The sequence below is a fragment of the Pogoniulus pusillus genome, chromosome 7, assembly GCF_015220805.1.
Source record: "Pogoniulus pusillus isolate bPogPus1 chromosome 7, bPogPus1.pri, whole genome shotgun sequence".
Taxonomy (NCBI): Eukaryota; Metazoa; Chordata; class Aves; order Piciformes; family Lybiidae; genus Pogoniulus; species Pogoniulus pusillus.
Window position 1 is genome coordinate 19,852,714 of NC_087270.1, and position 54,702 is coordinate 19,907,415.

Sequence of the window (54,702 nt, forward strand, 5' to 3'; positions counted from 1 at the left end):
TTCCCGTCGGCAGCCGTGCCGCGCTGCTCTGCGCCGGCCAGCGGCTCCCCGAGGCGGCGGGGCCTCAGTCTGCCCGCTCGCTCCCTCCCTCTCTCTCCGACGGCCCACGGTGACTCGGTTGCAGGGCTGCCCGCAGAGACGCCGCCGATCCGCGGCCCCGTCGCGGCTACCTGCCGCCCCTCGCCGCAACCGGGCAGCGCTGGGATTTTCGCTGCCGCCGCTGCCGCGGCGTCCCGCCCCGACGTGGCTCCGCCGTGGTGTGGTGTCCCCGGCTGCTGCTGCTGCCGCCGCTGCCCCGCCGACAGCGAGAGCAGCGCGGTCCCCACAGCCCGTCCTGCGCCTGCCGCGGCCGGCCCTGGGGCCGGAGCTGCTCCGGCGGCAGCGGCGGCCCCGGCGGCGGCGGCCGCCGCGGCTCCTCCTCCGCCTCCGCCTCCTCCACGGCCGCCGCCGCGGGGCCCTAAAGCCGCCCGGCTCAAGAGGATGGTGCGGCTGGCGGCCGAGCTGCTGCTGCTGCTGGGGCTCCTCCTGCTCACCTTGCACATCACCGTGCTGCGCGGCGGCGGCGGCGAGCCGCAGGCCGGCAACCACAGCCAGCGGCAGGTGAGTGCCGCTCCGCCTCCCCTCCCGCCTCCTTCCCTCCTTCCCGCGCGACTGACGGCTGCCCTGCGGCCGCCACCTGCCTGCCCCGAAGGCTGCGGCGGGGCCAGGCACCGGACAGGGAGGGCGGCCCGGGCTGACCAGAGCAGGTGGCGACTCCGCGGCACCAGCAGACGCTGCCACCAGGTACTGACCGCGTCGAGGGCTTGTGCGGCGTCGTTGCGCAGGGGAGTGGCTTCTTCCCCCCCTCGGTTCGACGCTCTTTCGGTAAACAAAGGTGGGGAAGGACCGAGCATGTTTTGACGCCGCGTCGGAGCGGTCAGCCGTGAGACCTCCATGTGCGTTCCGAGTGCGTTCCGGCAAGGGACGGTAGCCAGCTCACCTGGGGAGCTCGTGTGGGGCCAGGCAAGGGACGGAGGCAGGCTGCCCCTTGTCAGACACTGCCTGTCCCACGCAGGGCCTCTCCTGTGAGGGCGCGACGCCTCCCGGGGCAAGAGGGCATGAAATGGGGCTGTGGTGTTGGGAAATAGGGGAACAAAATGGCTGGCTTTCCTTGGAAAATGTCGAGAGACAGGTAGATACTCTGAGATAGCCAAGAGACTCAGGGTGATAGGTGCTGGTGACCATGAAGGACAGGGCTCCTGCCCGGCCAGTTTGCTCCAGTCTTCTGATACCATGAAACCAAGAAGGTGAATTATGTCTGGTAGAAGTCAAGCACTTTTTTGTTCTGTTTCCTTATTTTTACAGGTGATTCTTAAAATATTTTTTAAAAAATCAGCATCATATGTTACCATTCATTTAAAATAGTTTGAGACACTGATAAGAGCTGCACACCCATCAAAATCCCCAGGCAAAGCTTGTAAATCTCTGGTCAGTTGCATGTACCTTGACCAATGTTTTCCCCCCTGTATCCAAGTGTTAAAGAAGCATCGACCACTACATCATGCAAAGGACTGACAGAAAATGTGTAGTCGTTATCACTGTAAATTTATGTAAACCCCTTTGCCATCACGGAAGGAATCAGTTCCAGGAGAGCACATTTCTATAAAGCATGAGGGACAAAAAGGAGATTGCAGGCCATGATGTTGTCTGTTTGCATGGGTACCCCAGCTGGCAGTCCACAAAACGAAACCACTAGCTACAGGAGGGAATGCAGATCTGCAGACTCAACATCCCAGTTACTAACTGGGGTTGGGACCTTTTAACTCAGAAAACCTTCTGTTGAAGTTGTTTGGGAGTCCTGCTTGGGTGCACTTGGCCCCCTGCTTCGGGTGAGGCCCCAGGATGCTGTGTCTCTTTGAGCTGCAGTTTTATCACCAGCTCAACATTCCAGGATGTTTTTTAATATCTTCAAGATTTCTGGTACTGATGTTTTTAAAATGATGCCTTTTTTTCCTCCTGGACACTTGAAATGCCTTTTAAAATGATCTTCCTTGGAAAAGTAAATTTGGAGAGGTTTTTTAATGAGGTGTTTGCTATCATTAGAATAACCCTGAATTTGCCTTTTCTTGACAGCCTTATAACATAATGAGGGAAACATCTGGGCAACTGGGAACTCTGGGTGATGCCATTTCCCTGAGGAGCTCTTTTTAGAGCACTATTGTAAAGTTAGGGTGAAATGAGGAAACTAATCTTCAGGTAATTAATCATAGCGTTGGCTGTCTTGTGAAAAAATCTGTTGGGTTTGTTTTTTTTTACAGATAGCTTAATAAAACTCTGTGGCTTCCAGCATCATGATAGCTTTAGCACTTTGTGTTTTCATCTTGCTTTGCCGTTTGTGGAAGTGAAATTTTTATGTACTTCCCAACTAAATTGATTCTGCAGTTCTGTATTTGAGAGTGTGTCTGCATAAGACATCATAAGAGAAAGGTAACTTGATTAGAATAATCAGTTGAACAGATGGAAGTCTTATCAATTTTTTTCCTTGGATTCTGTTGCTAGCTGGAACCTACTGTAAACCTGCTTTAAAAACTCTGACAGGCAGATGCTTCCATTCAGAGCATCACAATTCTTGGTGGAATTTGCACTGGGATCTTCAGGTTTTGAGGGTTCTTGAGATGTTACCATGTCACATACTGAAGAGAAATGGAAAATTCTGGTGCATTGGGTTCCCAGGTAAATAGCGGATTCGTAAAGTAAAACTGCACAAACCCGGATTTGTTGGTGTAAGCAGACAGAAGTGTCTCAGGTTGCCACAGACTGAAAAAAAAAAGACAATAAACCAAACTCTTGATAGGTCTATAGAGAGAAAAGATTGTTAGAAGTGATTAGGTCACTGGTTTGGTGAGATTTCAGTTGCCAAAGTCTGTTGCCCACATTTTGGCAAATTCAGGAAAGAGTAATCTTTGCAGCAACCGTCCACAGATTGACTTCGACATGGCAAAATTGTATAAAAGCAAACTGGATATTATCAAGTGTAGGGTATGGTGGTTTAGGACTTAGGTGATCTGTTTGGACAGATGCAGTGGCCATAATTTGGGTCTGTGCAAAAGAACATGTGAGGTGTTAGTAAAAAAAAACAAAAAACCACCCAAACTCCAAAAACTTAGCATATCCTAGAGCCTCTTCATATTAAACAGTTTCAGGAGGATGTGATGGTTTGGGAGTTACCCACCTCCCCACGCTGAAGAAAACCACCCAGACTAGACTCAGCTAATCTGAAAATTAGAATGGAGCTTTATATTTACAACTTAGCACAATATACAAGCAGATATTTACAGTATATACAGAAATATACAAGTTAAAAAGTAATGCAGAAACACAACACTCCTCCCAGAGTCCCCAGGTGGAGCTCTCAACCACCCTTCCACCTTCTTCTCACCCTTCTCCCTATCCCAGACTTTGCCTTACATTCAAGGTGAGTTTGGAGGATCAGCCAGGGGAGTTAGGAAGCAGACGGATTAGTTAGGCAGCAAGTTAGAGAGAGAAGTGCATGCAGCCCAGAGCCCAAGAGCAACTCCGTGTTTGTGTTCTTGTTTTTATACATCTCAGCAAGCCTATGAGTGAAGTAGACATCACCATTATTTCCTTTTCACAGCCTATAATCTAATTCCTCTCACCAGAATATCCCAGCTAGGTTCAAACTAGCACAGAGGACTTCTTGATAATCTTAAAATATTGTTGGAGATTGAAATAGTCTACAATAGAGACTTGTGTGCATCTGAAGTCCGAGGAGGGGGATGACCTTCTCTTTCTCCCATCCCTTGGTCCTTCAAATAATCATAGGCTTTTTTAAAATTTGGTTGTTTTTTTTTTTTTTATTGTGTTAACCTCTGCAGTTAGACTGCTGGACAGATGAAGGAAATGCAGGAAATAGTCCTTAATTTAAGCAAGCTCTTTCTTTGTGCCTCTTGTTTTCACTTGTGGTGAATTTCTCTGTACTGTGAGTGTCTCTAAGAGTTCCCCTGTGTCTGGGACTGTGGTGTCGTGCTGCTGTGACCACCTGTAGTAGAGCAGCAGTGAGGAGAAAATCCTCTTGTACTCTGCTGGTCATCTTTGAGATGAGTGAGATGTAAATAAATGCCAGCTTCCTTCATTTACTGCTGCAGAAACAGGCACTGGACCTCTGCATTGCTTCAGCTTCATGTTGCTACTTGAATTGGCTTGTGGTGAACTAATGCAAAATGGGAAACCCAGATAGGGGTTGCAAACTATCTTGCAGCTTTGAGGAGGAATCAGCCTTTTGTTTCTCAGTCACATTCCCTCTTCTCTCTGTACCAAAGAAAACCAAGGAGAATGGAGAGGCAGAAGATTTTGGTTTTTAATAATGAGAACTCTGTTTAATTAGCATGCAGAATCTATTCTGGAGTGTATTCATGAAATAAGTACAAACTTTTGCTTCTGAATGGGAGCAAGTGAAGCTACATAAAGAGATGGAAAAATGCTGCTTGGGTATTTTTTTTATCCTTTTATATAGTTGTAAAATGAAGAGAAGGCTTGAGCATGAGTTTTGTAAGATGTATTGTAATACTTTACGATGCTCTAAAATCTGTGCTGTCACTCTGACAGAAAATAATTCATCAAAAAGTTTATTACCATCACTTCTAATTTTTGTGTAGCAAGCCTTGCACACCAAGAAAAGCAGTGGTACCATACCAAGAAAAATGGCTTTGTGCAATGTAGTAACAGAGACACCAACAATATATACCATGGTAAATGAAGTCAGATTCTCCACTGTGGTACTTGAAGCAGTATCACCTTACCATGAAGCTCGGTAGTTGTGCATAAAGCTGGAGCCATATAAGAGAACATAATCTGAAAAGAAGCACAATGCTGTAATCAGCCTTTTCACTTGTAATCTGTTCGCTCCTGTCCTTACCCTCCTCAGTAAGTTCACAAGCTATCACAGTGCCTCAGCAACATTCTCTGGGCCTTGTCAGAAGAAACGTGTTCTGTTGCTTCTAAATGGTTGCATAAGAATCATTTTCCAGGCCATGAGGAGTCCTTTGCAGCACTGAGCTCTTAATTTTCTCCTAAGATGCACAGCATGACATGATGTGAAGTTCATAAATGGTGTGCTGCCTGTTACCTTTGCTGGGCTGTGCTTCAGTCTGTTTGAGGTTGATGCATTTGTGCTGCCCTTGTACCAGCTTCAGACAAATTACCAAATGATCTCCAGTCATATATATATATATATATATATATATTCTCATTTTAACTAGGGCTGGTTGCTTTGGGAGAGTTTTAGACTGGTTTGGTTTTTTTTTTTTTTTTTTTTTTTTTGGGCTTATCTGAGCTCTGGGTCTTTGCATTTTGGTAGTTCTAACAGGAACTGATAGTCTAGATAATCTGTGAGAAGCTGTTAATATTTTCCTTCATGCTTTCCAGACTGTCCTTAGCGTATATAAGATGCCAATTAAGTGGATGTGTACCATGTATTTAATACGAGCACTGAATCCTTCTTGGCCTTAAGAGCAGTTTATACATCACACAAATAACTTTCAGAGCAGGTGGCTTCTTAATGAAGCAGGCTGGCTCCCTGAAAAACAAAATCTCTTCTGATGAGGTTGTTATTCATCACAGAGAATGCTGGTTTGTGCTTTTTGATAGTGACAGTAAAACCTGCCCGTTCTCAGCAGGCATTGCGGTGTAGGTTCTTGGCTGTAGCTCGCCCTTACCATGAGCATATGTTCTTGCAGTTATGTGCTAAGCTTTACAAATAACTTTGACCACGTGCACTTCATTCTCTCATCTCCCAAGGGAGAGAATTACGTGTGCTCTTTAGTGGTTTTGCTAGTGGGCTGTGGCATGTTCCAGGATCTAGGGGGAAGGAAGAGTGATTAACTTTACATGCCCTGCTGCTGCAAGCGTGGAAGCAAAGGACGGAATGCGAAACAAAGGTGAAGGAGTGAGGCTGCTGCTCTGAGCAAAGGAGCATTTGCTACGAGGTCCTTTGCTACCAGGAGAGATTCTTGTAGCTTCCAAACTTGGCTCTGGGAAAACTCCACAAAATATGAATTAGTCTCCTTATACCTGTCACTTCATTTCCTAGCAAAGGCACCTCTAGTGGAAGAGGGCTGATACATCTTCAGGGTAGGATGTGGCAAGCTTTTTAGTATCTAAGACTACTGAAATAATTCACAGCAGGGACGCAGGAATAGTGTGTTTAGTTATGGCTGCAAGGAGCAATGCTCGGCAGGTAGGAATGTCACTTCCTGTATTAGCTTTGACTAAGAAGTTTGGATGAGGCATATATGGCTGAATTTCTCTTCATCTGAACAGCAAACAATTACTGTGCTGCTGTCTTTGGGTCATAATGAATAAATACCAGGCATCAAAGCACAGGCTGTGTTTCAGTTTTGTCTCTGTAACTGTAGCTTGGAGTAGTTTTTACCTAATGCTTTATACAAAAGAGGCTTTTGGAGGTTTTTATTTTTATTTAGAGCAAGATGTAGGATCATTTTCCATCTCTTTCTAGTACTGGGATATTCCTATGTAAAAAAGCCAGACTCCATGGATCTCTAAATTAATTCTGAGCCATCATGGTGCATTTTATGTCCGTTTGCATGGGCCTGGAGCCAGACACAAACTACAGTGACCACTACAGGGTGGAGGTCCCAGAGACATTCCTGATTTTGCATTTCTCTTCTTTCAGTCCATCCTTACCTGTGTTTTGGGCTCTGTGTGGGGAGAGTGGTTAAAAGGAAGCCTGCTAACATGGGATTCTGAGCCCTGTGGTGGTTGGACAGCTGGCTCATGATAGTGAAAGGAGTGGCAGGTTTGAGTCCAGTTCCTGAGAAAGTCAAGCTGTAATTATCACCTTTGGAGTGGAGAAACTAGGTATAGGTACACAGAGATCCTGGAAGGGGTTGGACTGGTATTTTTCATGTTGGTTCATTTAACATGGACAGACAGCACTAGTTCTGGAGTAACTTTTATTTTATAGCCTTCATTGATCGTGTAGAGAAGTTTGTTCTATGTGGGAAAAACAAACCTGGTCCATCACAGCTGTAACAGCTGTTACTGACCCTTCACTGTCATCTGATTGGCACAAAAATCTCTCCACCACTCCTCCAGCTTCAGTTTTTAGCACTCAGATTCAGCCACGTTTCCCTGCTCTGTCCTTTCCCAATACTAATTGTCCACAGAAGCGGGAGGCCTAGGGCTGAAGCGCCGATGTTGGTCTTTGTGACCCTAGCAATTTTATCATCATTTTACTGTCTGGAGCTGGTCAATTTATACTCCCTTGTGATTTTTAACATAGATATTATGACCTGCTAACTGAGCCCTAGTACTTAAAGCTTCAGCATACTAAGTTTTTCAACACCTTGCTGGGCTGTGGAATTGTTTTGCTGGGGAGACATCTGTTTAACCAATCCAGGTGACATTACATGCAAACTGGGAATCGTGTTTTGAATTCAGCAGTCATTCTTTTGTCTCTAGTTATATCTACTGCATGTGGATATTAATAATCAATGCCCTATTGTTCCAATATAATGGGAAAACTCTTCAAAGAAAAGAAGGAACAACGAAAGAAATATTGATTAGTGAAAACTCCTGCTGTGCTGCAGCAGCTGAAACATTTACAGAAAGTGAAGTGTGGAAGACAGTGGTGTTGGTAAGGATGCAGACTGTGCTGCCTTTGCCTGCCAACCTAATACCTGCAGATACTAGTTGTGTTTGAAAAGCTTTCTGAAATGATATGGCAGAAATAGGCAGGACTTGTGAAACCCCAACATGTATTCCAGTGAGGAGGGAAGATCAGTTTGGGAGGCGCTTCAGTTCTTTAGATGCACAGATCTGTAACTCTACGTGCTGAAGAAATTCTCTTTCTCCTTCACTGTGTAAAAGTGAATAGAATACAGGGGTGGGAAATGATTCTGCCTTACTTGTGCTTATATTCTTAATTGTTTCAAAAGTTTGGAATGCACTCATACTTCAAATAGGCATGCAATTTAGATGTTTCCTTACACAAACATAAACTAAAAACCTGAAGCAGAGGGGGTTGTGTATCCTGATAGTATGGCAACAGACATGATTTATCAACTTTGGCAGGTTTTACTGTTGGAGCTGGTTGCTTTATTCTCTTCTGTGTATTTTGCTAACCTGTTCTGCTAACAACTGTGGTAGTACCCAGTTGTGTTTCATTCATTCTGTTTGTAGAATGGCATTTTTGTTATGATTCTTACCTTGCTGTCTGTCTGTGTGACTTAAAAGCTCTTTGAATTGTCTGAGTAACACTCTTCATAAAAGATGACTTTTAAAAGCATTGGTTTTTGGTGGTAGCAGAGCTATGGCACTGACACTTCCCACCCCCCTGCTCCTCCCAGTCTCAACCCAAGCTCTTTGAGGTTGAGATTCTGATGTTGTGGTACTACTTGTTTACAGCGTGTAGCGTTGAAGGTCTCCAGGCTGGAATGGATGCTGTAAGCACTGTCACAACTGCTTAGTGAATAAAAATACGCTTTACTAAGTTGCAAAAGAAAGCATTAAGTGATGCAGAAGTGGCTGCTGTTGCACTTTAGTACTGTTGTGCCTCCAGGATACTCATGTTAAAAATTTTGAAGCCAGAAAATGCCAAGCTGAATCCATAGTCCAGGGCATAGAGACGAATAACATTTCCAAGAAGCAGAGTAGTGAGCTCATTGATACATCAGTAAGAGCAGAATGTTTCCAGTGTTGGTATTTCCATGTACTTTTGATTTGAAATACCAGAAAAAGAAAGAAAAACAGTAAAGTGTAACATTATTGTAATAATGGCTTGCCACAGTGGCCAGTTGTGTGGCAGTGTAATACTTGGTCAGAGGAGCTGGCGTGGGTGGTACTGGTAAGCAGTTCCTTTTTCTCCTTTTGCCCTTGTTTTTCAGTGCTTGGAGAACTCATAGCAGTGGGTCGTATGTTTTTATTCCTCTCTTTTAGCAGCCAGCAGGATGAAAGCAGGCCTGGAGATGTTGACCTCTAAGCTCTTGGCTATTTGGGTGTTACAGAGGTTCTCATAAAGATGAGAGAGAAGGGTTAGAGATGAAATCTTTCACTTCTCTTAGTGGCATCAATTCATATTGGAAGGTAGAAGTTCAAATGTACCTTGGCTTTTTCACCTCTGTGCTAGACCTGCATTCTCAGTGAGTTTAAATTGATTTTGCTCCACTGACTTTCACAAAACAACACAAGTCAGTGACTTGTATTGCCTGCAGACACAGCTGAAGTTCCTCTTGGGTTGGAGTCTTTGGGAGGTCAGTTTTTTCTGCAGAACAGATATGCACGTAGCACACATAAACTGGACCTCCATCCATGTAGGCAAGCTGGGCTTTGGTGTGTGGCTTTCTTCAGATTGCATTAATTAATTTCCATCCTTCCATTGTTAGTTTCATACACACTGAAAAGTCCCACAGTAGCTTTTCTCCCTTAGGGAGATTAAATTTTCCTCTTTGCCTGCATAGCTCTTGAGATCAGTACTTGTGACAACACCATTGTGTAGTGCCTATAAAAAGCACCCCAATAATGTGATCCATCTTTTTCTGCCACTGTTTACAGGTCTACTATTAAAAAACCTACAAACAAACAAACAAAAAAAAGCTGAACAAAAGTGCTTTCCCTTTCTGAGGAGCAGTCACTGAATTGGTGTTGTCCATGGGCCAAGTTTTAACTTCCAGACTGCTTCCTTCAGATGCCTGGTTTTGTATTCCCACAGAGTTGGTGGGTATTGAACAATGGAACACTGTCACTGAAATGCTTTCTTGTACAGGCCTGGGAAGACTGAGCATGTACAGGAGGTGAAGGCCTTGCAGGATGTGAGGTCCTTGCACCTAGAGATCTGTGCTGTAAGATGTGATGGGAAGGGGTGACTGACAGCAAAGCACAGCATAATGGAAAGAGCAGTGAAGAGGACCTAGCAGTAAGATGTTTTTTTGAAGCTAATGCTTCAAAAGATTTTGCCATGAGGAAACTGTAACTGGAGTGGAAGCAGCTACCAAAGATAGGTGTAACAAATCAAATCTTTTTTTATCTCCTACATAGATCAGTGCAGGATTGTAAAATCAGAAGGGGCTTGATTTAGATGTAACCTTAGTAATCAGATACTTACTAATGTCTTTTTGCACAAGGTACCCAAAGAAGGATTGATAAACAGTATGAAACAATGATACTGTTTTTCATGATACTGACATACAATTTGTTAAAAATTAAAACCCATGGATTCTCTAACAATCCCATGGGCTTACCTATTATGTAATATGAATTGCTTGTACACCATTTCATAGCAAGAAACTATTCAGTGTGCTTTTAGCAATGCAACGACAACAAAACTGTCTCCGTCTTTAGTGTCGACAGATACAACTCTCGTCTGAAAGTGTCTCTTGTAATTACCTCAGTAATCAGGCTGAGGCCATTTAAGATGCAGTGTACATACTGGCATTTTGTGCCACTGATTTTAAGATTCTCTGGACTGAAGAAGTCTGTAAAGGTTCACTGCACAGAGCAGGCTGTAACAAAGCAGTTAATGATTCTTGTGATGCGGATGCCGTTTCAGTTTATTTGAATGATACTGGCATTCTGTCTTAAATATATCACTTTTTGGTTGTGTTAGTTCGGTTTTGGGGTTTCGTTGTTTGGTTTTGGGGTGCTGGGTTTTGTTTGCTTGTCTTTTCTGAAACTGACTAGGTATTAGGCATGGATATGCATCTTAGCTAACGTATAACCTAGCCAGCCCGTGCCTTTTGCCCTGCAGACCGGGCAGAGTTTTTCAGAACACGTAACCACAGTGATATTTTTATAAAGGAATGTTCACCTCATGGGATTGTTTTAAGGTGTTCTATTTTTTTTCCAAGTTGCAGCTTCACTTTATTGTACATGATGTCCAATAAAAAAGATATATGTCAGTGATTGGACTTTGAAAAAGGGCCATGGTGCCTATTCCATTTAAAGGGAATGAAGTCAAGCAGTAAATTTGCTGGTCGCCCTTTTCATATTGACTGTATCTCGGCCAGCAGTTGGTCTTTGATGTTGTAACAATAGAGCAAAGGCAGAGGAGGAGGAGGATTAGGACCTTAGTAATATAAAAACAAGCCTGCATTCATCATGATTTTATAGAGCGCAGTCCCTGTCTATTGGAGGTTTGCAGTATAGACTCAATGATGCAGCAATCTTAACTTTTGCAGGTGGTTTACAATTCATCTGTCATTTCTACTACCATCTCTTCTTAGTTTAGACTTTTATTTAGGCATTCAGCATTTAACTTTTTCTGTCTTCTTCCTTCTTACAAGCAGAAAACAGATGTATGTCAGGACAGGGCTTCTGGAGTATCATTTTCCTTTACAGGGGTTGATTGTCGTGTTATTTATGAAAGGCTTGCTGCAGCTGGCCAATAGAGTATCTATTCCTCATCTTGTGCTTTAGAGTCTAAGCTTTCATTAGGGAAGAATAGAGGGGTTGATATGTCTGTGTCTAACATTTGTGAAAATATATATCAAAAGGGAACCTGGGGCAGCCACACTGTGTCTGTGTCTTTAGGCAGAGTGGAACAATAGCACCAAAGGTTTTGAGTGAACTCTTTAGCCTGACAGAGCGCTGAAGCTTTTGATGTGTATTTAAATAGTAGCAGCACTGGCTCTTGATCAACACATGCAGAAGGAAAAAGGTCATCCATTTCATGAAAATGTGTAAGATTCCAAGTTGCTTTATGTGCTATTTGGAGTAGATAGACATTGAGTTGTGAGGAGAGCAGGGAAAGAGCTGGGCAATCTGTAATGCGCTGTTGTAGCCATGTGTGTAATGTAGCAGATGTGGAAGGCAGGATGAGTGGAGTGCTCACAGGCATGTGACAGTGGCAGTAGCCATCAGCCCAGTGAAAGTGGATCTGCATCAGAAGCCTGAAGGCATATCTTTAGGATACTACCAGGTGAAATTGCTTTACTGCACCCAATTCCAGGGGCTTTTGCTTAAGGCATGATCCTGAAGTGTCCTGACATGGCCAAACACCTGGAAGCTTCTCTGTCAGATTCCAAAGGCAAGAGAAGCTGGGAGAAGATGCCAATCTATGCAGTGCATTTGACAGTTCAAGACTTGGTTTAGTGTTGGATCCTGTTCCTTCTAGGTGCTGAGACCAAACTCATGAACAAGTCACAGCTTGCCAGCTGAGTTGCAGTAGCTCCTTTAGATGTCGTATCTCGCCTTCATCCCACAACAAAATAGGAGGTGTTTGTATCTTCATCAGTAAACTGGTGCAGAGCATATACAACCTCCCTAGGATGACTGCGTCCTGCCCTAGTATAAAGCATTCTGTGGTATTGCCCCTTCTTTTATTTAACATCTACCATGATGGCCATTGAAAAGGCAACATCTGGTACAGAAAAGGCACATGTGCTATTTCTGTGCTCTGTTGTATGTCTTCTTCATCAGGCCCAGTTACAGCAGTGTCTTGGCTGTCTTTGCTTTCCCCAGTGTGCCAGTTGATGAAAGCAAACTATGTGAGGCTGAGCAGGTATAAGGTGGGAGTTCTGGCTAGTTGGAGGCATCACCTAGTGTTTAAAGTTTGCCCCTGAGGGATCAATAGCTCTGAAAAAGCTGCTGAAATCCTTATCCTGAATTTGATTCTTGACCTTCTTTGATCTACCATTTATGATTTTCTGAGTAATGCAAATCAGAGCTGCCTTTCTCACCTACTTGTCCCTCTTTCTTCTTCTAAGAGGATAGTTTTTTCATGTTCTTAGGAATACAGCTATGTCAGTCTCAACACTAACTTAGAGGGAATTAATTATTTGCATAACATCAGAGTAAGGGCCAGTTTAATATCACCTCTCTGTTTTTTTTTTTCCTTTATCCTATTTAAGTCTTCCCATAATAAAGTGCAAGGGGAGTGTGCAGCTGAAATCTTGTATCTGCACACATGGTCTAAGTGTATTGTATACCAATTCCCCAGATGCGCTGCTGCCATTGAGAAAAGGAGCCACAATTACACTGCATTCGGATTATAAACCCCCATAACACTCCCATGACAATTATTGCAGTTTGCTTGTAAGAGCCATGCAAGGAGAAAAGATTTATGTTTATCTCTTCAGCACAGCTCAGTAGCTGGAAATGAGTTCTGTGCCACAGCCTACCAGGAACTGCTCTTCCATCCTGCTCTGCAGCATGTGTACAGTATATACACTTTAGAATATCTCTGTAGAGAAGCAGCTCTCACTCCTGAAGATGTGGCACATCAACTAGTGTCCCATCTCTGTTCTTTATCATAGGAGGTTCAGATCTCTCAGATGTGAACTGCGCTTGTCATTCCTCTTCTACTTTTCTACCATGCCAGGCTGCTGGACTAATACAAAGATGCATTTGGCCTGCTCCATGCAGTTTCCTCTCAGTGGCATCTTGGTGGCTTCAGGCGCATGCGGAGATTGTAGCAAGTTTGAAAAATAAAGCTGGCTATCCTAAAAATAGCTCAGAGCTAACTGGTGCTCATGGGGCGGAGAGGAGACAGAAATGAAGATGTTTTCTTTTCACGTAAGTGTCAGATCGAAAAGCATCTGCCTTGCTCAGTGCGTGTATGGTATTCATTTCCTGTCTGCAGCCGATTGGAATGCCCCCCGAGTCGTTTGAAATTGAAAATCAAGTCATGCTTCTTTAATCAGCGCTGGGAAATAGCCCCCTCCCTGGCTGGGCTAAGAAAAATTCTATATGCATGCACAGAATTTATAACACTAAAAGCCTGTGCTTCTATCCAGGGCAAATCCTTCCTCTCTCCCCTCCTAACCAGAGAAGAGTCTTCGCATTGTCTCGTCAGGGTGTGTCCACTTCACTCGCTTATCTGCTTCCTCATAAAGTCACTTGAGGGAGGCCTTTCTCTTGCATATCTGCTTCCTCTTGCTCTGTCAGTAGGGTAGTTCACAGAGCTGTAGAGAGGGGGCATAATGTCCACTGCTGATACCTCCATACGAGATTGTGACAGTTACTGCGCTGCCTGTACCGATGCCATTTATACTAATGGCTTCCAGTTGCTCGTGTGTCAGTCTCTGAAGTTTTCCAAATGGAGAGGGTAAAACTCTACACTTGGGCCTGAAAGAACACTGCTCTGCAGGAGCAGAGGTGCCTGGTCCTGAGGCAGCCGCTCAGGTTTCTGCTGCTGTTTGGCTGTAAACTCCTGGGTGTAGTAACAACCTCTTCCAGAAGGCTTTCCGAGGCATATAGTTGGTGCACAGATATTGAATGTAAACAACCACTGCCTTTCCTCTGCCTTCACCCTCTAACTTCCATCAAACGGAAAACAAGTATTAGTGGGAAGGCAGCTAAGGGAGGGTCAAGTAAATTATCTTGCAGTGCTTCGGTGGTGTGTACGTTTTGAGCATCGAGGCTCAAGTGATTTGCCGTTTTTCAGGCGCAGAAGTGGTATTGCCAGAAGCACAGGAAACATCATGTTTTTGGAATATAACACTTGTCTGCTTTCATGCTTCCCCATTATTAGCTTTTGCTTATGTGGTGAAGTCATCATGTAACTTTTAGTCCACAGGGACTAAACACTTTCTAGTCTCTAAAAACATCTGCCAGCTAATACAGCCAGAGTCACAGGCACTTTTGAAAGCATAGGGTGGATATTCAGTGGCATATGAGAGGGAGACACAGAGACTGGGAATAGCTGTTTCTTGGAAACTAACCACTGAAGGCAACTTTGGAAATTGAAAAGGTTTCAACTAAGGTTACTCCTTTGGCTAGGGAGAGATGAAAACTTTGTTTATTAAGGCCAGTTCACCTAGTGAAATCCTAGCCGTAGTGATTTACTGGAATAAACTTGCAAAAGGACCTAGTTTAAAATCCATGAAAATAATTTCAGATGTATCTTTGTTCTCTTTCCTTTTCCCTGACTTTGTGTGTGCTGGCCTGCAAAGCCTGACCAGAAAGCTGCGTACGAAAAGTATTAATATTCTGGATTCCCTTTGCCTTTGTGGTTTTGGTTGCAGCTTAAGGCAGATTTTCCCATTCTTTTGCAACCTGGTGTGTAAATTATGATGCAGATTGCAAACGATGGGTGAGATCAGACTTGTTCAATGAAATTTAGCTGTGGTATAAATGAACTCTCTTCAAAGCTTTTTTATATTACTGATTTAGGAAAATATGTCATAAAGCCCAAAAAGAATTGGAACTTTCAAAGAATTTGCATTTTGGCACCACAGGTTATTGAAGTAGAATAACTGAGCTACTCTTCAGGTGGACATTTGCCTGTTCAACCAGTAACTCGATGAGTCCTGTCTGGAGAGCTCCAGCCAGGCAGTGGTTACAGGGAAGCTCTTCAGAATCATGAGGAGCAACTAAGTATTAACCACCAGCTTAGCCAAATGAAAATACTTGTTAATTATGAGCAAAACTTGGCACTGAATATCTGTCAAAGCCCTACAGGATTTTAGGCCATCCCATGGATGACTGAGTATCTACTGAAGAACAAAGCACCAGTGTGTACTACATTAGAAAATTTGCTGAAGGGCCTCTGGTGTTTCCAGCAAACACTGAGCTGTAACCACCACCAGGTCCTTTTTATTATCAAAGTGTTTATACAGACTGGCAGTTCTTCACCTCAAAGGTGAACCATAATGTTTGTATTTTCCAGCTGAAGGAAAACATGAAATACAAGCAAACAACAGAACATGAAAAATAGCTGTGCTGTGAAATGTTTGTCCACAACATGTAGCAATAGGTTGCCAAAATGAGTATAATATAGTTGGCTTTCTTCTTATGCTCTGAGAAAAAAATGTTGTCTGCCAGAGCAGTTCAGATGTGGACCTACTGTTTACTAATGGTGTGGAAGAGACAGCAAGCTTGATGAAAGAAACTCCCAACCAGAGACTGAACAAAGGATGGACCAAAGCTTGAAGTCTGCAGGTGAATAAACAGGCCTAGTAGGGGAGGAATGGCAGTAGGGTTAGTCCAGCACATGGAGTGTATCGGTTCAGATCGTTCAACAGGGCAACAACCTTTTCTTTCACTGCAGAGAGACCTGTCCTACCATTGGCCATGTGCCTCAGAAGACTGACCTGGGGCTTACTAGAACTTACACATGAAGGAAGCCTCAGAACTAGCGCCCTAGGATCTCTGCAGTCCTAATGTAAGTCCAGGCTACCTGTAGCTCTCAAGATTGTCTGTGTTGCTCTGAGAACTGGAAGGTTTTAGTGTAAAAAACCTGAAATTCAAGTCACAATTCTGAGATAAATGTGCCCAGATGTCTTGAGACTCTGCTGTTCTTGAGAGCCATTCCAGCATATGACAGAAAATCAGCTGTGGTGAGCTGAGTATATCCCAAACACCTTGCTGTGTGACAGTGCTGCTACTGGCACCCAACATTTAAGCTCTCTACAGAGGACCACTGCTCCAGCAATGGCTGTGGATCAACATGTCTGCTCTGCATTTCTGCAATGTTGTTGTGGCATTGCAGCAATATTTGCCGTTCCATCCAGCTCTCCATGGAAAAAGCACTTCCACTGCTTGTAGGGCTCCACAGTGGTACCCTGTGGGATGGCTGGGTTTGGTCTTTGCATAGCTGCTTGGTCATACACATTGCGAGTTAGAACTGGGTACGATGTCCTTTTGCTCATTTTGCCAGAGATTTATTAAAAAATAGACCCCAATAAACAGAACTCTTTATCATTATTACTTTTGATTGCCATCTGTAATCAGCGACTCGTCGTCCGTGTGCACAGTGTTGAGAGCAGATGCTATATTTCAGAGCCCCAAAGTGGAAGCAGTTGTGTACATGCAAGCCAATGTAGTCCATTTTAAGTGATTTATGAACAGTAATTATCTAAAGCATGCTATTAATTATTGTAACAATGACTTTGTGCAGCTTTCTAATGACAAGTAATGTTTTGGGCTTCACTGATACATGTGAATGTGAGGGACAATCACATTTTAAGGGAAAAGAAGAGTGTCTCAGTAACTGAGTGGCTGATGTGATACCCCTTTGGTCTGCCTGCTTCTGGAGATATGAACCATCCACTCCAACTCCTTGGAGCGAAGCAGAGCTGTGAAGCTCAGTGCCACTACAGAAATACAAACACAAGTGATTTGCCTGTTAAATGAGCTAAGAACAGAACAAAAGTCTTCTGACTGCCTGGCCTGTATGTGGCTTTAGTCCTAAAAGATCTTTCCCTGTGAATCTCTGATAATGCTTTTCAGCTGTTAACTTCACGGTCTGCTTACCTAACAGTGTCCTCATACCTCTTCCTGCTAGGTCCTGACCTGCTTATACTTGTGACAGAGGAAAACAATAAATAAACCCCATGATTTAGATCACCCAAGTTCATAATGGATCTTGGATCCACAGAGGTGAAGGCCTCGTGTAGTGTCCTGGCGCGGTACTCAGCCTCCCCAGACCAGTTAATTCTAAAGCAATCATTTACCACTAACCTGGAAACATGCAACAGCCTTGAAAATCAAAACAATCTGTGTAGGCAGGTGGGAAATGAAACCAGTCCTAATGGCTATAATGGTCTTCTGTGAAGGCCCCAGGCCTCATTTTGTCTCTGATAGCAATATAATCTTTTATAGCGTCTGTGAAGTTTCCTAGTAAATAAACGTTCCTTGTTCCTGGTGGTTGAAGATGCTGTACAGGTGCATCGTGAAAGTGCACTGACAGACTGTCGGGTTTCAATTCAAGCCCTCTTGTCAAGATCATTTTACAAGAGATTTCAAAGGTGTGTGCAAGAAGTGAAAAAGCAGTGTAGCTGCAGCAGGGATTTAGTAAGAGATTCCTTGCTGTCTGAGAGCTTTTGGGTATGTAAGTTGCATGAGTTCTCCCAAACTCTTTCAAGTCCATGATTAGAAGTGCTTGCATATGTACCCTTCTTTTGGCAGGTGGGGAGAGAAGGAAGGTAAGAAATATGAAGGTCAGAGAAAGAGCAGCTGCTCCAAACCATTTTCTGTAGCTCCAGTCATTACTTACTTGTTTTATGTCCCGGTTGTTTATCCAGAACTGGAAATGGGATTAAAATAAGGAAGAGAGGAGGGAAATGCGCTGCTCACTTGCTAAAAATGCAGAGATGTTCCCTTTTTCCTAGTTTGGTATTTTTACAAGTTCCCATTTTTGTATCATTTCTCTGAGGGGAAGACAGTAAATTCCCTGCAGCTAGTGTCTGAACGTAACAGAGGAGAAACAAAATGGGAAGGCAATGGAGTAAGTTCAAATACCTGTTTCACTATTAGAAAGTTAACTGCAGTATCAGGTAGGCATGCAGGTTTGTCTCTTGGTTCCTTTAAGCCCTACCATGGTGCATGTCTTGACTGGATCACCAACACAGCCAGGCTCAAAGAGTGATGGTGAATGGAGTTAAATCCAGTTGGTGACCAGTCACAAGTCATTTTCCCTGGGGCAAATTCCCTTTAATAGCTTTATCAATGGCCTGGACCAGGAAATTGAGTGTGCTCTCAGTAAGTTTGCAGATGACACTAAATTAGGCAGGAGTGTTGGTAAGTTTGAGGGTAGGAAAGTTCTGCAAAAGGATCTAGACAGGCTGGATCGATGGGCTGAGGTCAGTTATACGATGTCTGGGGTTAGTGTGACCCAAGTACAGGACCTGGCCCTTGGATCTGTTAAATATCATACAACTGGCCACAGCCCATCAATCCAGCCTGCCCAGATCCCTCTGCAGAGCCTTTCTACCCTTAAGCAGATCAACACTCCCACCCAATTTAGTGTCTACTGAATGTGCACTCAATTCCCTCGTCCAGGCCATTGATAAAGATGTTAAAGAGAACTGGTCCCAATACTAAGCCCTGGGGAACAACACTAGTGACTGGCTGCCAACTGGTTCACCAACAAAGTCTGCTCTTGAGCTTGGCTCTCACTACCCTTAGGAATGTGCACCTAACACTGAACTCAGTTTTTCTGATGGTGCCCACCCTGAGCAAGCAGCCTTCTCCTCACTGCAGCAGCCTTTGGTGTAAGGCAATTACTCTGTCCCCTTTCCGTTTTTCTTTTTCAAGTGAATCAACCCCAACTCATTCAGTCTGTAATTAATGACAGTCCCTGCCCCAAGCAGCTTGGTAGTAGGCCCAATCAGCCTGATGTCATTACTTCACCATGACAATTTCCTAACTAACTCCATGTGATGTTCCATCTGTCTGACACTATTAAAAACTTTTTATATAGCCTTTTATTATTGTAGTTGCTGAGCTCCCCACAAACATCACAGCGAGGAAGGGAAGTGCTGTTATCCCCACTGAGGCACAGCCAGACCATGACCTGCCAAGATCACACAGTGGGTCTTATCAGAAAATTAAATGTAGGTCTCTCAAGTCCTTGGCCAGCTCCAGCTGTATGGTATGTTAACGTGGAGAACCAGGGCACTCCTGAAAGGGCAAGCAGATAGGGAAAGTATGAAAATGTATGCAAGAACTGCATCATTTTTTAAATAAGATCTCACTTTATTTTTAATAAAGGTGAAATTATGGGCATGATGTTCCAGGAAAAAAGCAGTTAAGTGCCACATTTCTTTTGCTCTCCATCTGAAGTAATTTAATACTGTCAGAATTACACCTTGTTGTTAGATGTAGCTGAGAGGTCATTTAATCCTCATAGCCAAGAAGGTTGCAGTTAAATTGTTTGATAAGTGTTAAAGCACTACCATATGGGTAAGGAACCTGAAATTAGCTAAATGGCCCTCAGTTTTGTTTCCCAGAGTTTGCTGCTGTGTGATTTGGTTTCTGCTTTATATTCACCTGAAAGTCCTAGCTGGTCTTCAGCAGAGAGGCACATTCTTGTTTTAGCCATCAAGCAATACAGGCTGCCAGGAGCATATACATTTTTTAGCATTGCATGCGTGCACTAATTCAGAATTAACCTTTTGTATCTTTGCTGTAGATAGATCTATAGAAGTACATGTTGTCACTTTCAAAGTGATAAATTTGGTTTTGCTCTTTAGAAATGAAGTACAGTGAGAAGGAGAGAGGAACACCACCTTAATTTTGGCTTGAGTTGTTTTCCCTTAGTCCCAGATTAACTCTTAAATCTCAGTTTATTTAACTCACTGAATATTTTCCTGTTATGTGCATAGATTATACTGTAAAGTCTCCTGAAGGGCAAATTTAGAACCTTCTAGGCAAATAAAAACAAAATAGAAGAAAAGGCATTGGAGCTGTTCTCTGAGAGCTGAGCAAAAGGTATGCTAGTTTAATTTGAGGCAGGGGAGCTGGATGAAGGATGCATTTAACCAGAAGTGCTGGCAGAAGTATGCTTCAGTAGAGCCAGAACCACATAGGGCATTCCACTTTAATTGTCTTGTTTTAAAAGATAGGTCTTTAACATTTACTCTCTCCGTGTTTGCTGTCTCTTTATGAACTGGAAAGAAAAGCTCTCCAGACAGTCCTCCTAAGACCTCAAGCCTAAAGTTTTTTGAGTGAGTCAAAAGCAAAGCCTGTGCTGAATCTGCCCTGTGCGTTTTTTCAGTAGCCATAAGAAGATCTGACTGCTCTGCTGTCTTTTTCCCCCAAGTCGCCATGCCAGAGAGCAAGTGTTTTGATACTAAATGTGTCTCCTTGGTGAGGTCAAAGGCAATGGCAGCAGCGCTACTGGTTCGAAGGCAGCCTGCTGTTACATACTACAAAACCCAAAAGTACGCTCAACAATAACAAAAGCATTAACCGCTGACCCACAGCTTGGTGAAATTCAATCTCACCATTAGACAAACATGAAAATGAGATCCCAGAGGAAGAAGGTTCAGATGTTCAAGACCAGAGAAAGTGGGTGAGGAACACTGACAACGAAATGGAAGCTGTTGCAGACCGAGGAAAGAGAGGGAGATGTTGCCAATTCAGGATCTTTGAACACCATGAATTTCAACGTGCATTGAGCAGTCAGTGATTTTGTTCCACTTTGGAACAAAGTAAACTAAAATGATTGATAATTTATAATAGCTGTCTTTCACCATTTCAGGGAGACATTCGGTGTGATACAATCTGATTTTCCAGGGGTTGCTTCAGAGCCTCGAGTTTCCAGATTTGCTCCTTTAGATGACTGTGTCAATGTGCAGGTGCTCAGCACAGAGCTGGAATGTCTCACGAACCTGAAAGAGCTAAGCACAAGTTTGATACAGTATCATAATGTGTTGGATAGTTACAGCTTTGCACCACCGAAACCAAGTACATTTCAGAGAGTCAGATGCCAAGATCCTGAGTACCCTAGAATATAGCTGTCACAACTCCTGCGTTTCAGTAAGGAGATGCCAGTCTGTGAGCTGTGAGGACTTTTTGTCCTCCACTCTGCAGCCAGTATTGGCAGGGGCACTGGCAGGACTGCAGGCTCTCTGAGTTGTTGTTACAATGCGTTGCTTTTTTTCCCCAGAACACACTCACTGCAGATGGCCCTTCTCATGAAGACAGCTTCACCCTGAATCCCGAGGACAGAAGAGAGTACCCTGACCTCCAGGCTGCCCACCGGCCATTCCCTAAGCAGCGATTCCGGCAGGAAAACGGACACACGTCCCTGCAAAGAGATGGACCCAGGTCCTTTCTCCTGGATCTCCCAAACTTCCCTGACCTGTCAAAAGCAGATATCAATGGGCAGAATCCCAACATTCAGGTACAAATTTATGTTAACATGTAATTTTATTTCTTTTTCCTTCTGACCTGCACAAGATTGTTTTACTGAACCAAAACAACTTTCAGCCTGGCTTCCATGACATGCATGCTTGTCTCTCCACCAGTAACACCAAGAAAGAATGTAGATCAGATCATCATATCTCATACCATATCTATGGTTTTAAGTGAATGCACAGATTTTTTTTCCCCCCTGAATTTCTCTTTGAATGGCATTGATTGCCTAAGTGTGAGTATAACATGGATCTGTTTATGATACTAAAGCCATCTTTACTATTGCCATTTGGGAGCATATCATCTTCACTGATATTAAATAGGTATTTTAAATTCTGGTTTCAATTCTATGTTGTAAAATTTGTTTGTGAACAGTTTCTCCTTTGGTATTCTAGTCTAAAATGCAACCATCCCCAAATGTTAGAAGAGAGCAAGTCTCTAAGTTTCAGCTCAAAATGTGGTCCTCTGTGGGAAACTGAGATTCAGAATTAATTTCTGCAGCAGCTGCCTGAAGTGGAAAAAAAAAGAACTGCCTGCAAGGAACTTTGTTATAAGTTATTCCTCAAACTCCTCCTGGGTTCGGAGTGGCCTCTTACAAGCAACTTGAAACTTCAAGGGTTAGAAAGAGGAAAAAATGAGTGATTTGTTTTTAATTCAGAGTGTTCAAGCAAAATTGCCATTAATAAGCAGTATCCTCTACCCAAAACAATACATTGAAATGTTGTTCTGCCCAAGATGTGCTTATAAGATCAATACAGTAACAAATCTGCATTTATGGTTAAATTAATTCCTGGCTTCTCTTACTTCCCTACTTCCACAAAATGTTGATATGTCTAAGAAGTATGTATGTACAGATCTAATAGATCTCTTGGTGAGGGACAAACGTGAGGGAGCGAGAACAAAGTGTCTGCAAGCTGGCACTCCATTACGCTACAGATGCCTTGCAGCATTAAGAAGCCCAACAGATTTGCATCCAGTGTGGGTCCAGTACTTGATGGGCCAAGGCAGTAAACACGTTCAGCATGTGGCGACTGCACATCCCTTATGCTAGAAGCCTTCCAGAAAGCCTTAGGAAGGGAAAGCAGGAAAACTATGGGGGCCTCAGATTATAGTATGAGGTAAACGGAGTAACATCATTGTTTGAACAGCAAGTAAACCACAGAGGAGGAGATAAAAAACTTGCCTGATTGGTAACAGCATTTAACATTTAGATCCAGGGCATAGATAAATGGCATGGAAACATTTCCCTGGCTTGTATTTGTAGTAACTGCTTCTGCTGTGACCTCTTTTACCATCACCTGATCTTGGATATGTGTCAGCCAACTATGTCAGCAGTTTTGCAGGACTCTCAGAACTGGGAGGCTTAGTCGTGTAAAGTGGAAAACATTGAGCAACATAAATCCCAGAGTGCTTGTGCACAAGCATCAACTCTTTCTGAAACAGGCTCCCTTAGTTCTGCATTATATTTATCTTCTCTGCTTACTTAGGTGCATAAATAGGGATATACAAAGCTTCGGTTGATGGTCCTGCAGCAGATCAGGCCTCACAGAGATAGAACTCCCATTATTTCTTTACAGAGTCAGTGGCAGTTTATTTCTTTGCCTAAAGGCTGTAAAAGGTAGCTTACTTGTCTGAGAAAAAACAGGATTATAGTGAGTTCTTGCTCTTTAAACAGTATCATACTGACCTGAATGGAAATAACAACATGTTAACTTGCAAGTTTTTCATCAGCTGCCTGGCAGGTGAGAGCAGAATCAATGCTTGTTTTTCTTTTTGCACGATGGCTTCAGGCTGTGTAAGTTACAATCCTAGGGGTGTTAAATTTAAAGTCCTCCTAGGACAGTGAGATTGGAAAGGAGAAAAAGCCTGGGTGTTTTATTCTATGACAATGGCCACATTAAATTCTCAAAGACCCATAACTTCTTTCTACCAGTGCAAACCCACACAGACCAAAAATAACATTTGTAAAGGAAATTATACGTGGAAAATAGAAAAAAATGAATAAACAGACCTAAAAGCCTGACAAAGCAGGTTGAAAAGATACTTCAGTAAGTTCTTTTTATTCCTTCTCTGGCTTCCTGTGAGAAAGCAGTTGCTGTATCATGTCCTGCTTGTGTGCTGTTTGAGGGAGAAAGGGAAGCTGAGAGATGCTTTATTATTCAGAGTGAGACAGGATTGTTCTTACCCCTGAGTAACAGAGTGAAGTAACACATGGGAAGTCTATAGAAATCTGTTTATTTTCCATTTCTGATTAATGCTTTTCATCTGTCCCAGACAGCATTCTACAAGCTCTCAGCTTTTCTCTGCAGCCAATCCTCTGTTTGCCTTCAACTTGTAGTTCAGCTTTTGCTCTTGTCTCTCCCCTTTTTACTCCTGGTTTCCCAGGCCTGTGTACCGCAACAGATACTCTCTGCTGTTCTATTGCTTTGCTGCTTTCCTTTCAGTGATGGACACCATGATACATGAGCAGAAAAGGGAAAACTCCTTGATGATGATTGAGCAGGGGTGTTTTGTTGGTATTAGTGCCCTCCAGAGAACTTGAGTCTTGATCAAGCTTCACAACTAGGATACCTGAAACACAGTTAGGTGAGTTCCAGTTGTGATCGATGTATTAAACATTTTAGATGCGGTGACAGGTTCCAAGTAGAAACTGTACAGAGTTATGTAGGATTCCTGTCCTGAAAACATATTCACTGGAGAAGTGAATTAAATCAGTATAAGATTAACTCTGTTGTGATTATTATCCTCATGTGGAGTCATGGGATTGGTAATAATTGATAGGAATCATTTTAAGACAGGAAAATGTGTTGTCTTTATTTTGCATGAGGCCTGTGGGCCATATCCACCACTCATGCCACCCCAGTGCTGCTGTGTTAACTTCCTTCTTTCCTTTTGATATCTATTCAGTTTCTTCTTTCTCTTAAAAAGATACCTATACAGAATCACACACACAATTACAGAGAAACAAGGCTACATGAATCATAGAATCACAGAATGGTTTGGGAACCTTTAAAAGTCTTTTAGTCCAAGTGCCCTGCGGTGAGCAGGGACATCTTCAGCTAGACCAGGTTGCTCAGAGCCCCATCCAACCTGCTCTGGAATGTTTCTAGGGACAAGGCTCCTACTACCTCTCTCTGCAACCTGTGCCATTGTTGCACCACCTTTATTTTGCAAAATTCAAACCAGCCCTCTTTCAGGTTCATCTGTGGCCGCTTCCCTCACCTCCACCTATAACACATGTCACTTTTAACACATGTTATTAGATGTGTATTTCAAGTAACAGTTATATTTGTCATTTGAAGCTATTGGTCTCACACTGTGCTGGAAAGTGACACACTCTTGGTGTCATCACAGAAGACTGAGCAGTAGCTGACCAGTACACCTCATCCCCAATCTAGCACAGTGACAACTGGAGAGCTGTAGTAGTGCTTATTTCTTGTACCACATATAAGGCTTAATAGTTTAAGGTAGTAGGAAAGAAATTGTTCCTGGCGTTAAATTAAGAGCCAGAAAAGCAGAGAGCGTATGTTCACGTTCTCAGTCCTTGGGATGGGACTGTACCATGGAGAAATCACTGCTGCCAAGCCCACCTCTCTGGTCATTGTGCCTGCTTTGCTGAGCTAGCTGCAGCACCAGCATCACAGCATAGCCAAGCCAACAACTAGCTACTGCTCTTAGGGAGCTGGAGAGACGGATCTAAGCAGAGCAGGGCGCCAGAGGGTCATAGTTAAAGCACTTCAATATCTGGGCTGTTACTACATCTCTGAAGATTTAATGTCATGGTGGAACAAGAGCTTACTGCAGAGTGCAAAGTTCAGGGCTGTGTGTCGGACCAGTTTTCTCATTCTGAGGTTCAGCTGGGCCCATCACAGAGTGCAGCTAGAGCTGACAACACTGCACACAAACTTCAGGTTTTGAGTCCCATTGTCTTTGCTCCTAGCAAAGGTCCAGAAAACTAGTCTAAGTGAGCTGCTAGGATGTAGCAAGAAACAAGTTGGTGTCACTACGGAGACCATTTCAGCTGATGTTATGTAGCCTACACCTTGATTTATCCTTCCCAGGATATCTAATGAACTGGTTTCTGTTACATTACAGTTACCTCACTGATGACTTGCACATATCCACCTTCAGAGAGTGAGATGTTCTGCACTGAAAAAATGCACCAGTAGCATGAAGGAATCAGAGGATGTCAGAGAATCCACTACTTGCACAATACAGCAAATGTAGTTCTTCCCGAAACATAAAGTTCCAGTTGCTTAGGGCAATGTTTACACCACTGAAATGAATTCAGAAACACTGTCTCAGTAAACAGGACATAGTACACAGAACTTTTTGTGCACTCCAGCAGGAGAGAATATTTATCTTCTGTATATTTTTGGCCAGGAGAAATTTGGATGTTGGTGTTTCAAGACATCTGCGCTTGATACATTTATTTCATTAGTAACTGACTGCAAATCTGTTGTTTTAATGTACCTGTGCCAATTCTTTTTTCACAATTCTTAGAGGAACATCCTTATTTATAGCTCACACAACCAGAAAAGAAGTTGCTTCCTTTTAGGTTTGGATACTTCTGGAAGCGGTTGTGGATTTATACAAGAACCATGTTACCACAGACATTTCAGGACACTTGAGGAAAGAATAAATAATCTTTACAGAAAAGAAATCAGAGAAAATAAGTCTTTAAAATGGTCTCCAAGACAGAAATACTAAACCAGGTCTACTTTTTAATTTTTGAGAGAACATGTTTTTGTTGGAGGAGTTACACAGCATGAAAGCTTTTCTGCAGCTGCTTTAAATGCCCTTTTTTCATTACTCTTGTTCTAGATCTGATTTCTTTTTCCCGTTTTATAAACAACTGCCAGTATAGAAATTGGTAGAATAAGATGCATGTTTGTGTATCATGTATATGTATTATGCATATGTGTAGCCATGGGCTAATGTTAAGTCAGGGAATGATGATTTTTCCAACTTTTAGACTAGGATAGGGGAGCAATTGCTCGCCCAAAGCAGAAGCCTGTTCTCACACTTCTTGCCAAACCTTTGGGTCATACTATGGAGGAATTACTAGGGATTGCTCACTGATTTACTCCCTGCCTCTGGAAGGTCCATTAGCATTAAATGGGGCTGGGAAGAGCACGGCCATGTTCCTGAAAATAAACAGAACTAGAGTTAACTGAAGCTGGCTTTTCTTTTTCCCTGTCTAAGAGTTCAGACAGCCCTCAAGATTCCTTCTAGAATTACTTTCAGTCTGTGGGTCTTATGCCACACGTTAAACAAGCAACTCAGTAAACAAAGCTGAAAACAGCAGAGAGAGGAACATAGGTGTGTGTCAGAGTAGTACTGCTGTGGAGTTTGCTTCTATTGTGTTCATTTTCTAAAGAGGCTGCGTGTGTTGGAAAACTCATTTAAAGGCCTTTATGGTAAAGCCTCTTTGATAGGAAAACTGGTCTGAAACAGCCATCTCATTGAGCAGACACGGCATGACAGTGGTCTCATGAGGTCGTATGGCCCTGGAACGTTATGCATTACACCTGCCTCTCTTCGCCAGTGTTGCAGATAGCTCAACAGAAGTGTCTCTGTCCCTACAAATTCTCCTTTGCTTAAACTGACTTGGCATCCTGAATAAGTACTTTAAATCAGATTCTTATGGTTCTTCAAACTGTACCTGGCTGAAGTAATGCCAGTTGCTCCTGATTCATTACCCTGTCACTACAGATTACTAAAGCACTGGGATGATTATCAAGTGCCCCCTGCCTATTTTATATGAGAGAGCTTGGCTTCATTTGGGTTTTAGTTTTTGAGGTTTTTCTCACTTTGCTGAGTCGTTGTTTACAGAGTCAATGTGGTCTTCAAAATACTTGCTGCTGAAGTACTAGAGTGGTACCAGTTTTCAAGTGGGCAGTGCTAAAGCCTTGTGACTGGCCAGCAGTGCACAGCATTAGTCACTCAGCAACACCATTTCTTTTCACTTATTGTGAAAACTGTTTTGCTTGGAGAGATGCTACAAGTTTGAATCACTGAACTAACCCTGATGTTTTCAAACTTATGAAATCGGTTTTTATTCTTGGTCTGTAGAAACTGAGGTTTAATGAAGTAATCATTCCAGTTCCATATTTTGTCTGGGAGTACAGTATCTCTTGTGTGAAGATGCTATTAGGCTGCCAACTGCACTTTCTCTGGCTCTTGCTCTTTCTCCCAGTGAAGCTTCCTCAGAGCTGTTTCATTTCAATAGCTTGGTCTATGGTCAAATGCAAAGCACAAGAGAGACGCAAAATCTCCCTTCTGCAAAAAACAATGTGTGGGCATTGTGCAGCTGTGTCTGCAGCTACAAAGCTATGGCAGCAGTCCTGGTTTGTTTCCTGCCTACACTCCTCTGTGGATCACAGGTAGGCAAGGAAACACTGCTCTTTCTTCTATTAGTATGTGTCTGCTGACTTTACCAACAGCAGCTGTATAAAATGAAACCTGGTATCCAAAAAGAAACTCCACAGAGCCACATAAATTACTTTTAGCAAAACAGTACATTATTCTGGTTTTACTGGGTTTACACACCGGATTTTCATCGAGTACTGTCTTGAAAGACTGCTTTGTAAATTTATAAACATGAAGAATACCTCTGTACCCTGTTCCAGCAGGGGATTGGACTCAATGATCTCCAGAGATCTCTTCCAACCCTTGTAATTCTGTGATTAAATACAGTGGTTACATCTGATAGTCCGTTCTACATCATGGTGTCTAGCCAGTCCAGTGCAATTACTGAACTGGGTTAGCATGAAGCATCAGAGCATTTTATTGTTTATCAGTGGCTTGCACCAAGTTTCTGATGGCTACTTCCTATTTCTGCCTATGTAGCCACATACATGCACACACAGTAGTTATCTAAGAGTTTCACAATTGCACATTGGTCAGCACAGAAAAGGAAGAAGCAAGAGTTGTCCTTACACAGAATGATATTTATACATTCATGATATCTGTGACAGAATCAGGCAGCAAACTTTGAATCCTGGCTCTGGGCTTCTGTAATCACAAACCAGTCGTGTGTCATTGTAGTCTCTAGCAAAGACAGAGGACCTACCTACGTCAGAGGGCTTAGCAGCAAGTTCCGTACTTGGGTGATGGTTGAAGAAGCTGCTTCGCTGCAAAGCATACTTTCTCATATCAGGTACAGCCCACTTCGTTGTGTGGTGAAAAAGATGGTGCTGTGGGGAGGCCATGAGAGAGGCTGGGCTCAGCTGCCACTAGAGGGCGAAGTAGATGTGGACCATGGGCTCCGCATCTTTCACCTTCACGTTTGTGGACTTAGGACCCGAGCTGACTCAGGACAGCCCAGGAACAGACTTCGAACGTCGGTGTGCTTCATGCTTGCTTCACATTCAGCCTCAGTGTAGTAACAGATTTGATTTTCTTTTCCCTCATCACATATGTTTGGGTTTAAACATCTTTTGCCCAAAAGGCAGAAACTTCTACTGCAAAAGCTTGCGGCACAGCAGGGTTATTATTTTGTGTAGGATTTTTCCTAGCCTTTGTTCCAGGGTCTGATTCAGCAGAGGTAGCACAAGGAATCACTCAGCTGCTGCGTATCTCCGGGATCAGTAATCCACATATGGTTTACAACATGCAAACCCTACAGTATGACACAGCCCCTTTGCAAGGCAGCACCAGTCATTTGTCTTCACTGTATGGACAGTCTCCCATGACAGACAGGCTGGTCTCTTTTGAATCCCAAAGGTTACCATTGAAGTGGTAGATGGCGCCGACACCGAGACGGACAAGGATCTGCAGAAAGAAAGCAGCAAGCCTAGCTGGCCAGTCCCATCACCTGACTGGAGAAACTGGTGGCAGAGGTCCTCCACCTTGACTCGCATGAGCAGTGGTGACCAGGACTACAAATATGACAGCGCTACTGAGGACAGCAACTTCCTAAACCCTCTCGGTGGGTGGGATAGCCATGCACCCAGTCACCGGACATTTGAGTCCAAGGAGCAGCCAGAGTATGGTGAGTTTGTGTTCCAGGCTTCTTATGGTCAACTTGGGATTGTAAAAATGAGTTTGGGAGAAATAAGAATGGTGAGGCACTGCTGAAAGCAGGCCAAGCAAAACAGGATTTTTCAACATGTGGCTTTTGCTCATCAGCCTTTAAACACAAATGTGTGCAGACGCACAAGCTGTACTGTGGTAGCTGCATTCCACCACTGAGTCTATAATCTTGAAAATCATTAAAGGAACTTTTTTTAGTCCCAAGTGCACTTTTTTTAAAAAGCAAAGGAAAGAAGGTTTCATATTTATTTTTAGAGAAAGGATAAGTACAAATTTAGAACAGTGTGGTGCTTTGGGGACCAAAATAGAATCATTGGATAAATAAGCAAGATCTAAAACGTGGTAGTATTTGGTGAATACACAAATAGGATGAGTTGTGTTGGTGCATGTGTGGGGAGTGGCATGTGCAGCAGGAACATTGTGTGTTGTTTGCGTGTGCAGTTCTCTCCCAGATGTGTCCTGGCAAAAACAATTGTTGTCAGCTTGTATGAAACAGTTGCAGAAAGTAGAAACAGCAGAGATACAGCTCCTCTCTGCCCTAGTGGGCTGGGAACTGTCCACAGGGCACCCACTGGAGGGAGGGGAACCAAAGTGTGTTCACAGGTAGCTCAGAGCCTTTCAAGTTTCAGCTCTATGTAAACAAAAAAGATTTCTAGTTAGAGCAGGGTTTCACTTGGACCCTGGTGCTTCTCTGGCGTTCTAGATGCTGTGGAGTTGCTGTCATACACTGGTTATGTTTTGGTTAAGTCCTGGAGCCTAAACAATATAGAGAGACCTTTTGTGGGGTGGTGCATTTAAACATATGCATCTGTGTTAAATTTTGTGGCCAGAAGGTTGAAGTCTATCCCTTCTTTTTTGCACCTGCATTGATTTGTGGGCACGCTTTATGGGTAAGAATTCATATATTAGGTAGTTATTCATTGAGGCAGAATATAATTGCTTGCACAAACAAATGTAGTGGAATAAAAACTAAGAACTACAAATGTAGAACTAGGAATAACAGATTGAGCTCCAGCTGAAAATCTGACACGGCATATTTAATAGTAGATACCGTCTGCTTCATAGCACACTATAAACACTGGCCAGGCCTAAAACTCATCCTAGAGCTCTCTGCCATATGCCAGAGCACCTCGCTGATTGGGAAAGGCTCCTGCCCTTTTGACCAACTGAAAATGCCATGTGCCATTGGCCTTGGCCAGAAGGATGTAGCAGCACATCCCACTCATATGGGGCCATTGCATTAGTTCCATCCATTGGCCCATTCACATGTTTCCCAGCTTTGTCATATGCCCCCTCCTGCCCCTGCCAAAAAGGACCACAAGGTTCTGCCTGCCCTTCCTGGATGTACGAGGCTGGGATTTTTGACAAGCATTGCACCTGCTTGCCCTTTGTCTTCCGTGACAACCACGTGGAGAGAAAAATGCAGAATTGGAAAAGAGCTGGGAAAGAACAGCAGGGCCAGGGAGAAAGGAGAGCTCACATTTTCTTCAGACATCTTCAGACTGCTGTAGTGTCTGCCTCTTGGCAAATCCCAGGATCACGGGTCTTGGCACGCAGACAGTTGCCATGCTTCCACCCACCTCATACCTGGACACCAGATTCTATGTAAGAAAAGGAGAAAGAGCACAGAGGGTCCCTGCCATGAGGAACTCACATCTAAGCTGCATGCTACAAGTAAGATCTATAACCTTCCCATACTCCTGGCAATAAATGTTTAATAGCACCCCACAGAGCTGTCATCAGTCATTACATGTGGTACAAATCAAGTTATGTGTTCTACTAACCAGCACAGGAAGCTCACAGACAGCATGGCAGAGCCAAGCTGGGGGGCAGTAGAAATTGCATGTAGCACAGAGGCCAGTGTAGGCAGGGATGTGTCTGTGTGCCTTGCCTGTGTGTACATATCCAGCCTCAAGTGAGCAAGGCTGTCTTAGAGTCACCACATGTGATATTTTCCTTGCCAGTTTGACCCAGATGAGCAAAGGCTGCAAGTTATGATCATTTTAACAGAGAAATCCAGTAAGTTGAATGTTCCCTAGAGAGAGACAACACTCAGCAGGGTGAGGCCAGTGTGAAAGCAAAAAAACTGGGATTGGTTCATGGACTCCATTTGGTGGCCTTCACATGGTGAGATGTGCTACAATTAACTTGGCAAACAAAGGAGTCTGGGTCTGAGGGTCTAGGCACCAAGAGTGGCACATACTGGGTGTCATTTGCTCTTGGTTGTCTATCTAAAGAGGAGAAGGTTGTGTTTTGGTTTCAGAAAGCTCTGGGCAGTAAACATGTTTGATGTAATTTAATAATTCATATGGATCATTACAAATTGCATGTTGTGCTGAGAGCAAGGTGCACATGTGGTTCCCTATATCCATGGAAGTGTTCCTGTAATAGCTGTTTCCTGTTCAAGGGACTGAAAAACAAAACTGCAATTTTCATGCATGACCCTCAGCCTCCCATAGCCCAGCATTTGTTGTGTCCTAAAATTAAGCAAGTGTTGTTGTCCTGTTGCTGTGTGTTTTGAGAAGAAGAAAAAGAAAACTTCATTTATCCTGTGCCTGATTAGTCTGTGGTCAGAAAACATTCATATACAGGGGGAAATTATGTGAATAGATGTGTACTGCAGTTCATGACCCAGCTTTGCAGCTGAGGATTCTTAGCTGCCAAAAGGTCAAAAGAGAAAGGAAATATTTTTTCAAATACTGTTGCATGCATTTCCCTGAGGAGCATCAAGTGTGAAAACCATTTAAACAGCAGGCTTATGCCTGGCATTTAGCCCAGGCTTCAGGTAGAGACATCTGGATTCCATTCCTGTTTTGCCTTCTTAATAAAAACCACTACACAGTAGTTTTGGGTAGTAGGAGTTTTGTTCCTTCATTTCCGTGCCCATCTTTGTTCTTACACAGATTATATTGATGGTGAGGGAGAATGGAGCCCATGGTCCCTTTGTAGTGTCACCTGTGGAAGCGGCAACCAGAAGCGGACAAGGTCCTGTGGGTATGCCTGCACTGCCACCGAGTCACGGACCTGCGACAGGCCCAACTGCCCAGGTGTGATCACATTCACAGGAATGGCTGTTGAGGGGAGAGGATATGGGGGGAGAGCCATTTGTTCCCTGTCTGGTTGGGAGTTTTGGTGGGAAAAGACACACTGGTTTTCAGGGCCATCTATGAAATGGCATGTTCTTTGCTAGTAATAGCATGCTGCTAGATGCAGTCCGCTACCCCCTGGGACTTAAAAGATAAATACAGGCTTTTTTTGGGTTATGGCAGTCATTTTTGTGCACAGTATGTTTTGTATTCCAAAGGCTGTAATCTACTCTCTTGGAACAAATTTGTGTTCATTTTGGAATTGCAAAACAGCTGTGCTGTTACCTCAGTGAGCTCCTGTTTTGCTGTGCAGTGAGTGGGCATGTCTGATAGCTCCCACTCAGTCAGTGGCCTATCAGGTTTCTGCCTAATGTCTACAAAGTTGCTTTAAGCCTCCATATGTATTAATAAGAAAAAGAATACTTTAAATACAGCAGAGATACTGGGTTCGTTCAGTATTAAGCTACAAAATTTCCTGTCTGGAAAGTCAGGGTTACGGTAGAAATGTCCTCTCTGTTTCATTTTATGTTGTTTGACAATTGGAGACCTATCAAACAGCAGGTCTGGTCCTGCAGCAGTTGTGCACAACAGGATGGAGGCAGGTAGAGTTTTGGCTTGAGTACATTCAGAAAATCTGGCCACGGAGCCGTACCGTAGCCCCTTCCCATCCACAGGCAGTGGTATTTAAATGCCAGTGACAGAGGTGTCCTTACCATCATGTGGTTTTCGCTTTGGTGAAAGTGGGGCTGAGTGCTCAAGCCTGCAATATAAAAGTTTAAAGCTGTTATGAAAAGCTTCCCTCTGACGTCCTTTAAATACCACTGCGTGTTTGGATTTAGCTGTAGTGCATTGGTAACGCAGTGATGCAGCAGCTGTCACAATGCATGGCACACATGCAACTTCATTACTTCCTGAGGTTGGAGAGAGTGAAAACACATGCCGCGGTGGTGTGCATTTCACTGAGTTTGCTTAATGACTCAGAGAGATAGAAATTAAACTGGAGGTCAGGGTTTTTTTGATGGGAAGCAAAATGTCAGCAGTGCTGGAGAGGAGACTTAGGGAACTCATTGGGAGGGTCGGAGAAGTTTCTGACTCACAGATAGAGGTGTGCATCCACTGCAAGGTACTGGCTGCAAGGCAGTGCAAGAGAGAAATGTTTCTGGATGCTCTCATACATACCCAAGCCTCAGTAATAAGGGGTTAATTCCAGAAGAACGCTTGCAGCCCCTAGTTACATTCACCAGTATTTAGCATCAAACAGTGGCAAACTTGAAAGAATACATTATGTCATATAAAGCAGACCCCTAACGATCAGCAAGCAAAATATATTCACTCTTTGAGGCTGTGCTGACATTTTTAAAATGACAAGGGCAAAGCTCAGCTTCTGCTGTTTATAATTCCAGCAGTGAATTACTGCCTTGTAATGGGTTCTTGGGTACCTATTATTCTGCATCTACTGCTGAACTTAAGGCAAAACCCTATGATGGTTTTATTGAAAAGCAGCCCGAGGCTGTTCTGAACTTTGCAAGCCACTATTATGCCTTAGTTCAGGAGATCAGGAGAAAAGTTCACTAGCAAGAAGATGAATGGTGAGCAGACTTCGTTTTGTACCACATCATTATCTGGTATTCAGGAGTTTTCTACTCTTTTTGGAGGTCTTCAATTCTATGGGGAGGTAAAAAACTCCCAAACCAATGCTCCCGTGGGGAGATACTTGTTTTAAGGCTACCTGTACAGAAACACTGGGAAACATTAGGCTGGTAGATAGGCCAAGCTAAAGCAGCAGTGAGAAGATATTTACTATGGCAAGTTGCACAAATATAATTTAAACTCCAAAAGTTAAGAACTGTTAACCTTTGGGCTAAGGCTAACATCTTGCTAACATCACATATTTCCTTGGTCCTTATACTTTTAAATGAACACTCTCTCCAGCAGCAGCTCTAGGTTACTTCCCTGCCATACCACAGCACCTTGCAGAGCTAGGGAAGGAGGGGATGGCAGGGAGGCAGCTGATGGCACTGTGCTTTGTTGGGATAACACCACCACTAACACGCGTTTGTCTTAGGGATTGAAGATACCTTCCGGACAGCTGCCACAGAAGTCAGCTTACTTGCAGGAAGCGAAGACTTCAACGCTACCAAACTGTTTGAAGTTGGTAAGCAGCCTAGTCAGTCTGTCAGTAATAGATTAAGAGAGTTTCTTAGATGTTTCTGGTTTGACTCATGCTATGGGACCAAGATGTTGAGTTGTCCATTAAAAATGGCAGCAATAATGGCCATTTATTATCTTCCTTAAGTTTGCAATCTGAATCTTAGTTAGCCACTGCCATAGAATTTTTCTTCTCTTGAACCTTAACAAGTTTCTATGCTTCTTTCATTATAAAATTGTGATTCTCCATGCTAATGGAGGGGGAAAATCAAACACTATTTGGCGTTTTGCTGAAATTGCCTTGAATGGAAGATACTGTAACAGCGTTTCAGGCTCAGCTATCACATTAAAAAAAATGACAGTTGCTTTTATGAGCATGCCAAAGCTTTTGTAAGTGTGTGGTGCTGCACTGGGGCTAGCCAAAGCTATTTTATTGAGCATGACTTGATACTGATATATATAAACTCAGCCCAGCCTCTAATGTTCTGATTTCATTCTTCCAAAGAAACCAGAGTGTGGTCCCTCAGATACTGGATGCTGGACTAATTGGATAAACAATGTAATCCAGCACCTCCCTTCTATAGTACAGAGCATAGTGACAGCTGGGATGGGACTCTTTAAGCAGACACAAAAACAGGACACAGATCACTAAGTAAATATTTTGCAAGAATGTTTGCTGTAGGGGTTTTAGGTCCCAGTATTTGCCTTATTCCACGGTTCTGTTAAGTAAGTGTGGAGCAGGATATGCAGGGCTTTTTTGAAGGCCTACAGCATTATACAGACACCTTAAATAGTGTTTTAGGTAGGAGATGTTTAGCTGGATTATCTTGCAAAATAATTAAGTGCCAGTATTAAATATGCTACTAATCTATAAATCTCTTTAACCTCAGCTATAAGTTATGGCTCTAGTGCCATTAAATCCTTCTAATGTACAGACACTCTATATCACATACACCGTTTTAGAATCTGGATAAGTTTTGGCTGCATTTGCCAGCTAACCTGTCAGTCTCTATGACTGAACTACAGCTGCTTGAAATACCCCTTTGGGAAGGTAAGGACCAAATAGATAAAAGCATTTGATAGTTAAAACAAAGACTGGAACAGGGCTTAATAATGAACTTCAAAAAAGTTGCCCAGGCCTTGCTTGCCACGTTGCTATTTCTGGCATCATGAGAGCTCTGAATCTGCTGTTCCTGCACAGTGCTTTGTATGAACTGGAGGTCTAAGCTGAAATTTGGCATCAGATCACTGTGATTTCCCTGTCAGTTGTGCCACAACATTGCTTTCTATGCTACATGGGGATAGTGGCAGCTCAATGAGGATTTGCCTGGTAGAAGTGAGAGAGACCTTTACTGTCATGGTGCTGTACTGGGATTCAGACTAGAACTGCCTTAGGTCCCAGGGCCAGTCACAGGTGTCATTTCTTTATCTGAGAGGACAGCACGTTGCAAGCAGGGAAGCTATCTTGGAGTGCCCTGTTAAACAATGCACTGGTGCTGAACAGCTACTCATATACTGTTATGTTATTACTGCTGCTGCTAGGCTCTGGGATGCTGCATAATGTATCTGAAGCTTCTGTTTCCTGCCCTTGAACAGATACAGATAGCTGTGAAAGATGGATGAGCTGCAAAAGTGAGTTCTTGAAGAAATATATGCACAAAGTGGTCAATGATCTTCCCAGCTGCCCCTGCTCTTACCCCAGGGAAGTTGCATACAGCACTGCTGAAATCTATGATCGAGGTAAGAGGAAAAACTTTCGCTGGAAAGATGCAAGCGGTCCAAAGGAAAAACTGGAGATATATAAGCCCACTGCACGCTACTGCATCCGCTCCATGCTCTCTCTAGAAAGCACAACGCTTGCAGCACAGCACTGCTGCTATGATGATAATATGCAGCTGATCACCAGAGGGAAAGGGGCAGGTACACCAAACCTTATCAGCATTGAATTCTCAGCAGAGCTCCATTACAAAGTGGACATTCTGCCTTGGATTATATGCAAAGGTGACTGGAGCCGGTACAATGAAGCACGGCCCCCAAACAATGGGCAGAAGTGTACAGAAAACCCTTCAGACGAAGACTACTACAAGCAATTTCAAGAAGCAAGGGAATACTGATTTTCTTCCTCTTCAGACACAAAATAGCATTCATTTCCTGGATGCCAAAGAACTAATAACGGCTGCTGCACAGCCTCCTTGATGGGGGTTGCTCAGTTTCTTTCTAATGAATGTACATAGCTGTAATATAATAGATAAGTATTTTTCATAGTGTGTGTAATTTATAAACATGTATCTCTCTCTCACACACACCTGTTTTTACATAAAACCTGTCCTGGTAGGATTTTATACTGCAGTAACATTCATTTAATAATGCACATTTAATTTTAATCCCCAGCTGTAACCCAAGCGTGAGGTGGGGCAGGGAAGCTGGGCAGCTGCCATCACCATCAGTTAGGCCCCCATGGCCCCAGCTGAGGAGGGAATATATGTAACAGTAGTTCTAAATAATCAGGCTGGGGACTTTTCCATATGGGAATGGTTTACAGGATTAATGCACCGACAGCGTCAGTTTCCTCTGTACTTGATTCTATGACTAGGCATATCTATGAAAGGAAGACTTACTTTTTTAAAGAGCAATACTCACAAATGAATATATAGACAGCATTTTTTTTCTTGGAATTCTTCCAGTTACCTTCTAGCTCAGGTCTTTGCAGTCCACCTGGGGTAGGCTCACAGGGAGATGTAAGCTGTGATTTACCTATGGAGCAGAAAAAAAATCCCAATGTAGTGGTTCTGCAAGAGGTATACACACACCACTCCTGGAAACATTTTAGGTACAGAACTACAGCTGCCAGGACTTACAAATTGTTCTAGGGACTTGGGCTCATGTCTTGAGTCACAGGGCAGCTACCTGTGAACTAAGTTTGCCATAAGGCTTTGGAGGAAGGAATCCAGAGAAGGAAACCATATTGAAGAGGAGAAAAAATAAAATTACTTCATTTACTTCCCAGTTTGTAAGATGAGGGGCATTTAGATCTACTTGCTTCTACCTTTTAAGAAAGAAGTTTATTTTTTAAAAGAGCAGGCAAAGTGGAACACATGTTTTTAAGTTCCTTGAGCTAAAGCATACCACCAGCCTCTTACCCATTTACATATACTGAGTGCACAATGTCCTACAGAAGAAGTTAATTCCTTGAGGAAGCTGTCTGGAAGGAGCTATTGGTGAGTTAAAATGTCCTTTTTTTTTTTTTAAAGCTAGCATTATTTTTGTAAAGTATTTATTGAATTGTAACAAGAAAACACATGTGGGGTATGTGTCTAACATGAAAGGCTTCTCTAGACAGAACTTGACTGCCAGGAGTAAGACTGGGTTTAGGCAAAAGTTTTACTTCCCAATTTTTATGCAATGCAAGTTCACGTACATCATCCTGTAATTCAGCAGCAGATACTTCCACTCTCGTGAAAGAAAATCACAACACCGTGGGCAAATAAAAGCAGTTCCATCCTTTGAAAGGCTGTCTTGCTGCAAGTCAGTGTCTTCACTTGGAAAGCTAGGCGCTAAATCATCCTGCAGCAATGCCTGTTTTGGGGTTACATGGTGTGATGCACAGGTGCGCACTGTGTGTGAAATCTTGCCTAGCAGTGAAGCCAGTCTTGCATCTCAGTCAGCCTTAGCTGAAAGATTCAAGACAGCTATGAGGAACAAATTCCTCCTGCTCTGTATGTGCACACAGACTTACTGTAAATCTTTTCTCCAGCTCTGCTGGCCTTTCAGGTGCTGGTTGCTTGTGCTTGTGGTGGGTAGTACCCTCAGCATTAACAGATACATAGTAAGTCTGCTGTCTTTGGGAACTGTTTGGCTCATGCTGGTCTGCCCAGATGGTGCAGATTAGAGCACTGTGAAGCAGCCTGGGCCTTGGACTCCCACCCTGAGCAAAGTTGTGGTGCATAAGCTGCAAAGGCTCTCTGACTCTGCCAGATCTACCATAACAGACTGCAGAACATGGTGACACAACATCGTTAGTTAGGCAAGAGGAGATCACCCCTTGATTTTTATAGAAACCAGGTTTTGCAAGTTCTTGCAAAGTCCTAGGGAGCCACCAGCAAGCAGAGCTGGTTAAATTGACAGCAGCTGGAAGAAAGGCGTAAGCAGCTCCAGGACCAGTCAGGTAGCAGGGCAGACAGGTATTTTCTGCCACACTGAGGGGAAGGCTATGCTTTTTGCTTCACTTGGCAGTGATAGGGTAACGACAGCCCCAGATTTCCCTGGGACAGCGATAAGAGTGCTGTCACAGTTCCTGAAATGTAGCATACATCTCTGCAGTCCACAGATTAATAAGTTATTGTCTTGTCAAGAAATGCTACTACACCATTAATAGGGAATATAACAAATAAAGTGTCAGGGAAGAGGAAAAAATATTCTAATAAATGAAATGACGCACCAAATTTCAAGTGTGGTAACACTCATAATGTGCCAAAGCTAAAAACTCCGAGGCTGCCTAATAACCACTGGTCAGGACCTACTAGGCTTTCACAGGGTGAGTCCTGGAGCACAGATCCAGGAGAGTGGTCACACATCTGCAGGCTTAAGCAACAGCCTTTATTGAAAACAAAGTCAGTCCCAGGTTATAATAAATTATCATCCACTCAGGGGGCTGGGTTGCTGGGGTTTTGGGTTGTGGGGTTTTTTTCTATTTTCTTTCTCTTTTTTCAGTGACTAAAGTTGTACCTGGAATGACTTGTGTACTGGTCCTTAGCAAGGGCTTTACCATGGCCAAATTTGGCTCAACCTCTTTATATTTAGAAGTCCTTCCTAGAATCATAGAGTAGAATTATATAATCAACCAGGTTGTAAGAGACCTCCAAGATCATCCAGTCCAACCTAGCACCCAGCCATGTCCAATCAACTAGACCATGGCACTAGGTGCCTCATCCAGTCTTTTCTTGAAGACCTCCAGGGACAGTGACTCCACCACCTCCCTGGGCAGCCCATTCCAATGGCAAATCACTCTCTCTGGGAAGAACTTCCTCCTAACATCCAGCCTATACCTTCCCTGGCACAACTTGAGACTGTGTCCCCTTGTTCTGTTGCTGGTTGCCTGGCAGAAGAGACCAACCCCCACCTGCCTACAACCTCCCTTCAGGTAGCTGTAGACAGCAAAAAGGTCACCCTTGAGCCTCCTCCAGGCTAAACGACCCCAGCTCCCTCAGCTTCTCCTCATAGAGCTTGTGTTCCAAGCCCCTCACCAGCTTCATTGCCCTTCTCTGGACACATTCCAGTATCTCAACATCTCTCTTGAATTGAGGAGCCCAAAACTGGACACAGGACTCAAGGTGGGGTCTGACCAGAAGAATAACCTCCCTTGTCCTACTGGCCACACTGTTCCTGATACAGGCCAGGATGCCACTGGCTCTCTTTGCCACCTGGGCACACTGCTGGCTCATCTTCAGCCTACTGTCTACCAGTACCCTCAGGTCCCTTTCTGCCTGGCTGCTCTCCAGCCACTCTCTCCCCAGCCTGTAGTGTTGCTTGGGGTTGTTGTGGCCAAAGTGTAGAACTCTGCACTTGGCCTTGTTAAATCTCATCCCACTGGCTTTTGCCCACCCATCCAGCATGTAAAAGCTGAAGAAGGGTGTGTGAGTTTCTTTTTCTAGGCACCACTTGGTAGTTAGAAGCTGTTGGTAGTTTCTATGTTGACGCTGAATGGGTATATTGGACCTAACCAAAGATATGAAGGAGACTGAAATAAGGAGAACTAAACAAGGCTCATGATCTCAACATTGAGAAAGCCTCACAGAATCTGCTACTGGTAGCCATCCTGCTTTCCAAAAGGAAACAAAATACAGACTTTGCAGCAACCTCTCTGTACCTGAGCAGTTCCCAGCCTGAGGAGTTCTGCATCAATGCTTTCTGGGCAAGTACAGCTGTTTGTGCAGCAAAAGGAACCTGTCAAGTCTTCCAAGTTATTCTTAACCCTGATCAATCAACAGATACAGATGCATAACTTTAGAGTTAAGCTGGCAGCAACGTCTTAAACTGGTACTGCTGTTGAGGAAGATGCATGGAGAAGCATCCCAAGGCAGCCATAAATGGATTGAACATGTACCTTTGATGGTTAAGAGGATGAGTGGGCCTGGCTTCACAGTGCCAGGACAGCTGCTGAGCAGCAACATTCCACTACCATAACCCGCAGTGATGCATATGGGTTATAGGACAATATAAGGAAAAACAAAAACACAGACACATTCATGAATCCCCACAGCCCTACATTAACTCCCAGCTGCATTCCCCCCACCCTGCTGTGCAGAATGGTTAGCACTGTCAACACCAGACATGCTTTCACAACAAGCTGGTGAGCATGCAGGACAGCCTGCCTCAACTGCAGCATTTCCAGTGACACTGCAGGGCTGATTGGAACTGGCAACTATCTGATGCACCTGACAGTTTCAGCTGAGTGGGCAGGAAAGGGACAAAAGTTGCCTTTCCTGTTTGCAGGATCTGCTAATTCATGAGTCATTTGGCAAGGGGATGCCCCTCCAAGACCACCAAGCCTAGTGCCTTAGTCTCTTACCTGTGATGGTCTCCCTGGTTGGCAGCAGGAGTGCAGTGAGGCAGTGGTGATGGTCCGGGGAGCTGCCTAAGGCTGAGGAACCACTGGTGCTCCCCCCAGGCCTCCTCTTGCTTCCCTGCCTGCTTTTCTCCACGAGGGTGGTTCTGCAGTGGGTGCCTGTTTGGCAGCACTGCCTTGGCTTACGCTCAGCAGCACCGAGTCACATATTCATCCCTCCTTGGAGAAAATTACTCATGCTTGGGCTGAGCAGACCACACAGAAACCTGGTGAGTGCTGTTCTTTGCCAAGTCCAGAAGCTGGCAGGACAGGAAGCCTGTGTATAACCCACACAGACAGTTACTCTTCCGGCTACACACAGTCACTCGCAATATTGCCTGGCACCATGCGAGGGGCAATGGTATGAGAAGGTGATTTTCCAATCCAGAGGAGGAAGCCTGCAAAATAGATAGGGACAAGCTTGGATCTCTTTATGCTCACTGAATGCACCTGCACAGACACAGGCACAGCCATGCCCTCCCCTCCATATACACACTGAGCCCAGAGCACTTAGTTGGGAGGGCATGAGCAGGAAGAAGACCAGCAGTAAGCAGCAGAATAAAGAGCACACTTTGTCCAGCAATCTGGTGTGTGCAAGCTGCTGCTGGGCTGGATGGTATGCCTGTGATGTCTGAGAGAGCATGTGTTTTCTCATCACCAGTCCCCCTCTCCTTTCCCTTCAGAACTTTTAATGGAAAAATGTGTGGGCAGTTTCCATTATGCCTGCACTGTTTCAGGCAAATGAAGGGGTTGGGTAAGAAATGGTCGGTTTCATATTTCACACACAATACTCACGCACACATATATTTATGTATCAAAGTAAATAAGCTTAGGATACCTTCTGGGTATGCACTGTGCACTGGCACACTGTTGAGTGTGGTGTCTGCAGAATAGGTCCACAGATTGCTTCCTTTCAACCAGCATTTGGGGGGGGGAGGGAGGGGAACTGAGACTATTTTTGCAGTTGCATGGAGGAAGAAGGGCTGGGAAGCTGAAATGGCAGCAGTCGTTCTTGGGCTCTGCCTTCCAACAGGTCAGTCCCCAATCTATACTGTTACCTGGGGTTGTTCTTTCCCAGGTGCAAGACTCTTATTTAATTATGGGCCTGAGCAGTGCTTTGCTTAGAGTGGAACAATGCTTCGCACTGTGGATTTCAGGGGGGCTCTGGTATGATTCTGAAACATTCCTGAGGCATCTGCACACAATGGTGGTAGATGCAGGATATGAGTCATAAAGTTTGGGGAGCAGAGAAGGCTTGAGAACCAGCTCCCACCCTAAGCAACATCTCCTGGGCTGGTTCCTGGCTCTGCATAGCTGTGCTTACTCCAAGCATTTGTACCTGTTGTGGTAGGCCTGCCCTCCACAACAGAACCCAAAGCCAAGCTGCAGCCGTCCTCTTGCCCCACTTCCCAGTGGCAGCTCTTGAGGGGCTGTTGCTCAGCTGCAAAGAAAACAGAGCTAGGATACAAGTAGCCTTGGTAAAAGCCCTGTCTGGCTGAGCAGGATTCTCTGAGCTGGGTAAGAAGACAGGAAAGGTGCGAAGGCACTTGATCATGCAGACACAGAGGTTCCTGTGTCTCACTGCACTTGGCAGTCAATGGGGAGCACCTTAAAACCATGGCGCAGCCTGGCTTCATACCCCTCCTGCTGCCAAAGACATGTGAGGGCAAATCAGCACCACCAGGGTCCCCATCACCCACCGAATGGAGCTGGGATCCAGCCTGGCACGGCAGCTCCACCCAAAGCTGGCAACCACCAGGAGGCAAAAGCACAGCTTTGTTTTATGTGCGAATGTCTAAGCTATTACACTACACCCAGGCATGCCAGAGGGTGGTGGCTTAGAGCTGGGACAAGGTCCCCCATTGTCTCTGCAGCAGTAACCACACCTGAAGGCAATGGTGACCTGCTCAATGCAGCAGTTCTCTTACACAGCCCTTCTTTTCCAATGCATGGGAACAGAGCATAAGAACGGGGAAATCTCTGGGTTGGACACAGTAATAGCAATGAAAGGACGCCCAGTCAGTGTGGAGAAGACATAACAGTATGCTGAGTTACAAGGTGCCTTCAACAATTCAATCAGCTTGTAGGCAATGTTATCCTGAAAGAGGATGGGCTCCAGAAGGAACAAAGCAAGTTTTGAAAAGGAAACAAGTAGAGGAAATGCTGTCCTCAGCAGGCTGAGGGCTTTCCTTCCCTGGCCATGCACTCACAAACCCATTCCCCAACTATTTCACCAGACTCTTAGCCACCACTGGGTACAAAATAAGAGAAAAGCCAAATTAAAAGGTTCAGCTGCTAGGTGTGAAAGGAGGAAAAATTATTGACTCTTCTCTTTTGACAGTCCACAGGGTCTCATGCTCACAGAGACCACAGCACAGTGGTAGCTGCCCCACAGCTTCTAGCTGTCCACAAGAGGTCAATGGCAATGGTTAACCTTGACCAATAACTACGTTTTGGGCTTGCCTGTAGTAGCACAGCCAGCGGTATTCCTGTAATTTAGTGCAGTTTGTACTCACAAGATCAACCACCTTTCTCTCATGCCCCCAACAACCACCCAGAACAGTGGGTTTGCCCCACTCTTAGCACAGCCAGCTGCATAATGGAGCAGGGCCGTCAGCCTGGGTCACTTTGCAAATATCCTCTGCCCACAACAGAAGAGAGACCTGGACTCATCTTCTTGGCACACAGACAGCAAGCATAAAGTCACCAGAGATGCACAGGCTGGTTGTGGGAGAGGAAGCTGACCCAACCTCAACCTCAAACACAACCCCATCTATCATTTCTAAGTTGGATGGCCCAGTTAGAAATACAGCATAGGTTGTGCAGCCAGTGGGACTGCCCCACAGATTTAGTCTGAGCCAAGGAGCCAGTGAAAGCAGCAGCAAGCTCCATGTTTGGATCCAGCAGCACTAGTAGGGAGCAGAAATTAGGAAGCCCTGATTGTTATGTACTTCAAGATCCAGCTACATACAAGATCCAACACTGGCAAGCTGAATCTCCATCCAGCACCCAAGCAGCTACCTTTTGCTTCCCAAGGATCTCCATCTGTTTCTCCTATAGATTGCCTTCTGCAGCATTTCCCTCTGTTTTCAGCCGGCATGTAGCTGCTCTCCAACCTCAACAAAGCCGAAGCCCTAGAGATGGGTTCATTGGCAGCAAAACAAAGAAGAGGAACACTACCACCCCACACATAGCTAAATGACTTCCACTGTGTCACTGCACCCCTAAAAATGCCTAGAGCTGCTAGGCCCTTCTTTGTACCAGCACTCACAGCTTTCCTGCCCATTGGCTGGGTTTTTCAGGTAAAGCCAGGTGTGGATGTCAGCAAATGCCACTGCAACCAGCCAGGATCGTTTGAAAGCTTCTAAAAGCCACCGTGCCAACACGTTTGCTGCTTACCCTGGGGTGCAGGGGACAAGTGACAGCAACCCTCCCATCACTAACGTCCCCTGTGTCTGCTTTATACAAACACAGTCACATGTGGCACAGGTGTCGCTGCATCTCTGAGCACCAGGGCCTGACAGTGCAGCTCAGCACCACTGGCAATGGCCATTGCATTACTCTGACTTATTCTGAGACACTTCTCATGCCATATTTTCTTTTTTTTTTTAATGGGAAGAAGCACAACCAGACCCTCTGCATGAAGACAATTTGTCTCTTCTGCATAAGGAGGGTACTTTGCACATATGGGCTCTTTTTCACATTTGAATGCTGGACCAAGACCACAATGTTGTCCATCTCAAGGAAGAAGGAAAAAACAAAAAACAAAAAAAAGAGCAAGCCCACACAAATCAGGAAAGTGTTAGGTAAATTCAGCTAAGAATACATCTTCTGGCCAAATGGAGAGTCATATAATTAGACTGTTTGCAGGAAATCCAAAAGAACAAACTGTGATCATTTCAGTGCTGTGGGAGACATGCAGTCCCCAGGAGATGATCACATCTCTGCCCCAAAGCATTGAATTGACATCCCCAGGAAGGTTGCAAAGGGGAGTTGGGGGGAGAGGGGGCTGGGGCTGGTCCACAGTTTAAAACACCCTCAGGAACTCTGTCGTGATGTTGCAGTTCCAAATGCCATCTCTTGTTCAAGGAGGAGTCAAGCACATATGAAGCTGATGTTTGAAAACAAGCCCTGACTGATCAAAAAATGTTTGAATGCTGTCCAGAATTGCTCAAGGCTAGCAAAACGCTGGTTTTGGCAGTAGAGGGGCAGTGGCACAGCCAGCACAAGAGTGGGCTGGGTGAATGGAACTGTACTGCACAGTGGAGGGAAAGCCACTCTGTAGTCACACATAGTATCAAACAACAAATGATGCTGTCCTTCGTATCATGACTCTGTCCCTCACAGTCTTCTCCTTAACAGGAACAGCACAAACAGACATAAAAACATGTGGGCACAAAAATGGCAATGTGGGCCTGACACCCACATTTCTGCTCAGGGCTACCTGGTACAAGGGTTTTAAACTTTAAAAGGGGGGGATTTAGACTAGAGATAAGGAAGAAATCTTTTACAGTGAGAGTGGTGAAACACTGGCACAGATTGCCCAGAGAAGTGGTGGAAGTCCCATCCCCGGAAATGGTTCCAGTCAGGCTGGACAGTGCTCTGAGAAACCTGCTCTACTTAAAGTTGTCACTGCATCACTGCAGGGACCTTTAAAGGTCTCCTCCAATCCAACCCATTCTATGATTCTATGGCAACTGGTGGGGATACAGTCAGATCCTTCACCCTCTGAAGTCCGCAGTGAGGCTCAAAGCATCTTTAGCCCAGCCTGTTGCTTTGGGAATGAACTGTTTACCAAAAAGAAACAAGTAAACATTTTCCATTCTCTTCTCTTCCTAGACATTGAGCAAGAGAAACTTGTAAATTACTTCCAGCAACTTTGAGTCAAGAAGGGAACAAACAACTATCAACAAGCATTACACTCGTTGCTTCACACAAAAACAGTTATGGGGCTGAAGGGATCCTGACAGGCAATTGGAAAGCATTCCTTTTTATGCTAAATTTATTGTATTTTAGATCAATTTCCCAGTAATTTAAAGTGTGCAATGTAATAAAGATCTGGAATGCCTTCTTTTGTCATAATATTTCACACACAGAGCACTTCATGAATCAGCCTCTGTAAGAGTTTGCAAAGCAAATGGTTTAGGAAGCAAAGAACTGGAAATAGAGGGCAGTTTTCCAAGCTATTGGTATAACAGAGTACCTATAACAAAACCAAACACTGTCCTGGAGTCTGACCTCCCCTATCTTGTGACAGGACCGTGAGCTTCTTCCTTCTTGGGCTGATGTCTGCTGACCACTCACTGGTTCCCTTCAGCCATTGCTGCAGCTCCTTGCCTGCACACTCACACTGCACTGTGCCCCACCAAGGGCAGACATTGGGAAAGAAAGGTGAGATGGCTTTACCAAGGGAGGAAAAAGCAGGTAATAGTCAATGCACATTTTGTACTGTTTCAGATTTTCCCCAGGAAGGAAACAACATCAGCTAGCTTGATACCACTGCTAACCAGACCATAACTAACTGGGACCATTTGATGGTGCCAGTTCAGCCTCATGGACAAGGAGCCCCCAGTGCAAAAGCCAGTCATAACTGGTGCCGTTAGACAAAGAGCTCAAAGCCTGAACAAACATAAAGGCTCTGCTGCTTCTTGGGAATCCCACAGAAACACATATGGGTGAGGCTTTTTAGTGCTTCCATGCGAAGGAACTTGCCTATAACCATAGGCAATAGTAATGCAAACTTCATTAGGTTGCTGGCACATAACTAAAGGGCTTCAGGGGACTACAAGCTGTCAGCTTAACTATACCCATATAGCACAGCTCACACAACCCCTTCCTGAGAACACTTTTCCACCACAGGCAGGATTTCCAGACAAAACAGAGAAGGAGCGGAGACCTTTCCACTAGTGCAGCCTTTCTCATGATTATATACATAAAATACATATTTTTTAGATTCATAAAGACTGGATGTTAGGAGGAAGTTCTTCACAGAGAGAGTGATTTGCCATTGGAATGGGCTGCCCAGGGAGGTGGTGGAGTCACTGTCCCTGGAGGTGTTCAAGAAAAGGCTGGATGAGGTACTTAGTGCCATGGTCTAGTTGATTGGACATGGCTGGGTGATAGGTTGGGTGGGGGATAGGATAGGTGATCTTGGAGGTCTCAACCTGGTTGATTCTATGATTCTATTATTATGTCAAAAACAAACCCTAATATCTGCTGATGCTTCTTACAAGCAATGGTCAGACCATGCACACCTTCAGGCGGGACAGGCAAGCTTAGGTGGCAGGATCATAGCCATATCTCATATGGCTTGCAATGCTCTCCATACTCAGTGTATTTATATGCCACAATGCAAAACCTCTCTAAGACACTCTCAGAAGACTCAGCTTCCATTTTCTCCATGGCTTTAAAATGTGAAAGTTAATATTATCCTCATGTTTTTTAGGGAAACTCATGGTTTCAAGAGAATTAACCTGGGCAAGGTCAGAGAGGAAGGGCTGTGTCAAAACTGGGACCTGACAGTAAATCTCTTCTCCCACAGATCTCTATCTTACTTATTAAGGCATCATCACTACTAGGGAAGATCACTGGAACTCAAGTTGTTTCAATACTGATAGTTCCTAACATTTCAGTGAGGATGTCTCACACCGACCACTAACTTCAGCATCCACCAGGCTGTGCAAGGCAGAAGCCTGTGCTCATATTAAATGCTCTCCACATCTCAAAGCAGCACAGGTACAAATCCTCCACATCTCAAAGAGAACAAAACAGGGTGCAGGCAGCTGGTGCCCACGGTGTCGATGCTTGCTTGCAGCAGCTCTCAAGAATGCACCACTGACTGATGGAGAGGCTCAGCGATAGTCATCCTGCATCCAGGAGGGCTTTGTTCTCTGTGGGGTGAAACTTCAGCCCTCAGTTTATTAAATGAGACTGCAGAAGACAAAAGGATGAGTCACAAAGCCAGTTGTGTAAGTACATGTATGATGAAAGCACCGAGGACTGCGTAGGTCTAGCAAATCCCTTCTGATGGGCGTGGGTGGTTAGGGCAAAGCTCTCATCTGTCACCCCCAACCTGATGCCAGCAAGGGCCCAGGCAGATGGATTATGCAAGTACTGGCTGTAAACCAGACACAGAGCATCAAAGCAAACTACAGGTACAGCCATAATGCTGGGGACACACCAGCACATGACCTCCTCTGCAGCACCAACCATAAAGATCTTCTAGTCAGGATCTGATCAAAACAACCCAGGAGCTGCAAATCCCACCTATATTCCTCAGATATTGTGCTGTTCATCCCTGCTTCACTGGGCACATCACTCAAAAATCCCCTCCACTACCCTTGTCCCCAAGTCTATTTCAAAAGATAGATTAAGAAAAGGAGAAAGGAGAGGAAGATGGAAAAACACCTCTAAAGGTCCACCACCAGCTGTTGGCCCAAGACACATTTACTAGCAAGCAGGCTGCAAATAGTACTGACTGTAGGATACAAAAGTACAGAAGCAAAGGCTGCAGCGTGTCTTGGCTCAAGTTGGGCGTCTGCCTTCTGGTTCAGTAGCTTGCAAAGCCTTTGCCAGGACCAAACACCTGCCCAGACACTGTAGCCGCAATGGAGCAGGCAACCTTTACCCAGAACAGGATTGTGTCTCTCTGCTGCACTGGGCTTTTGTTGAGGAAAAATAAGGCTGCCTGTGGAGTAGCACTGGGAGCAAAGGAAGGCAACAATCTGTAAGTGCTGCTGCTGTGGCAGACATGCTGCCAATTCAGAGAAGGACCTGTCTCTCTGGAAAGAAAACAAAAATCAGCTTAAAAATCAGCTCTGAGGACAGCTATGCCCTTACACTGCCATCACTCACAAGATTCCACCCAATGGCTGTGAGCAACTTTGGTAGTTCAGGTGGACTCTCAGAAAAGTGACCAGGGGTCAGATCCACTTTGTTCTCCTCACCCAGACTGTCTCTTTTCCTTACCCCCTGCCTCCAACCAGATGTGCTCACTGCCTCTCTCCTGCCAACCCTTGCCTTTGCACTAGTGTAAATTCAGCAATTTGATTCAGGAAGCTGATGCAGCTATAATCCTCAGCAAGAGAAAAACAGACATTTCCAAACAGAATATAAGCAATGCCTTTGAACACACACACACACAAACTGAAGTGTCTTCATAAAATCCCCTTTTCAGTTGAAGAACAGTGCCACAGAAATAGCAACCTTCTCTCACCATAAAGTGAGTTGGAGACGAGATGATGTGTTCACCGAGAGACATCAGTGTTTATGGAATTCATCAGTGGTTTACTCTTTTCAAATAAATCAGTTAGCAACATTAGGACATGACCTACTTTATATTTTGTCTTTAAACCTGATGAGCAATTAAAATTTGTTCTGAAGGCCTGGGAAAGGAGAGGGAGGGGGAAATGCAGACACCATATCCAAATACCTGCATCGTCATCCCCTTTTAGGCATTACAAAAAAGGCATCATGACAGTAGTCAGCGGCTGCAGCAGTGCTACTAAGGAGAGGATAGTAGTGGCCCTTGCAAGGAGGTCCAGTTCATTGTCCTGTCTTAAAGCAGGTCAATCACAGTGTTTAGAGCACAGATTTGTTCCATATATTCTGAGGTGTTTCCACTAGCTTTGCTCCACACCTGAGCGAGCTGTCTTCCTCACTGGCAAGTTTTTGGCATAATCCTCCTTCCTTTCTGCTTCAAGGGTCTGTGCCTGCACCTTTGTCTGTGGCTAAAACAGACACGGAGAGCAACACCTTCCCTTTCTCCTTGTAGCTGTGCTCTACAGAGCCAGAAGTTATTCCACCAAGCTTTTGCTCATGACTCTCCCAGACTTGCACTTTCTCTCATTCTCTTCTCATTTGCCATGAAATCTTGGGTCCAAGCACATTTTTGTTTCTGTGCACCCCAGCTGCAACAAACGCATGCACTTGTTTCAGTTTCAATGTATACTACGGAGTGCACCTCCCTCTGCCAAATCATCCTCTTGAAAACTTTCTGTAAATCATCCAGAATCCCATTTTTCCTCTCTTGTTTTATTTTAATACTTTCATAACCTAAAATTATATAGGCTGACATATTAAAAGGCAATAACACTGTATAGCTCTATCAAAAGTCCAAAATCTATTTTCTCTGTCTTAGATGAGACATCTAAAATACTCCACTGACACCAACAGAAGCACAGCACAAAAAAAAACCCCTGGCCTAAGGGCTCCAGGAACCCAAAGGTTTAGCAAATATATCTTGGTGCTTTTTGATTGAAAAATCTTGATAAGTTTAAGAGTATTTGGGTGGTTTATTTTCTTTTGCAGGGGAGAGAAATTGATTTGATCTACCTGTGTATATATAGTAGCTTAGTCTTCTTTGAGACTTCATATTTTCTCTGATTTGATAAGATTGTGGCCCTTTAATAAGTTGAAGTATTTAGATACTTATGACAGTCTGGCACTGGAATTGTTTGCTTTAGCATTGCAGATTGCACAAGAGACATGAAAGGCTTCAGCGTAGCTGGAAAGTCACTTTTGATGAAATCACACATCACTCCAGGGGCTGCATTCTCTACAATTTATGCATACTGATGATATGTGTCTTCAGATGCATTTTGGCAAGCCTGTGCCATTTTCAGAAATCCGTCTGGGATTCAGGAACAAAGCAAATGCACACAAACACAAGGAAGACAGAGCTGGCACAGCCATCAGATGGAATTTCTTTAGGGAAGCTAAATCGCTTGTTCATTTTGCTGGCAGAAAAAGATAGGAAAATGAGTGTTCCTGTTCTTGATGAACTCTGTGATATCATTAAATCCTTCAGACAACATATAATTCATGGCAAAGTTGTGGCAGAATTCCTTTGCACTTATCCTCAATATGGCTCTCCCCCAAAACACAGCTCGGCCTTTATTTCATACACAAGAAGTTGCTCAGATGAACAATAGCTCTAACTGCAGAGAAAAATCCAAACACTTGCCTCTGTTCTTTTGCTCAAGCCCTGTCAACATTTACTAGGACTCCATTGGTTGCATAGTTTTCTTGCACTAAAAGAAAACACACACACCAACCAACCCCATAAGCAGACTGCATGTTGTGATATGGACTGCCAGGTGATTTCCCAAGAGATTTTGCCAGATTGCCCTGAGCTTTGCCATGCAAACACTGAAGGGGATGGCATAAGCAATGCCCCACACTTGCTGGCACTGTCCCTCAGTGCCAATGAAACCAACTTGCAGTCCCAAGGCTCTATAAGGGCACATCCCTGAGCGCAGAGCAACATGGGGAGGTGGCACATACTTGAGCTCTGACCACCAAGGCCAGCTGAAATCTCCTTTAGACGTGCCAGTGAATATTTGAGTTATGCCAGTTGAGGATTTAGCTCGGGACTGCAAATCAGAAGGAGTGCCCTGCTCATCTTTGGATTTCTTTTGGAAAAGAGCAGTGAAACACTGAAGTGGAGGCTTACAGAGGAAATGCTCAGCCACAACAAAAAGATTTCATGCTTTATCTCCCCCTCTCAAGTATTTTAGCAGACAGACGGAGGATTTTCCTCCCAGTGACAACAATAACTACGCTCATTGAAGAAAAATATGTGGAACAGGAAGACCTGCATTCCTTGTGTGAAAAATAAGAGTCATCTGTGCCAACTGCATTTTTCAGGAACAACTCATGCACATGAAGAAATGACTGCTGGGCTAGTGTCAGGACCAGTGAGGTGTAGGGTAACGTGCTATACAACTGACAGATGGGAAAAGTAAAGAGAGAAATGTGGCTTGGTCTTTGTTTCATTCCGAGTTTCCATTATTAATTTGCCTCTTTGACTCATTTTAAATGACTCATGTCTTCCCTGCTCCTTGCTCCCATTGCTTTGTGTGGCAATTGCACCTTATTCCTAACTGCAGCATTCTCAAACACTTAGTTACTTTGTGTTTAAGAGATTCCTTGAAACATGTCCTGACATCCTGAGCTCTTCAGGGCAAGGATATGGAAAGCTTGTCCTGCAATCATTTAGGCAGTCCCTTAACTTCATAGGTAGGTCCCTAAATTAATTAGGTTTACCAAAGTGATAAGGCTTAAATGCAGCCCAGTAGTCCAGACAACAATATGTCTGCTAGACTTGATTATTATCATTCATCATTATTAATTTCAAAAGATAACTCAGAGCGGGGAGGGGGGGGGGGGGGGGAGGGGGAAAGAGCTTGGAATATTTGCTACCCTCTTGTAGACAGAAAAAGAGTGACAAAGACACCAGGTAGAGAAGAGCTCACATTTTACCACGTCAGGTATTTAAAAAGCAAGAACAGTATGTTTCCCACTCTACCTGATGACCATCATCTTCAGAGCAGGAGCCTGTGGACACATCCCAGTTGCAAACTTTTACAACTTCCTGAAGTCTTCCCCTCTTTGGTGACCCCAGTGCAAGTGTTTGTGCCACATCCAGTGGTTTTGCTCAAGTTGCCCATGGCCATGGGAGCCCCCTTTAAACAAGGGGGCCATTGCTCTTGTGCTTCCCTCGTGCTGGATCCACAGGACACATAGAACAAAATCAAAGTCAGGATCAGAGACAAAAATCTGTGGAGATGACTGAGAACTGGCAGAACAGACTTGTGCAGAGGGGCTGCCAGCAGGCTGTAGGGCTCACTGCACCATGCTTGCCTGAGCGAGAAGGGCATTTGGCGCCAGGCGAGAAAGCAGCAGCTGAGCTGTGCCAGTCTCACAGTATAAAAACACTCAGCTCCCTTTCAGCCATTAAAATGAATGAAGAGCAAGACTGTTTGGATAAACATCAGCCAAAAGAAACCTTGGAGGCTGTTAGAAAGCTACTGCTTCATACAGCATAGCCCATGTTTCCAAACACAAATATTACACTTGGCAAAGACATTCCTTAGCTTCATGAGTTATGTTGCATTTTCTGTTGTGTTTAAGTTTGTGTGAGAGGTATAAATAGCTGGAGTGGTATTAAATGAGCTTTTCAATTTTTAACTTTTTTTTTTTTTTTTTTTCAAAATATCAAAATGGTCCCAGCTCTCCATGGAACAGACATACACTATACTCTTGTACTCTTGTGCCTGGATTTTCATTGCTAATTACAGAAAGTACCAGCTAACTGAAAAACAATGTTCAAGAGCCAAATGTGAAAAATACAACTTTCCTATGTGAGGTCATTTCTCAGAAAGCTGTCTGGAGCAGGGTATCTAGTTCACCATGTCATTGACATGTGTGCATACACGATTATTTGCCTCACAGAACAGTAATCAGTTTCTGCTCACACCATGCTAGGACATGGGTAGCCTCTGTGATAGAATCATAGAATGCTAGGGGATGGAAGGGATCTCTGGAGATTGCATAGTATTGCATCCAGGCAGAGCCTGAGTACCTCCAGGGAAGCAGATTCTGCAGCCACTCTGGGCAGCCTGTTTCAGTGTTCCATCATACTCAAAGTAAAGAAGAGTCAAACAGAGGTACCTAATTTATTTTGGTCTTTGGTCACAACTGCTTTTGGTTCTCTGTGTTCCCCCAAAGCGGAATTAACACGGCAATCCTGATTACAGACTACACTAAACTTTCTACTGCATACAGCCAAATCCATAGCAACTCTCAGTGACCCTCCATGCTTCTCTGTCTCATCATGAGAAGACATCATAAAGCCACTGGAAGCCTGTTTAAGGTTAGCTTTGGTAGAAATACACCTGGAGTTGCAGCGAAAATTCTTAAGTGAGAATGAGTGAGTTGCTCTAAGTGGTTATTCACCCCAAACTCAAACACAACCATATACTAACCACCAGACTAAGTTGGAGGCCAAAAAGGCACTTGCATTTGCTCTTCAATAAATCTGCGTGCATAAATATGAGAGCACAGCAGGAATCCCAGATGTGCTCACTGGGTTTCCTGCTGTGCTCTCACTAGCTGAATCCCAGCTAGATATGGCCAGGATCTCACACTGTTTCTTTACCAGCACAACAGCAATGTCTACCTAGTTTAACCAGCTGATACCTAAATAAGTCAAACTATCCAACAGTGATGCAACACTAAATGTCTGTCTTGAATAAACCACAGAGAGGAATTCAAACACATTAGGTTAGCATTGCAAAGGGCTTCCAACTTCAGACAACACATTATTCCCATTGAAAGTCAACATTTCCTTCCATTAAAATAAAAAGCCTTACCAAATATTCCTAGGTGTTTCAGAAGTGTTAGAATACCACCAATAGAGCAGACACCAACTGAAAATAGGAGTGTGATTAA

The 54,702-nt window shown here is 44.1% G+C and overlaps 1 protein-coding gene across 1 annotated transcript; it reads left to right on the top strand.

The window, feature by feature from the left end:
• The first annotated feature begins 428 nt into the window (after positions 1–428).
• ISM1 (isthmin 1) lies at positions 429–39,307 on the top strand. The gene is made up of 6 exons (XM_064146142.1): positions 429–600; positions 21,347–21,583; positions 29,323–29,590; positions 32,535–32,678; positions 34,783–34,872; positions 36,462–39,307. Exons 1-6 carry the CDS (start codon positions 481–483, stop codon positions 36,977–36,979), a joined length of 1,377 nt encoding a protein of 458 aa, XP_064002212.1. The 5' UTR covers positions 429–480; the 3' UTR covers positions 36,980–39,307.
• The last annotated feature ends 15,395 nt before the right edge of the window (positions 39,308–54,702 follow it).

What these genes read in the sequence shown, in the direction of transcription:
- ISM1 (XM_064146142.1), top strand. Translation starts at nt 481, where the DNA reads ATGGTGCGGCTGGCGGCCGAGCTGCTGCTGCTGCTGGGGCTCCTCCTG. An exon ending in GGCAGAATCCCAACATTCAG is followed by an intron (nt 21,584 to 29,322) that starts GTACAAATTTAT and finishes TGAATCCCAAAG; the next exon opens with GTTACCATTGAAGTGGTAGA. An exon ending in TACCAAACTGTTTGAAGTTG is followed by an intron (nt 34,873 to 36,461) that starts GTAAGCAGCCTA and finishes GCCCTTGAACAG; the next exon opens with ATACAGATAGCTGTGAAAGA.